This window comes from Delphinapterus leucas, chromosome 1 (assembly GCF_059928025.1).
Source record: "Delphinapterus leucas isolate spDelLeu-1000000601 "Yukka" chromosome 1, BTC_Dleu_Yukka2, whole genome shotgun sequence".
Lineage (NCBI taxonomy): Eukaryota > Metazoa > Chordata > Mammalia > Artiodactyla > Monodontidae > Delphinapterus > Delphinapterus leucas.
In genome coordinates, this window is record NC_143129.1 from 100,794,745 (window position 1) to 100,866,833 (window position 72,089).

Consider the following 72,089-nt stretch of genomic DNA (forward strand, 5'->3'; position numbering starts at 1 on the left):
CACATTTCAAGATCCAATTTTATTCTTTCACGCTACCACTGAAACAGTCATCTTTCTGATCACCAGGCAATTTTCCAACCTCTTTGAGATTTCTCTTTCTAAACAATTTCTTCCAGAAGAGCTTTTGGCAATAATTTAACACTTGTCTGCCCTGGTGAGTTGGGTGAATTAGAAAAACCTGAAAATAGATTCCAATGAAAATGAAGCAGGGACTGAACACTTACCTGAGTCAGTGACTCCCTGACCTGGCTCTGTCACATTCAAAGATAAACTCAATAAGTAAGACACATTACTTTTAATTTTTGTGCTCAGCTTTAAGTATTCATTTACTGAGAGCATGCAATGACTAAACTGAAATGCTTCCCCCAAATAATTCCAATTATTTAAAAAAGATTAAACTTGAAATAGTTGCTATAATACTGTTATTGCATGTGTTTTGTGTGTGTGTGTGTGCACATATGTGTGTGCATAATACTTAAAAGCATACTTAGAATGTGACAGTTGAGGTTCAAATACTGAACTTGCCCTTAATTAGCTGTGTGACCTAGGCTAGCTTACTTAACTTCTCAGTGCCTCAGTTCCTCATCTATAAGCTGGTTATAGTAACAATACCAACCTCATAGGGTTTGTGTGAGAATTAAATGAATTCATACAAATAAAGCTCTAAGAACAGTGCCAGGCAGACAGGCTTAAACAAGTGGCTCCTCAAGGCTGGCCTGTGGGATGGGTATGCTTTAGACCCTTTCTAGGATACTGCTGTCAGCCAATCCCTATGAACCAAGCATACTGGAATCAAGAATATTTTACCCTTTTAAAACTCTTAAAGCTAAACCTTTACATTGGTAATTTATACAAAATTTGATGATCTTCACTTCCTTATTGCTAACAATTTCTATCTCTATTCTCTCTTCTATAAATATGGGGAAAAGATACATAAACTTCTTTTGCACTAGAGTAATGATGACAAATATTGATTGAGAACTCCTTGTTTGCCAAATCTTGTGATAAGGGCTTTATATGTAGATGTTTATTTCATCCTCACAAATTCCTAAGGAATCAGGTTCTCTTGTTATCCCCGATTCACACATAGGGAAACCGAGGCTCTGGGAGGTCACACAGCCAGCTGTCTAGTAGTGTCAGAGCAGAAAGCGAGGAGGGGCTTGTGTAACTGCAAAGATCGAAGCTGAGCTCTTAAGTATGGCACTATATCATGGAAGGGACTATATAGGAAATCAATTTAATCTCTTCATTTCCCAGCTGAACGACCCAGAGCAAGGCAATGACTAAGTGATGCAAAATTTAAGTCTTTTGCCTTACAGTCTGAGGGTCTCTCTGTCACACCACTTTGCATCCTCCTTTCCTCTAGCCTAATCCTGGATTTATATTTTTTCACTTCTTCAAGTTTGAGTAGAAAGTCAGAGTTAAAAAAAAAAACAAAAAACCATGTTTGCCCTGAATATATTCCTCCCGCACACATCCATTTTTTTCTCCTTTGAAGTAGCAACAAAAGCTGCCAACAGAGGATCCCCCGGGGCTTATAGAGCATCAGTCAGCTTCTCAGATGAAGGCAAAGATGAGAAGACAGAAATCCCTCCTTTAGAGAACTTCGCTAATGTTTTTCACTCAATACATTCTTTCTTTAGTGAACACTTTTAAGACAACCCTGAAACCTCAAGGCAAGAATGGCAAAGCACTGAATTCTAGGAGCTACAGGTGGTCCCTAATTGATTGCCAGGAGCCAAATGAAAGGAAGTTGAGTGAATGGACACTCAGATCTCCATCTTCTCCAATTCATTTTATTTAAATTCATCCTTTCCATAGCCTACAGTCCCTTCCATCCTCCCCTATGTTATTGGAGGCAAACTTCATTAGCCAAAGGCAAGAGGAAGAGAAGAAATATATTTCATATATTTATTCAGGGTTCCAGTGACTTGAGGCTTATCAAGAGAAGTCAAAATAAGAGAGACAGTACTTCTTGGCTTAGACCAAAAGTGCTTGCATTCTAAATATCAAATTTGGAAGGAAAAAGCATTCTTAACTTTTAAGTTTACACTATCTTTTTACTCAGATATACATTCATCATGTACACGTAACAACACACATGCAAAATGCAATATTATTACGCTGGCTCATTTTGCAACAAAGGGGGGAGGCTCTATTTTAATTTTTGCATTTAAAATGGTCTCCATTTTACAATGAGGGAAGTTCAGGAACAAAACAATAATATATTAATTTATGCATTAATTTAATACTTACTGATAACCTGCTATGTACTAGGTACTCTCCTAGGCATAGAGAATACCCCAGTGAACAAAACAGGCAACGTTCCTGCTTTCATGGAACTTTATTTCCAGTGGATAAAAGAAATAACAAGATGAATAATTAAAATATATAGGATCCTAACCTGTGATAAGTTCTAAGGAGAAAAAATGTAAACCAGCAAAAGACAACATGAAATGATCAGATGAAAAGTGTAGAAATTTGAGATAGTGTGGTCAGCAAAGATCTTATAAGAAAGTGATCTTTGAATTAAAACAAAAAGGAAATGAGAAGACATTTGAGAGACTGGAAGCCCTGAGGTGGAAAATTATCTTGCATCTCTGAAGAACCAGAGTGACTCCAGTGAAGGGAAGGGTTATAAGAAATGAGATCAGAAAAATAAGAGGAAGCCAGATCATGCAGAACCTTATGGTTCATGCTAAATATTCTCACTTTTACCAGGAGTGAAATGGGAATCTATTAAAGAGTTTTAAGAAGAGGAATAACATAATCTGACTTACAATTTAACAGAATCACTCTGTTGGGGGGTTAAAAAAAGGACTGAAGTGGTACAAGGTCAATTAGCAGTGGCTCTTGTAATAAACCAGATGAGAGATGATGATGACTTTGGAGCAGCATGGTGGCAGTGAGAGTGGTGTAAAATGGTTGAATGCTGGGTATATTTTGAAAGTAGAGATGAAAAGACCTGATGATGAAACTGATAAGAGATGCAAAAAAAAAAGAAAAAGTTAAGGTTGAAATCTAACTTTTCAACCATGGAACTGAAATGAAGAAGACTATAGGAATGGTTACATGTATATAATTTTTTGGTTTCTTTTGTTTTGTTTGCTGGAGATGGGAAAGGCATATCAGAAGCTCATTTTTTTTTTACATGCTCAATTTAAGATGTCTATTAACCATCCAAGTGGAGATGTCAAGTAGATAATTGGATATACAGGTCTGAATTGATAGGAGAGGTCTGCGAGGAAGAAATGAATTTGGGAGTCATTAGCATATAGATGAGGAAGAATCGACAAAAGAGGCTGAGAAGGGTAAGTCAGAACATAGAAGGAAAACTAGGTGGATGTGGTATCCTTGAAGAAATTATTTCAGGAAGGATAAAGTAAAAGTCTGATGAATGCTGTTCATAGGTCAAGAAAGTTGAGGACTGAGAATTGACTGCTGGATTTAGCAACATGGTATCATTGGTAGCCTTGATAAAAGTGGTATCAGTGGAGTAGAGAAGTGTGAACAAAACCTTGATTAGGGAAAGAGAAATTGAAGACGGTGGGTATAGACAACTCTCAGGAAGGTATGCTGCAAAGGGACAGTGAGTGATAGGGGAAATAAATGGAGAGAAAATAGGATCAGGAAACTACTGTTTACCTGTTTGTATTTAAAATGAGTGATATAAGTGGGTGTTTATATCCTGCTGTGAATGGCCCATTAAAGTGGGAAGATTTATTGATGTCAGTAAGAGAGGAAAGGATTAAGAGAGCTGTCATTGAGTTGATGAGATGGATGTGATCTAGGGCAGTCTACTCAAAGGTGGTCCAAGAATGGCAGAATGAGAATCAGCTAGGAGACTGTCAGAAATGCAAATTATTTGGCCCTGTGCTAGAGCTAATAAGTCAGACTCTCAGGGTGGGACAAAGGAATCTGGGTCTTATCAAGCTCTCCTGGTAATTCCTATGCATGATAGTCTGAAAGGCACTCATCTAATGCAGAGTGGGGGAATCAACCTTACCTAGGAACACAAACAATTTATGTGTGGAACAGGAGAAAAGGTAGAGTCATGTGGGCACAGGTGAGGCAGGTGGGTAGGTAGAGTAATGGGACCTTACGGAAGTTCTCTTGTAATTGCTTTGACTTCTCAGTGAAGGAAGAAGCAAGAACATCAGTCCTTTTTCTCTATTTTGAGTTGGACTATTAGCTCCAGAGACCCAGAATGACTTTGTGTCACTCAGCAAAGTTGTATTATTCTCTTCATCCTCTGTGACTGAGTACGAAGTTAGCATAAACTTTAAGCCTCTTCCTCTACTTTATGCCACTCTTCCTATTTTTCCTCCTTGCTAGCAAGGGTCTACTTTGTTCTTTCTAGAGGTCACTTTGGTTCACCTATTCTTTTAGTCAAGCTAGGTTCCCCAGAAAACAACACACACAACCTACCATACAGATAGTCCCCAGACTAGCAAGTGTACTGAGTACCAAAGCAATGTTAAACTTTCGTGCTCCAGATCAAAGAAAAATAAAATTCCAATGACAGCACATGCCAATATTACAAAAGATTACCTATAAGTCTTTCTTGGTCATTAATTATTTGCTTACTAATTATTTACTATATAGGTTTATCATGAAATCACTGTGTGTAATAAAAAGTCTACCATAAAATATCTAATGAATAAATATATTAATCAATAACTTCCTCTCCCACACTTCTCACATCTATTCAATCACTATCGATTTCACCCCAATTCTTTACAGTATCCATCCTTTTGAGCTCCACTGACAGTTTCTTGTTCTAGGCCCTCGTCATCTCTTGCCTAAACTATGAGAATATGCTCCTAAGTTATGTTCCTGTCTCTGATATGCTTTGCTGTTCCTACAACCCCCATCAGCCTATCCTGCATCATGAAAATGCCAATGTAATAATTTCAGACATAAAACTAATGACTTCACAGCCTTGCTTAAAATTCCTGAATTGCATCCAAGATAATATCCAAACATCTTTGGCTGACTGTGAAGCCCTGGGAGTTGGTAACTGCTAGTATTTCCAGCCTTGTCTCTTGCTACTTTACTCCATCAACATTCACACCATGCTTGTGGGACTTCTGTAACCACTGGGTTTCTTGCCCTGAACACAGGTTGCTACATCCACATAGAAAAATCAGCTTCCCCATCTGCAAACAAGAGCCCAACTTATAAAATGGAAATTATAATCAATTTACTAGATTATGAGAGCAATGCAAACTATTTAACCTTTTATAAATCATAGCTATTTTATTTCCCATAACTAACAATCATTATAATTTAAGCTTTTCTATTTCAATGTGTGCCACTTAAATGTTTTTTTTTTAAACCACACATTATAGCTTTCACGTTGTTCATAAACATCATCAAATCATAAACTTTCACTGTTGTTCTCTTTCAGTTCTTCAGTGCAGGTATTTGCATCTCTGGGAAATTGCAAGAAGCTTTCCATTTATATTGTATTTTTCTTTATTTCTTCATTTCTTTTAAATCTGCAAATAAGAGTACTTGTTTCCCCTGACATTCATGTTATATTCTTCTAAAGAAGCTATTATTTTGTTGATTGATAGCTCATTAATAAGTAGAATTACCATCTGCCATGTTGCATCTTAAATTATCCAGTAATTGCATTTATATTAGTTTTCAATTTTGGAAATTAAGCTCTTAAAAGAGACTCTTCTCCTTTATTAAAGTCAGGTAGAGTTCCTGGTAATTTTTCAAACAACTAGATTTGTATATCCACTTTACTTTTTGTTACTGCCATATTGTAATAATAATGTAAAATTTAACAGTCCTTTCTATGAATGCTGTTATTTAATACTAAGTTTAATATATAAACTATGGTGCTTTTATGTTAAATTTTGCATATGACACGATTTTTGAAAAAGACAAAAATACGTAATATTTGGTTTTCTGGGCACTGTGGTTAAAAAATAAGGGTCAGCTGAAATCATCTGGATGTATTCTGAAAGAAAAAATGTAGCCTGGATTTCAAGGTCATATATGCAAGGAAGATTTGAGGAGTCTCAGTATTCACCCCAGTTTAAAGCTGTTTTGAAGAATAAAGGCACACACACCTTTATAAATATATATGTCTTTCAATTTTATTAAAGATATTCTCTTTATTTCTCCTGCCAAAACTGTTTAAGGAAAATACATATCTTTCCAGATACAAACAATTCCAGAATTCTCCTAAGGAATCAAAACAGTATTTTTTTTCCTTTTCATATGATTCTTTTTCACTTAATTTTCATTCACCCACATTTCCCTTCATGTCTTCTCTCTGTATTTTTATTTTAAACCACATATATTATATAAGACAAGGGCCTCTGATTTATTCCATTTGGGACCTGAGATTTGGATGTGGACAATTTTGCAGTATTTGTAAAAAGAATATAATAAAATTACCCATAAGCCGCAAATTCAATATATACATTTGCAGTCAGAACTCTAATAAACAGATCATTGAATTTCACAGCTGGAAGGGGCCTTGGAGAGCAGGGAGTCCACCCCCCACATATCGCAGGAAAAAAAAAAAGTGAAGCCAAGGAGTTTTAATTCACTGGCCAGTCACTCAACTAACTGCAAGAGAACAAGGACCTAGACCTCAGACTCCCTGGGGAGTCACAGAAGCCAAGTCTTGTGCTTTTTTAATGTCACATGTTCTCTCATGACATAAACTTGCAGTACTGGTCTGTCATTCTTCACAAGGTGAAAATAGAGTTAACTGAGTTTGCTGTGTGCCTGAGAAACTGCTAAGCATTCATTCGTGAAAGCAAAACTGGGAACCTATGAAATTTCTTTATCAGGAGCTTTTCTCCAAGGCTGCCTTTTCTGTCTGTTCACATGTAAGGTGCCTAGGGCAATGTCCTCCACAGGCAGTAGCTATTAATCTCTGACAATTTTTTTTAAGAGGCAACAGTGCTAATTTTAGGTTACTATATAAAAAATAATTTCTTACTCAATTATCTAATCACCTTGGATATTCTCTTCAGACTTTGTTTTCATGTTTTGTCTAAAAGCACTTTTTCCATGCTCAGAGAAATCTGTGGATATTAAATCTGGCGTTTGAAATGCGCGCTTTGACAGACCTCAATTTAAGGGTGCTATGTTTTTTTATGAAGGATAAAGAGAAGCTGATTATACTGACAGAAATCCCAGAGGCAGTGAACTCTGTTGATGGTAACTGACTATACAGTGGAGCAGGAAAAGCTCTAATTTCCTCCTTCCTTCAACCTCTGCTCTAACAATTACCAGTGAAGCCCTATCAAGAATATTTTGTTTGATGATCCAGCAAAGTATCTGGTAAAGGAGGAAAAGGGAAGAGCAGGGAACTTCCTGTGAGGGTGAGGGAAAGAGGTTCTGTGAGCTTTCCCTGCATGATTAGAGCTTGGGAAGTTGATCTCTTTTCATGCTGTAGAGGTGGCGTGCTGCAGTCACGCCTCCCGCTGCCAGCCCAGAACCAGGATCTTAATCAGTCACTATGAAAACTCATTAGCTCCACAGCAATGAGTCTTCCACTGCTGAAGCTTGGCGCTGTGCTTAGCACCATGGCAATGATATCAAACTGGATGTCCCAAACTCTCCCATCCTTGGTAGGACTGAACACCACGAGGCTATCAACGCCAGATACCTTAGTAAGTCACTCCGGTGGGTTTGGCCGTCTTGGGAAGTAAGTGCATTAAACCAGTGGGCTTTATTTTGTAAACTGCAAAGGCTGAGATTTTGCTTCTCTATTTACAGGTCTTCTTCAACAATACAATATTTATGTGGTAACTTTAGTCATGGATGTTCCTTTAGGAACACTTTAAAGTTACATCAAAGAATAAACGAACTGCCTGAGAAATTAGCTGTGAAAGGAAATACTAGATTCATCAAATTCTTAATGAAAAGCTTTAATTTATATTGTTCTGAAGTTTTGAAGAATTCTTTCTTTTAAAATATGTTTTGTTTCTTATTATTTTACTTCTTTTAACATCTGTAAAATCCCCATAATTTTTCCTACAGAATATGCTATAGGGTATATTCTAGCTAATCTAGTTTTACTATAGCAGGTTCTTCTTTGGAATTCAATTCCTGTGACTGAAATGCATTCAGTCAGAGAAACCAACCTCTTTTAAACATAAATGAATAAAAAAAAAAAAAACTCAGCAATTTAAAGCATGACCAAAAAATCCTTTAAGAGAGCTAAGAATCACGAACAGAAAACTTACTTGATAAAATCATTTCCCTGTATTGTTTAATTTTTTCATAAACTCTTCTCCTGTCACAAGTCTAACTCTGTAGTCTTCATTCATCTATGAGTAGTGGCTTTTTAACCCTTCCCACATTATAAAAAATGTCTTTTCTCATGGTTTATTTGGCAATACTCTAAAATATTTCAAATAAAAATGAAAACTATTGGTTCTTCAAATAGAAGCTTACAAATTCAAATAGAAGGAATAACCTGGAAAAACAATTTCCCTGCTAGCAAATAATAAGTACAGAAACAATTAGTATTCAGAGCCCTTTACCTTTTTATGTTTATCTGTTTTTTACCATTGGACTGCTCCCACAGATCAGAAAAAGTCAGATACTTAAAAAAAAAAAAAAGCAACTCTCCATTTTGAAGATATGTTTGCAGTTACTAATAATAATTACTCTATCAATCAACGTGTAATTAACTGAGTAGAGCCAGATCAAATTAATTACATAATTTGCCAGATTAACCTGGTGCTCAGGGCAACAGCAGAGCACATGTGAGGCACACTTTGACCTGCTTTTATATTTTTACCTCCCTTGAACCACTTATGGTACCTCAGTGCCTCCATTATTGAGATTCCCCTCCTTCCCTGTATGATGTGTGTGGCAGGAGGGTGTAAAAGACATTTGTAGTTATAAAGAAACCATGACATGGCATTAATAAGCAATCACAAAACAAAGAAATTTACATTATTTAATATTTACTGAGCCAAATTTCCTCAATATTCAAGTACCTGGTGATTTTTAACAACTTAGTTGTTGAATTAACTCTTTCAAGAAATGAACCTAGCTAAGCAATTCATGAAAAAGCTATGTTTCAAACTTGGTACCTTGGTTCTGATATGTATATTTTCTGTGTCTACAGATATTGGTTTGGTTATTTCCTGTTTCTTGTTGATGGAGGAGAATCAACTTTCCAAAATTATGCATGATTTTTTTAGAACTTCTTGCTCTCTTATGAGTTTAAAGTAAATCCATTTTCTTTAAATTAGTAATTTAAAGAAAATGGATTTCTTCTGATTAGTAATCTGTTGGTTGAAAAATATAAAATATTGGTATGGTCTACAAATGTTCTGACACGACTGAGTCACCTTTTGAGTGACAAAAAATAAATAAAGTTCAGAAAATTTTACACTATGTTATTCACTGGAATGGAGAAATCATGTTGCAAAAGTGTGTGAGTGAATGAGTGTGAGTGTGTGTGCGTGCATGTTTTACAGAAGTGCCAAATATTACAGAAGTAATTTCCCCACCTTAACTATTCAAGATAATTGCTCATATCTTAGGATTCCCATGGTGAGAAATGAATGAATCTAGTTCCTACATTAAGATCATTAAATGTTAATGCTGGAAAGGATCTTAGAAACTATCCAGGCCAGTTATTTTTACACTATTTTTTGGCAGCGGTGCCTTTTTTTTTAGAATTAAATCTTATGTAATACATTCAGAATATTTGTTGAATGAATCTTGAGGTGGAAATCCAATATATAAAACAGGTCATGGGTCAAATAATAAATTATTGGGGGGAGGCATTTACTGTGCCTCTATCATCTGTTCCCTCCCCATATAATCAACCCCTTTCCGTGGTCAAAATGCCTCCACAGAAACCTTAGAACTCTCAGGAGCTTAGCTGGAAATATGACTGATCTAATCCAACCTCCTCATTCTGCAAGTGGGAAGACTGACCCCAAATGTTTAAGTGACTAAAGAGATTTCCCCTCGCTGGTTAATGACAGAATCAAGGGTAGAAGCAAGTCACCTGACTGCAGTCCTGACCAGGGACGTCATCTCACCCACCTTTGCTCTCCTTGCCCCTCCTGGTCTCTAGTGCCACACTAGGTTCTCTCTGTCCATCTCAGTTGGTTTCCTATGTCCCTGGACTCCACTTTCCTTAGATGGAAGGGCTGACAGTTCCCTTCCCAGTAAGTAGAGCTATGGTGTCCAGCCCTTCTCAACTCTCTCACTCTACATTCTCACTTTAGACAGCACGAATGGTATAAGCTTGAAAGTCTGTGCTTGCAAGTCTGTATACACCCCCCCGAAAATGAATGAATGAATAAATAAATAATGTAGGTCTTAAAATTTGTTTTATGAGTGTTTGTGGGATGTGCAGATGGCAAAAAGTACAGATTTACACAAATATGAATATGCTCTTTCTTTAAAATGGTAGTTTCAAATAACCTTGAGAAAACAAAAATAAGAAATATAGGGTTTTAATCATTAAAGGCAATTAAATCTGTTTATGGCAGGTACCTCTGAAATAGGCAGTGTATGTTTGAATGTCTCAAAAGCTGAAACAGGTTTTTAAATTTCCAGGATATTTTTGTCAGTAAGTAGTTAAACACTGCTCCTTATTAGGGGAATAAACTCCCTCTGGCTTCTCTTAGAATCTTGAAACATCCCTTTATCCTCCTCTTTGGCCCTGTTCTCTCTCTCTCTCTCTCTCTCTCTTTCTTTCCTTCCGCTCCTAATCTATAACTGGGCCCATCTGCCTTCGGAGGAGCGGGTGTCTGCAGAGACAAAGCCTGGGCTCTGAGAAAGCTCAGGCTCCTTCTGGCATGTTTCTCTGATGCAGAGTAACTTCCCCCTGAGGCTGAGCTTCTGAGAAATCACTCACACTGTGGATTCCACACCAGGAAGAACCTGGAAAAGAATAATTAAATAAGCAGAGGACATTTAGCAGACACCAGCTGTTCTCAATCAGCCCTGCCGCTGTGGTGGGAAGAGGCCTCCAAGGGACCTGTGGGCTTCGGTGATTTGTTTTGCTACATTTTCAAATGTCTAGCCAGCTTCTCCTCATAAATAACTACTTCAATGACTTAGTCAGTTTTAAGTTCTGTAAAATGAGGAGAATACTCTGATACAAACTCTCAATACTCTCTAAGTTTCTTAACTCACCAATTTTTTTTTTTTTTTTTTAGTCCTGGATGAAGATATCTGACTTCTCTGTTTTGTACCACTGTTTTTCTTCCCCAAATCCTTAGGCGATGTCTATTTTGTGAAAGACCAACTAAACAAATTAAGGAAATGGATGAAAGAACAGAATGGTAAATCTTGAAAGTCACAGAGAATGTGATAATTGCCTTTTTAGAGTAGAACTGTGGTATGGGTAAGAGAGTAGATTTATTCTTAAGTACTTAAAGCAGAAGGAGAGCAAAAGGGGGAACATTACTAAGAGAGAAGTTCAGAGCCAGTCCTTTAGCTTTCCACCGATGGAAGGGGCTGCCTATGAAGCAGGGAAATCCTTATCATGCAGAGTTCAAGCGGAAACACAAGGAGAATACATACGAGAAGTGTCACTGAGTGGAAAGACATAGGACCAGACATGACTTCTAAGTCCTTCCCAACTCTGAGTCATTATGATTTCCAGAATATGAGAAGAAGTGATCAACCAACCTGAATTTGAGAGTGTCTTCGGTTTTGTGTTTAACTGTTTGTCGTTGTTTTTACAGTTGTTTTTCTTAGAGCCTTGAGGTTGCCTTGAGTGAAGAATATACATTTCTTATTTCAGTTCCAACTAGTCTCATAAGAAATAGGAGGAAAACTGCTATGCAGTGACATCTTTATTAACACATCCTCCAGAACACAGCTTCTTTTAGTGTGGTCTGTCAACATCTCTATCATTCCTGTCCTCACATTTCTTCTCTTCACAACTAAAGTCATTAGCATGCTAAACCACATTTCATTCTCTGAGACCAAACCTATCCTCAGACAGATAATTTATAAGGACTTTTCACCAGGTATCTCCTCTAAATCATCAGGTATCTCCTACTCTAAATTGAATATGTTTTAGTAAATGGATTTTTTCTGCTTTATTTTCCCCTACCTTGTACACCCCTTTCAGTAGCTTGACCCCTTATTCTTCTTTGCCTCAGTCTGTACTTTTATGAAATTCCCAGACATTCAGCATAAACATAAGACCTAACAATGTTCAACCAGTTGATTCTGTCCTCTTCAAAGAATCAGAATTCTGTCCCTTTGCCTGTCCCTCCACTTGTGTCTCACCAAGCCTTTACTGCTAATTATTCCTTTGGAGTCTCAACTGCTACTTGTTTCCACATTGTTTGGATAATGCCCTCGCTGGGTGCATCTCCTCTAAAGCGAAGTTTTTTCATCTATTGGTGAATGGACATAGGCCATCTATCTGCAATCTACCTGCAAAGGATGAACATAAAGAGCTCTGATCTGAACACTGGAGAAAATTGGTATAAGTCCCATATATAACATTTACTAAACGGGTGACTTGGAAAACATTGCTTCAGTTCTTTGCGTTTCAGTTTCCTCGTAAATAAGATAATGTCTATTTCAAAGGGTAGTTGGTTCAAAAGAAGTGAGACTAATACAAGAGAAGGGGTTTTATAAAAAGAAAACCATGCTGAAATGCAAGATTTTTTTTAATTTTTATTTTTAACCTCAGTCTTCAGGATCTTTCTTTCCTGTTCAAAGCCCCTGACGTTCTGAGAGATTTCTCACACAGTAGCTTTGTATTTATAAAGCATAGCTCTGTAATTAAATTGTAAGCAAAAAATCCAAACTTGAAATCCAGTTGTTAAAATTATCACTTTAATTCTCCTATTTAGAGCATGCCTAAATATTTCATGAGTTTTGTAATATTAAAAACTGCTAAATAGTTCATTTAGTTCTTCTAATTAACACAAAAGGTTCAAAGAGAACTGCATCAGTAATCACTGTGATTAGCAATGCTTTGGATAGCAATAAACCATATGCACCCTCCAGGTCCAAGTAGTCAGCTTCACGGTAGTTCAGAAAATGCTATCAGAATTATCTTCATCTTATATAAAAGGGAATTTCAGATAACTGATAGTGCAGTATGGGGGTTAAACTTTCAAGCTCTGATATCAGACTGTGCAAGTGCAAATCTCAGCTCTGCTGATTACCTCCTACAAGACCTTGAGCAAGTTCCTTACTGTCTCTAAGCCTCAGTTTCCTCACCTATAAAATGGGCAGAATAACATCACCTGGTTCATAGAGTTACTGCGATATTCAAAGGCAATAATGTATGTGAACTGCCAACTAATGGCTAGAGCACCATAAATGTTTGCTATTACTATTATATGAGTTTTATTGACACCTAAGTAACTGCTCTTTTAAGTTAAAATGAGAGCAGATCTTTTCTCCTTGGTATCCAAAACCCATCTAAATATTTCTTTCCACCTGAGGTCTTAGCTGGTTTTATTTTTATCCTCTTTTCAATGCCAATATGGGTGCCATAAAAGAGAACACTAGAGACGCTCATAAAGCTTCCTTTATTTTATCACTAAACCTGACACAGAAGTCTCTATCAAACCCACACAACTGTCAAGCACTCATCTTTTATACTAGCTTTTTTCTCTTTTGAGTTACCTTTTTCTTGCCAGAGAGGTAACTTGCTATAGTTGAGATCATTCAGACTAACTCTGTAGTAGATAAGGCCATGGCTCTTTTCAATAATTCTTACAAGAAGACAATTGAAAGTACAAACAAAACTGGAGTCTACTTTTATTAAGCTGACACTTCAGGAAGAATGCTAAATGAACATCAAACCCTATTCACCTTTTCTGCTTCCCTCATTCCAGAGAGCAACTGACACCCTGCCCTGACATTATACGCTCTTTACTAGTTAGCCAAACACCTGGCAAGCGAACATCAATATTAATGATGCAGGTTTAATAATCAGTATTTGCACTGCTGTTAAAGATATTTTAATATTATAATTGGGTGGTCCCTGCTCCTTTATACAAAAGCTAAATTTATTCTAGTGAGAAGCCTTAATTTTCTGACATATTTGAGATTTGTGTCCAATGTCAGGAAAAGCCTAGTTGAAACTGTAGAGCCTATGTCGAGATATATTCGTTCCATACTGTCACTCAGCTTAAACCTTTAATTACATCATTGAAACTACTCTGCTAAGCTGTACCTATCTCTATTCTGTAGATGATCTCTTTGCATTTTTTCTTCTTTAGTATAAAAAGATTATCTTTATGATCTTATCTGATTCTAACAATATATAATTCTAAGTACATCTTTCTATCCCAATCATAGTCAGGCATAAATGCTAGAAAGAAGGAGTAAGGGGAATCAAAAGAAAGAAATGATAATGAATACAATACCTCAGAAATAAAAGGCAGCATAGGACACTTCTATGAGCTAACTGAAAAAGGAGACTAAAAGATAGGTTTGGCACCATTTCCTTTTCATTACAGACTAAGGACAAGGACTGTGACGTCTTTTTGAATTTTGTGAGTTTATAATTTATAGCTTCCCCATGATTGTTGTTGGAATGCCTATAAGCACCCTATAGTAATTTTCTCTAAAGCCCTTGAAAGGAAAAAAATCTGTGTGTTGGCTGATGGTATGTGATGAGCTAGGGCCTGGGAGAGAATAAGTAGGAGATTAAATCTGTTCTGCCGCAAATTACAAAACAGAAGATGCCACAGACTATGGCAGCTCTGTGGAGAGAGGTCAGGCTGGTTTAAGTCCTTTTAAGAATCTGCTTCCTACCAGGCAAAGTGCTCCAGTCTAAAGGCAAACAGACCAGCCCAGTAACACTGGACATTGTGCAAAATAGTTCTCTGCTGGGCACCATTCACCTCCATGTTCCTAGCCCCATCTCAGCCTTTCTTTCATCCTTCCTTGTTCCAGCCCCTCCAGCCTGAGTCATTAAAGACCTTCTTTTCTAGACAAAATTCATCTCCCTCTTCTCCTGATAATATAAGAAATATCTCCTTATCTGCTGATTCCCTGGAAACCATAGAGGGAAGGACAAAGACTGAAGAATTTCAGATACCAGCTGCAGAAGTTAGTCAGAACTTAGCTAGAAGGAGGCCCACTGGTTTATCTGATATTTCCACAGGGAAAAGAAACTCAGGTGCAAACTGGATGGTCTGTCTATGTAACACCTGTCAGGTAGGTTTTTCAATATCCATATGATTGACCTTGAAGAACGATTATCTGGATGTTCAGCATCATATTAATATGGCCATAGCACTGGAATTAAAAGCAAGGTTCTATAGCTATACAGTCCAATAAGGAGGCCACTGTGGCTGTTGGGCACTTGGGATGTGGCTGGTCCAAGTTGAGGTGTGCTATAAGTGTAAAATGCACACTCAATTTCAAAGAGTGTACAAAATAGGAGAAAAAAACAATGTAAAGTATTTCATGAATAATTTTTATATTGAGTAATGCTGAAATGATAATATTTTGGATATACTGGGTTAAATAAAATATATTATTAAAAGTAATTTCACTTGTTTCTTTTTACTGTTTTAAACCTGCCTACTAGAAAATTTAAAATTATACACATGGCTCTCATTCTATTGGACAGTACTGCTCTGGCTTCATACATAGCTCTACTATATACAAACTGTGCATTCTTAGGCAAGTTAACTAATTTTCTCTTCTGTGAAATGGGAATAATAATTATTCCTACTTCTTAGCATCGTTCTTTGTACCCATGCATCAGCAAGTCAATGGATGTGAGCTATCCCGTGTAATAGGGTCTGACCTTGAGCAGGCAGCATTCTTCAGCCTCAGCAAACCCCAAAGAGAACTCAGTTGACAGTCAAGCCACTGACACTCTCAGCACCTGGAATAATGAATGAGTGTCTCTCTGGGCTGTGCATTAAGACATCCACAACAGCTTCTGATTGCATAGTGGAGAATGTATGCTCAAAGCAGAGTGCTTCTGAAAAATAACTAGACAAAAAATAAGTTACTTATTTTTGTACTTGATAGAATGTACTTGATATGGCAGATAGGAAGTAGCCAATATATCCTGTAGCTGGATATGGACTAATTATTGAAAAAGACATATGAAAGACAGATAATAATACTAGAAAATACACATTAAGTGCCTAAAGAATAACACAGACAATCCTTCAGAAAAGGTTGAAACCATGAGGACTGAGTAAATTGAAGGTTTGTAAGAGAGGTATTCCAAGTAGGAGAACAAAATGAGTAACATACAAAGATGTGAAACAAGGTTGCACGCTTTCAGGACACAAAAAGACCAATTTGGTTGGAAAGAAGTTTCTTATAGGAAGATACAGAAAAACTAGAAACATAAAGAGGAGGCAGACTGCAGGAGAACAGGAATGCCACTTTAAGATAGGGTTCTAGGGAGTTTGGGTGACAAGTGCACAAAAGTAATTTGGGAAGATCAGTTCGGTGGCCTATGCGAAAATACTATCTTTAACTCTTCTGAGACTCTATATCCTTTGCAAAACAATGCTAGTCTAATTATTTTTACCCTATATTCTCATGTGATACCTTTCCAGCTTTATTAATAATTGACCCTTAAATACATGGGAAGCTCTCTGGGAAAGGACTTTGCTTCAGAATATCACACATGAGTAATAATCAGAAAAATACATACTACTAATTACCACTTACTGTTGAGGAAGACAAGCTAACAGAGCCTGTGTAGAAAGATTGGTGATATGTGACTAAGTATTGAATATTTAGTGGATACTTCTAAAGCTGCATTAAATTGTCCAAATATGACAGAAAGCATTAGGAAGTGGTATAGGATCAACAAATAGTTAATAATATGGAATCAAAAGAAAAAGAAAGGTTCTCCTTCTGAGCACTGAAAAGGAAGGTATAACTGAATGAAGCTGTGCTGCCTATGTGAATTATTTAATCTCTTTCTTTTTAACTTTAGAGAATAAAATCACAAACTTTAAATATCAAAAAATAACATGCTTTGCTTACAATTATACAAACCCACACTCTTTCTCTCTTTGTCTGTGTTTTCTGTGTTTTGTGCTATTGATTTCCTCAGACTCAGATTAGTCCCAAAGAAGGGTGGCAGGTATACAGCTCAGCACAGGATCCTGATGGACGATGCATTTGCACAGTGGTTGCTCCAGAACAAAACCTGTGCTCCCGGGATGCCAAAAGCAGGCAGCTTCGCCAGCTGCTGGAAAAGGTAGGTGTCCTCTGTCCCCTGTGAATATTTTTATGGAAATATACTATTCTTTGAAAAAGAAATTATGGGAAGGCAGGTAATGGTGAGGAGGGTTCTTCCAATTTTTGTACCCCTTCTCAAATAAATGCTTTCCCCTTCCTTTAAAGTAGTACCTCAAGATTCCTGCTCTGTTGTTCTATTTATATGACTTTTACTTTCCCCAATCTTGCCTTAAGACTGGCTTTCTGTCATATTTCTTAATATCTAGTCTATCTCTCCTTAAGAAGAAAATAGTATGAAATGTTATTTCAATGACAGAAATTTAGCCTCGACTTTCAGGATCACACTAGGCTCTTTGAGCTCATACTTTTCGATCTCATTAACAATCTTGCAAGGAAGTTAAAATAATGGCATACAATATGCAAGCTATCTGGACAGATAATGAATAATTCCAAGTATTTAACATCATTTTCTAAGTCATTCCTTTGAACATTAAGTTCTTCAATTTCATTCAATAGCATTCTCTCCATATAATTTACTTAAGCTGGATCCATAACAATCAAATGCACAATGCCCTTGATTTATTCTCTTTCACAGATGAAAGTCATCTCATGAAAGGTTATTTATGTTTAGTTTGGGGAGGAAAAAAAAACAATGAATGGTTCTTTCAATTTTCCTCATTCACACTTCCACTGGGTTGGCCTCTGAATATAGTTGGACAGCTGGAGTGGCCAGAGTGATGGAAGGATGACAACATATTTGAATTTTAAATAACTTCAGGGATAATAAGATAAATTAGGTAGTATGTGTTTTTAGAGGATATCATGCTCAACAATTCACTCTGTGCAATATCCTTTCCATGATCATCTACACAATTATAGCACTGAATAGGAAGCTTTAACAGAAAATTAAGAGAAGCTAGAAAAATGAAAGCACTGATTTTGTTAATACAGACATCCCTAGTTTATGCAATTTTAAGTCTAGCTACAGTAACTCTCTTCCACTGTCATATAATTAAAATAACTTTCCTCAGTGTACACTACTTGGAAGTATAACGATGCCCTAAGATTTTAAGAAGACTTTTTTTTCATATTTTCATACAGAGATTAGTCTGCTTTTTCTGCCCTTACCCTTGGAGTCATCATCACCTATTTGCTCTCTCTTCTTAAGTCTCTTTTTTAAAAAGATCCAGTCTTCCCTGCTCCTTCAATATCTGTCCCCTAAACCAGAGCAAATGTAACTGTCATTCAAGTTAATGACCCCAGCTAACGTGCCTCTCAACTGTTAAAACTGTTCATGACATATGAACTACGATTATTCTTCTCTTCATAGATTTTCTTTATATCTATGAAAAAGTTCAAACATATAGTTTAATATTGTTTGGTTACTAGGGAAATTAATTATGTTGGTAAAAAGATTTAATCTTTTAAATCCAATTTTGCTTTTCTATTAACTTGTATTTCCTCTCAGATTACTACCTTTCTACTCCATCTTCTTTTCTACGCAAAAATATCTTCTTTCTACATCAACTATGATGAGAAACATTTTCTTAGACTCGATAATCTTATTTCTGTTACTATTTTCAGTACAGCATTGCATACACACACCCACACATAGACTTGGACATTTCTTCAAAAATCAGCTGAAAAATTCAAATAAACTATGAATGTCAGGAAGTGGATATTATTCTCTTCATGTCCAGAGGGAAATGTATTCCAGAGCTATGATAAAACCAGGAATTAGTAAAGGATGAATAAGGTATGAAAAGTACAACTAAGGGGATTGATTGAAGCAATCATTGAAGTTTATATGACCATACCATCCAATAGGCAATTTGTTTACCGTTTTAACGAAATTCTAGAAAATCACACCTTTAAAAATGCAGCTGTATAGCACAGGGAGATCAGCTCGGTGCACTGTGACCACCTAGAGGGGTGGGATAGGGTGGGAGGGAGGGAGACACAAGAGGGAGGGGATTTGGGGATATATGTACACGTATAGCTGATTCACTTTGTTATACAAGCAACTAACACAACAATGTAAAGCAATTATACTCCAATAAAGATGTTTTTAAAAAAATGCATCAATACCTAAATGACAAAAAACAAAATTTATTAACAAAATCAAGGTCACCACAGGTTAGATTAATCAAATTCGCCATTTGGTAGTGTTATGGAAACAGAGGAATAATAAATTGTGTGTACTATTTACAGTGGCCTGAATGAAGTAAGTAGCACTGGTTTGCTGCACTGACCCAAAGAAAAAAACATCTGAAAGCAGCATTCCTTATGCAGACTGAGCCAGTCCCTTGCTGGCTTCTCTATAGTTTTACAAATATCCATGGTACCAGATGGCAAACAGGAGCGTGACCGTTAAGCAGCCCATTTCATTATTAACCAAAGGATTGATTTATTCTACAATAAGGGAATATTCTTACTGATAATAATATTAATAACAACAGTTCCCATCTATTGTATTTGTATCTGCTCCATTCAAACCTTATAGCAGAGGTTGTTGCCCTTCTAAGTTTACATAAAAGGAAACGTGTTTTTTGAGGCTAAAAAGCTTATCAATGTCACTCAACCAGTAGACTGTGGAGCCATACCAGATCAACTTTGCATTTTCTCAACACATGCCAGTGTCATTCAAAATGCCACTGGTGGTACCCACACTTATTTAAGTGATGCTCTGTCAAATATTTTGAATAAGTATTTATACTACTGAATATTAGAAAAATTACAATTGGTTTCACAATACATCAGGTCTTAGTGTATACAAACTAAAATATTTCACTTAAAAAAAAATGCTTGTTTGTTAGCTATGTAGCATCTCTGTACAGGCCCGCATTGTCTAGGTCAATATTTCCTAAACTGTGATTTTTGGAATAGGATGCTGATGACATCCTCCAATAAAATAATTTTAAGAAACACGGTACATGATACTTAACTCTTGAAGATTTCCGTCACATGGTTTAATACTAAAGGTTCTGTGAAGACCTACAGTAAAGAAATCCCTGTTTATTTTTGTTAATCCCAATGCTATCCAAGCATACTGAACTGTAGGGCTTCTTTTTTTCAAGTGGCCTCCACACTAATTATAAATGAGAGTGAAAATCTAAGTTAATTTCTGTTTAAGTTCAGAAAGGCCTCAGACGCTTTATTTATACAAAGAACCAAGGTAAATAAAGAGTTAAAAAAATTATCAGTGAAGAGTAACAATGAGCTTGCCACACTATGTAGACAGTCTACCCAGGGGCATGTGTAGACAGCTGAATAGCAGGACATCAGAGATAAGCAGACTAAAAGAGGAATGAGTCTCCTTCCCACAAGTGTAATCATGGGGATCCAATCTCAAGTATCACCAAGGAAACTGATTCTCAGTGGGTCTCCATAACCAGTGGGAAACTGAACAGTCCTAGGTACAGCCAGCAGGAAAAGCAAAAGGCTGCCCAGAACCATCCTCCCCAGTTAGACAGCTCCATCTCTAGCCATCACCCCAAATGTAGCTCTTATAATTATACATGATTCTGCTTGAAGGTCACAATCAAGCCTCAGCAAAAATTCTCTCAATGCATTTTCACGTAACACAAATAAAGTTGAAAATTAAACTGACAGGGTAAGTTAAAGGCAAAATAAGAGAGGCCGTTTTAACTTTATCCAGGATATCTCACTTGCCTATCATTTTCTAATTGTATGGATTCTGCCTAAGTACACAGAATTCCTAGGAAAATATTGGACATGCCAGAGATGCGTGTTTTCATAGACAAATGTCATATTTAAATGTGTAGATAGTTTCTTTAACACAAATGGCTTTTCTTTATTCATGCTTCACCATAATGGAGTTGAAAATTATTTTGAAAGCATTGCATTCATCCAAGATGCAGTTACCATGCTTTCAATGTTGCCTCAGTAATTCTGTGCTGCATTAAAGTTTTTTTTAAATGAAGCTTTCTGAATGTAGGAATGATAGTAAATTAAGAGATATTTGAGGGTCATGTAATACTATAGCCAAACCAGTGACAGGAGAAAGATTCTTTTGTTAAAATATTAAAATACTTGTTACATATTACTACTGTTGGAAGCCTAAGATAATTTTACCCAATAAATATTTATTGAGCAATTATTCTGCGCTTAGTTCTGTGTAAGGTCTTGGGAATAAAAGGTATGAATAAGACACAGATTCTAACCTCAATGAGTTTACAGAAGGGCAGCCACTTTTCTGCTTCCCATTCACACACATTACACAATTAGATTTAATATAAACTAGACTGTAGTATGTCCCGAAAAGACAGGGTTTATAAAGGACAGGACTATGGATCAAGACAGCAGAAAAAGAAACAGAAAAATGTGACCTTCTCTGACAAAAAAAAAAAAAAAAAACAAGTGGAGGAACTGAGGCAAGCCAAAGCAGCAGAATTCACTGCCTTTTCTGAATGTTCCAATGCTGAGGAATATATTGACAATGGGCTCTTTAAAGCTAGCTGGTCCACTAAGCTTTGTGACTTACCTGATGACAGAAATCGTCTCTGAAAAAATCCCTTCCTTATTTGTAACTCACAAGTTTTACAATGAAAATAACTTTTTTATGTGTTATATAAATAATACTTGTTTATTTTAAAATACATGGAATAACACATAAAAATATATGAAATGAAGTAAAACTCATCTGAAATCCCATTTTTTGAGCCCATGCTTTCATGTATTCATTTACGCATATAAAATTTATATACAATATTTACCAGGGACCTCTTTCTACAATACTTGTTACTTCTCCTCTCACCCACACCTCACCACCCCCCACCAGAAAACTAATTTTAACCACCTAATATGTATTCTTCTAATCCTTCCATATCTTTCTCCATGTTTTTTGCTTATATACTCCTTTCTTTTACATATGTGTGCTCAAGTGTGTATGTGTGTGTGTGTGTGTACGTGTGAGACATAGTGAGAGAAAGAGAGAGGGAGGGAGAGAGGTGAATTTTATTTAGAATAAAAGGATTCAAATTATATAAAGATCTTTACATTTGCTTTTCTCACTTACTTTTCTCATGTATATTCCTTCATGTTAAGCAATGTTTCTCAAAATGTATAAACATAAGAATCACTTAGGGAATCTTGAAAAAATGAAGAGTCTGTCTCAGTACCTCTGCGGTGGGCCCCAAGATTCTGCATTTCTGACAGGTTCACAGGTGATGCCAAGTTGTTGCTCTGTAGACAATACTGTGAGTACCAAAGTATAGAGCTCTACTGTATCCTTTAAATTAGTTTAGTCATATTCTATTCCTCAACTCATTTAATAGCTCTCCTCCTATTAGAGGCTTTCACTTTGTTTTCCAGATTCTGCTGCCATAAGAATTAGTCTTTCTTTCCTCATTTCTACATGCTTTATAGGTCACCTATTTCCCACTTCTAAATAGCCTGGGGCTCAATGAACTTGGGAGGGTGCCATCACCTTAACATATGTTTATTGCCTATCTACCAAACACTTGATGCAGTGGCCATTTTCCAAGTCTCTTAAACAGTATGGTCTCTGAGTTAGGAGGTGTCCCAATGCTACCACCACTCATCTTGCTCAGTTCAGCCTCACCCCTGGGAGTACTTCAGATGCAGCTTGAAGTAACTGTACTGGAATGAATGCATGCTAGATCTGCTGGACACTTCACCACCATCCACAATTGCTAAGCATCCCAGACCTTGAGGAAGTCAGTCAGTACTTAAAGAAACAACTTATCTTAACATTTAATAGATTGAGCCATGATAAGCTTACTAAGCCCTGGAATGAATATTCTATTTTTTAAATTTATTTTTCTGATATATCAAATTCTTATTAATATTTAGTCATTTCTAATGCTAGAATGTCCAGGTACAGTTTTCTTTTGCTAAATTATTTTTTTTTCTTTTGCTAAATTATTTTTTTTTCTTTTGCTAAATTATTTGAATGTTTATCATGAAGAATTAGCCTTCTGAAAGTATGTCCTGTGGAAATGCAATTATGGATTTGGTACTTCCGGTGTTTAATGTTAATGTCATTTTTCCTACTTCAGTAGTGATTGCATATACCTGTAAACAGACAATAATGCCAATGTTCTTGTTTAACAGGTTCAAAACATGTCTCAGTCTATTGAAGTCTTAAACTTGAGAACTCAGAGAGATTTCCAATATGTTCTAAAAATGGAAACCCAAATGAAAGGGCTGAAGGCCAAGTTTCGGCAGATTGAAGATGACCGGAAGACACTAATGACCAAGCATTTTCAAGTAGGTTTGACTTCAGCAATCTTGTCAGTCCAAATGAGACACTGAGTATGATGGACAGCCACCATGGCACTCAGCTAGAAATACCTGTACATCGGCCCATATATGCAAGGTTCAAAATTCACTGGGGACATCAATAATCTCTCCACTGAAACTGACCATTAGCTGGTAGGAATGCATAGAAGACTTGCTATAAAAAGAGCCTTACCCTCCTAGAGCTAGGTGGAGATTCTGGATAGATTTAAAGGCATTTCAATATGTATGACAATGGTAAATCTAGGAAAATTAATAATTAACTTTAACAAAGATTTTCTGATGATTTTTTATGCCTTGCTAATACGAGGAGAAATACAGAGAATATGAATTATTAAAAGAGGCAATAATACCATTGTTAACAGCACATAAACAAGGGCTGTTTCACAATTTGATACAAAAAAGTATTTATTTTATTTTGTTTATTTATTTTTTTGGCTGCGTTGGGTCTTCGTTGCTGAGCACGGGCTCTCTCTAGTTGCGGTGAGCGGGGGCTACTCTTCGATGCAGCGCACGGTCTTCTCTTGTGGAGCACAGGCTCTAGGAGCACAGGCTTCAGTAGTTGTGGCACATGGGCTCAGTAGTTGTGGTGCACCAGCTTAGTTGCTCCGCGGCATGTGGGATTTTCCGAGACCACGGCTCGAACCCGTGTCCCCTGCATTGGCAGGCGGATTCTTAACCACTGCGCCACCAGGGAAGTCCCACAAAAAAGTATTTTTTTAGACTTTAAGCTGTTTATTGGTAATTATCTAGAAACACTGAAAATGGAGAAACAATGCTTTTAAGCATGTTATGTAGATTTTTATTAACTATGTATGTCACTGTCATAGATTAAAATAAAATCTGTGATAATGCCATTTGAACCTCTATTAAAAAGAAATAGTCTGCCTTACAAAGGCATAGCACATTGTTTATAAAACATACTGTGATTTTACGAGCATAATAGCCTCTGCTTTCCCTGTCAGTTAGGAAGTGAGATACACTGCTAATGGTGAGGGAGTGGGCCTGAATCCAAGTTCTTGGTCAAACATAAAAAGTGCTTTTCATACAAAATTATGATTGGCAGGGAGCTAGTCAGGGACATGAAACAGGGTCTCTGCATGACACAGTTTAATATGGCAGAAATTAGCATGGTTTTGTAATTTTCTTCAGTGGTGCTCAGGAGCCTGAGTAGAAAGGTATCAAAAACAATCTCGCACTGAACCAGTTTTACAGTTTTCCCAGAAAGGTACAACAGAAGGACAAGAGGGTAAGAAAGTTCAGGATATTGACAAGAGAGGGGGCTAAAGTGATGAATCATGAGATTAAACTGAAGAGAGAAGTAAGCAAAGCCAGAAGGTTAAGAAATGATAACAAATTACAGCAAGGCCTAGAAGATAAAAATAAATTTAAAGATTATTGGAAATAAGAGAATGAGTAAACTAGAAGAATAGAGAAATTATGGGGGAATGGTAAACACAGAAGGGTATAAGGCTGAAAAGCAAATAAATTAATTTTAACCGACATTTATTGAGCACATACTGTGTACAAGGCAGTGTTGGGCCCTCTGCTGGGTATATACTACATAATCTCTCTTCTTTGAAAGACAACTAACAAACAGGCAGGTAAAATTTGACAGTAAAAAGAGGCATAAACATCAAAATGGCACAAAGGGAAGAATTATTAATTTTTCTTAATTTTGTTTAGAGAAGTTCAGGGAAAGAGCTACAGGGCTTGGCAATATTCAAGAAAATGGTTTTGGACTAGTGCCCACTTTCCTCCCCAGAAAATACTAAATTACAGAGGAGATCAAGAAAACCAAAAGATGTTCAATGTCAATTTTCAATATTCAGGGTTAGGGTGTAGACGATAGAGCAATACCGTGAGCCTGATGTGATGCTGAGGCTATCAACAAAGTAGGAATGATCAGCCGGTACTTACGGCACATAGGGAGCATTCCCAGAAAGGAAGGGGGACAGAAGGAGAGAAGCTCGGGGTTTCTGGCTCAGAGTGAAAATCATTCAAGTTCAGATGGACAATACAGAACTCTGTGACACCAAGGGACAGCTTGCAAGTACCAGGGCTGGCAGAGTTGGTGACAAATGATGACGGGTGTGCATCTATGGGAACTTAGAGGAGAAGAGAGGAGACAAAGAAACAAAAAGATACAAGGCTGAGAGGAAAAAAAATGAGAAAGTTGCCTATTCTATAAGTTTGCCTAGCAGAAGCCAAGCCACCAAAAAGAAAACTTATTTTTTAGGCAGCACCATAGAACATGATGATTTTGATTTTCCTAGTTCATGTAATCCACGTGGATACAGAACTTGTATAAGTCAAACTCCAAATAGCAATAATGATAATAACATCATTTTCTTGAAGAATTACACATATTCAACACATAGTTCCAAGCACTTTAAATATACTATATATTAGTTAATCTAATCCTCACAACAATCCTATAAGGTAGGCACTGTGTTTATTCCCATCATTCACATGAAGAAACTGATGTACAAAGAAATTACACAATTGGTCCAGGATCGTATATCTAATATGTATCAGAACTACAAAGTCCAGCTCCCGAGTTAAGCCTCCTAATACCAATGCTATACTGCCTCTCCAGGTAGACTATAGCTCTCTGAATTAAATTTAATAATAATAATTAAATGCTCAATATATGCTTGTTGAATATATTTATTCACCAAGTCCTATCATGAGTCAGATTTTGCTCCAGCTGCTGAAGTGCCATATATGAGAAGAAGAAATGGAACATTCCAAAAGTAAGTTTAACATTGAAGAATACTTTTAAATTGGAAGAAAATCCTCCTCTGGCACACCCTTTTCAGCTTATCAAAAAATTTAAGTAGGTTGTGTCTTCCATATTCTTTATGATAAAAAAGCTTGTTCTCGTTATCATACTTGAGACTATCATTCTTATATAAAGAAATCTTGGTTGGGTAAGATAGTCTAGGTATACACTTTGCTATAAGAGCAACATAGTAGAAAATGAAATTCTAGAAAGGATAAGTAAGCACAGATCTGTGTTATTTTAATCTTTTAAGTATTCGATACGTACATTAGTTGGACTTTCTATTGCTCTCTGACAAGTGTCCAGAGTTAGAACTGACTGACAATAATTGAATTATAAATTTTTGAAAAGACCCCAACATTCATATATATATATATATATATATATATATATATATATACACACACACACACACACATATAATTTTTAGCTCAGGGGAAATAAAATGCCACCAAAATTGTGACACTGAATTACTCTCTTTTCAATATTCCCATAGTAGAATGTAAAACACTTCATTGTAACAGTTGCTATAATATGCAGCAAATGGTACCATCAGAACTCTTCTCATTAAAATCCTAATGAAGCAACTGTGTCTTCCTTTAGGGATAGCACAAAATGCTCAAACTAATAAGAAGTTTATTTCAAAATAAGCCACTAAAATGAGCAAAGCTATGCAATTCTAACTTTTGACTGTGATATTTATCAATCTTTCTCATTATTAAGACTCTCTGTCCCCTCCCACTCAACATGGACGTGCAGACAAATTCTAAGCATTCCAATCTTACAGAACAAGTGGAAATTCCCCCCAAGATACACAAGCCCATAAATCAGGGTGGCAATGGGAGCTCCTGCTGTTTTAATGCATTGATAGTGATAACATGCGCTAAATGTAATTGTAAAATGCAATTTTCAGCTCCTTAAATTAGTATACAGCATGGTTTCTGTTATGATCATAGCAGTGACAGCTCTTCAACGAATGAGATAAATTGCAATAAACTCACAACTGAATCAAACTCATGAAATATTTTCACTGACCACCACCACCAAGTTAAAAGAAAGGAAAAAAGGTGACATGTTCAGAAACTGAAAGTGAAACTGCAGGTTTGGCTCAGTCCCAAGATAGGAGTGAGGGAAACAGTGCTGGCAAAGTATACTTCTTGTTCTCTAGACAAAAATCAACGTTTCAGTTTCAAACAACTCTGTGCTCTTTTATTACATCAATTATGAGCACCTTAGCCCCTGAAAGAGTTAATTTCACTACATTGGTAAGCAACTCTGCCTTACATAAAGAGCTCTAAATTATCTTTGCTTAGGCAAATGAAGTCAGACAATGGGTAATAATTCAAAATAGTAAACAGCAACATACATTTCTTTGAGCTTTGAAAAGCTTTGCATGATTTACTATACTTGCTGAACTTACCTTCCTAATGATGCTGTGCTAAGAAGGATATTAAAAAGAGGGAGGAGTAGGACAGAGTGGTGGAAGCCCAAAGTTGGAAAAATTCTGTTAGGCAAAAGCTGTTGCAGGATCCAAAATTTCCGGTAAGTACCCCTATATTATTAATAATTAGTTAATGGGTAAATAGACTTAACTAAACAGGATATTTGACCTATTTCTAATAATTCGTAACTAGAAGATGGACCCTGCTTCTATTTCCTAACTAAATAATGCATTGTTCACTTTATAAAATGCCACCAGAAAGCAAGATAGTAAATAAACCCCGAACTGCTACCATAGGAAGTTTTGTAATTATGATAAGGATCAATTTGTTTCATAAGCAAGTAACCATTTAAAGAGGTGTTCTTGTATTGAAAAGCTGAGATAAGTGGATTACTATTAATGATCATGTAGCCACTTACATTCTCATGAAATAAACAATTTCAATCAGAAATCAATAAGCAGGGCTTCCCTGGTGGCGCAGTGGTTAAGAGTCCGCCAGCCGATACGTGGGACACGGGTTTGTGCCCTGGTCCGGGAAGATCCCACATGCCGCGGAGCAGCTGGGCCCGTGAGCCATGGCCACTGAGCCTGCGCGTCCAGAGCCTGTGCTCCGCAACGGCAGAGGCCACAACAGTGAGAGGCCCGCGTACCGCAAAAAAAAAAAAAAAAAAAAATCAATAAGCAATTGTGAATCTGTCTTAATCTCCCTTAAGTATCATGTGAAAAAGAACGTTGCTGCTTGATCTGTTTAAATGACTCTTATGAATACAATTGGCTGCTTTTCACAGGAGTTGAAAGAGAAGATGGACGAGCTCCTGCCCTTGATTCCTGTGCTGGAACAGTACAAAACAGATGCCAAGTTAATCACCCAGTTCAAGGAGGAAATCCGGAATCTGTCTGCCGTCCTCACTGGAATTCAGGAGGAAATTGGAGCCTATGACTATGAGGAACTACATCAAAGGGTGCTTAGCTTGGAAACCAGACTTCGTGACTGCATGAAAAAGCTAAGTGAGTAGAACAATTCCATTTGTCCAGGTTGCATTTTTAAGTAGTTTCAATGACAACTGCATTCTTACATTTTGGAAATAGTCATGAATTCCTAATTCTAGGGAAACTAGTACCTGCTTTCTAAGTGTAAAATAAGCGTTCCTTGGGCTTCCCTGGTGGCACAGTGGTTGAGAGTCTGCCTGCCAATGCAGGGGACACGGGTTCAAGCCCTGGTCTGGGAAGATCCCACATGCCACGGAGCAGCTGGGCCCGTGAGCCACAACTACTAAGCCTGCATGTCTGGAGCCTGTGCTCCGCAACAAGAGAAGCCACGACAGTGAGAGGCCCACACACCACAAGGAAGAGTGGCTCTCGCTCTCCGCAACTGGGGAAAGCCCTTGCGCAGAAACGAAGACCCAACACAGCCAAAAATAAAAATTAATTAATTAAAAAAAAAAAGAACAGTTAAAAAAAAACCTGTTCCTTGATGGTTTAAGCAGGCCTGGTTATTCAAGGTTATCTGATTAACAGTTGCCTGATTTTCAGAGCACCCTGTTACCGCGGTGGCTTGAAATAAGAGGTCTGGCAAATACAGCACTGCTATTGGCTACACTAATGGAAATAAGCTTTATTTCAGACAGATTATTGGTGACGGTCAATCACTGTGTGGCCACGGAAGAGGAAAGCCATTTCTGGCAGTAGAGAAAGTTAGAGACTGGGGAAAAGGCCATTGCCCTGGGACCAAATGTGAAACAGTAATGATAAGGAAATGAATACAATTTCTCTACGCAGAGCTGCCATCTGCTGCTCTGATCCACTCAAGAAATAAAAAGGAGGTACCTACTCAAATACATATTCACTACTCTACAAGGGGCCAAACATGTGACATGGGGAATGAACTTTAATTTTTGACTCCTAAAATGTGTGGTTCCACCTGGTCTGAGTTTACAAACTTTTCCATTGCCACTCAGTTGAAGTCATCATGGGACTAGTTTGTAACAATGTGAAATAAATAAGTGTTCATGAATTGACTAAGAGGGATTGTAAATCCATTTACGAATAGTATTTTAGTTGTTGACATGCTGTGATATGATGGTGTTAGGTGAGGGGGACTCAATAACCATAGAAAGTGTTCTCTCAAGGTACGAACAACTTTTCTGGAATAGGAAATAAACTGGGAAGAGAGTAAAGAATTTCAAAAAAGAAGAGTCAATTTCTAGTAAAGAAACATTCAGAGCATAAATGTAAACACAAAATAAAGTTTGGATGACTTACAAAAATATTTTAAAGACTACTTATTTTACAGATGCAATCCAAATGATAAAAAAAAGATAGCTAAAATACAATATGTTGCATTCAGTAATCACAGCCTCAAAACAAAGTGGGGAATCACCACATCGGAGGCCCCACTGCAGTCATCTCAGGATTTCCAAGAGAATCCAAGAGATTTCCAAGAGATCCAGGATTTCCAAGAGAATTTATCAGAAGGCAGTAACGTAAACGCCTAAGGCTAAACAAACGTGCAGCAATCCTCAGCTCCTTATTTCTTATCATGCAAGGCCCATACTTTTTCACCTGTAACTGGTCTCCTAATAATCATGACTCCAATAGATTCCATGACTTGCTCTTCTCTACCCACTGTCCACCTTTTTGCCAAAGGGATTTTTTTTAAGTACAAGTCTGAAATTATTTTCCTCTATTTAAAATTTCCTATGAATCCCTTATGTCCTAGGATACAGCCCATGGCTTAGAAGGCCCTTCATTGTGGCACTCCCTACATCTCCCATCTTAGGTCCTGCCATTTCTCCCCTCATACACTATCTCCCAGTCACATGTGCTCCACACTCTAACCATGGGGCCACATTGAGAAGCTGTTTGCTCCTTCTCCTGAAACACTCTTTCCCCTGTTTATCCTTGCTTTATCAATAAACATACTTTCACCTGCCACGTGTGACAGACTCCTATTCATTTTGCAGGTCTCAGTTTAAATGTAATGTCTCACCTGAATTTTCACTGCCCTCCCCATGTGTCCTCTGCATCCCTGCTAGGTGCTCTCAAATCTTGAAATCTCACCAATGATTGGACTTTTCATGTTTCATTATCATTTTGTGTTATTGGATGTCTCTTTTGCTAGACTTCTGTTCCATAAGAATAAGTACGTCTATGATATTCACTCTAAATACTGTATCTCCCATTGCCTAGAAAACTAAGAAAAGTTTCTCAGTAAATATTTGCTGAATAAATTAATTCTAAAAGCAGTCATAGTAACAATTTCTAAACTTTCAACAGAGTAAATATTAGGTATTTCAACAAGTAGCAGAGAACAATCCCCTTTACTTGCAAAACAATGATCTCTTTTAGCCACATATTTGTGTCAAGATGGCATAGGACTGATTAAGATTAAGCAAGGGAAAAGTCATTTATTTAATACAGCACTTAAAAACTCCCTTATATGGTGTGCTTTTATAATTCAAGTTGTGGAGTTTATTGCTAACAGAAAATAGGTAAATATTACTGCATAAAGAAATTCTGCTGTCATATTTTATTCTTTTTTAATCAAGAAATACTTTTAGGGGCTTCCCTGGTGGCGCAGTGGTTGAGAGTCCGCCTGCCGATGCAGGGGACATGGGTTTGTGCCCCGGTCCGGGAAGATCCCACATGCCGCGGAACAGCTAGGCCCATGAGCCATGGCCGCTGAGCCTGCGCATCCGGAGCCTGTGCTCCGCAACGGGAGAGGCCACAACAGTGAGAGGCCCGCATACTGCAAATAATCAAATAAATAAATAAATAAATACTTTTAGTTCAATGCACAGATTCATTTTATAGCTTGCCAGATGATGTCTGGCAAGAAGAAAATCCCAAACCAAGAATTGTTTTAGTGCTCTCAATACCTAAAAGTTACTTTAGGGGTTCAAAGGAGTATTCAAATGCATATTTATTAGCCCATAAAATATCTGGGTAAAGATATTCTATAAATGACAGTACATAGGACTAATCTGTGTAGGGCTTTAATTTGATTTGGAAGAGGTCCATTTGTTGTTGATGAACCATTGAAGACCTTGAGAATCTATTCACTCTGTCATTCCTAGTATCTCACAATAAACCCAAGCCATTGGCTTTGTATGCTAAGTCCAGGCACCTACTTAGCGCAAATGGCCTCAACTAATAAACAAGGACAGGCAACAGAAAGGTTCTACACTTAGTAATCACCTTGAACCTTAAAGTGTGCCAGTTATGTTTTTGAAGGATTAACATGGAAAACTCTTGGGATTTGCTCTACTTTACAAATGAACTTCACTTCTAACATACATTCTCTCTGAGTTTACTTAGCTGGAAATAATGTCTACCACAGTTAGGAAATTCTACATTCCTCTCAGCTTTTTCAGAACTCCCAATTTGTTTTTACTAATCCACATATAACTCCCAACACAGAATCTCCTACAATATTAGAAATGATATTTGGGACAAAGAGGGTTAATCTAAGTAGACACAGATTCATCCTATTCCTTCTTACTGAAACATGGATAATGTCTCTATGGTGTCCTTAGGCCTCAGGACTGTGATCTGCAATATATGTCAAAGATTTGTTTTATTAATTTTCCCCCATGGACCACAAAGTTTGAAAGACTGTGACTGTCAAATAAATTATATTAATTAGTTAACATTTATTTTTATTTTAACTAATCAAAAATATAAAATCTAGCAACCAATATAGATATCAAACAGCAATGAAACTAGCATTTAATTTTCTTATTTAATGAGATGATAGCTATTTGAGTTAATTGATATGACCTTATAAGATATTGAAAACAGTTCTCACGTCATAATGCTTTAGATTATTAGTGGCCCTCAAATCCCTATTCACTTAGTACAGAGGCCAGTGCCACAAGCAATGACTCTAACTCATTTATGCTTTTGTCCCAAGAACTGGGTACTTTTCTCCATCATACCATGTTTATGTCAATTAATCAAAACCACTTACTGAGACTCTCTTGAGCAGAGAGGATGTCTATCAACTGGACCACAATGCTTAATTACAATGTAGAAAACATGTCCAGGTAGAGACAGACAGCCCTAACACTGTGAAATCTAAAGCCACATGGTTCCTGAAAAAATAAATAAGTGAATCTTCATATTTTTCATTAAAAAAAGAATTACTCCAATTTCAAGGGAAGTACCTGATAAGGCACATTTATTTACAGAAGAAAACACAAACAATTTTGTGTGGTACTAAGTTATAACTTGATTAACATTTTACTTAGTTTTTACAATTCCTGAAAATTGGTACAGACTGGACCAAGTTATCTCTGTGAACTCTTTTAATTCCATGCCTGGCAGTATCTCATAAATAAGGGCCTGAATATCAAAATGTCAGAGCACACAGACTCAGAAAACAGATGTTAAATAACATCAGGACCATTCACAGGAAATGTAGAGAAAAAAATGTATCAGGGGTTCAATGTTCCAAAAAGGTCTAAAATCCAGTTGCTATGCTGCTCAGATCTAGAGTGGGATATTGGATAATTATGACATCAGCAATATAGTAACAGGTGCAATAAGGCTCATCCATCAATGGCATCTTTATTCTTCACAAAAGCCTCTAAACACACACAGCCAATTAGCAGAGGGTAAAAATGGACTGGGGAAAGAAAATAAAATTGCAGCCGTGATGAATACATTTCCACTCACCTTTTCAGTGGATTTGCTTTTAGGGAAGATGTCACAGTGCACAGCACATGAATTTTAAGAAACTAAAAAACAAAGTAGTGTCATTGCCTGCAAAGTTTAACTTAATAAGGTGCTGAAGGAATCACAAGTCATTAAGACCACTAGGGCACCATTCAGCTTATTTCTACTAGGGAATTAAAGTTTTAGAGAAAATAGAAATTAGAAAAAATGCTTCAACAGAAATGCATCCTAGTGGCCTGAATGAGGTATAGTAATGTACGTTCCTAAAAGTGCTTAATTTTCTCTATGAGGGACTGAGTAAAGTCCCCTGTGCTTAATTAAAACGTATCACATTCCTAGACATGCAAAATGTAATTGTATGCATGTGAGAATTTGACTGGAAAAGCACAGCTGAAGCTCTTGCACACCCCCTGAGATCACCAATAGATATTTAATGTAGATTATAATCAGGTTTTTCAGGTTTCCAGCCCTCCACCTCCACCCCCCCACACACACTTCCTCGGGTTAGTTCTATTTTAGGGCAATAGTTTGGTGCCATCTAGTGAAGTACAGGATGCATCCTTCTATTAACAGAAACAGTTTTGAGCCTTCATGTTTAACAGAAGTAACAGCAGCATTCAAAATTTGAGATTACGAGTAATCTCACCTTGGGTTACTATTTTTATCATGTTTATGCCAAATTAGTTTTAAAAGAGAAACCAAATTGTCTACGTGGTAGTAGTCTTATTTATACATTCAACAAATATTTATTGACTCCCCAGTGTGCACTGGCACTTAACCAGGTATTTGGGGCTACAAAGATGAGTAGCAGGCAGTGTCCTCCTACCATCAGAAAACTTGCATTATAGTGGGGACAATAAGCACATAAGTAGGTAACTACAGCAATGCTGAGAGAGCCTACTGCTTGACAGACACTATGCCAGCTTTTTCAGGTGTGTTAGTCCTAATTGCTCTAAGAACTCGGGGTCAGGTATTATTATTAGCAATTTATGGAAAATAGATACTCAGACAGCTTAAATTAATTTTCCAAAGGTACATTTGGAGGCAACAACTTTAAACCCAAGTCCTTCTGAGTTCAAAGACTGAGATTTCTTTCCCACACATGATGTGTTTTGTTGGGTACCTAATAATAGAGAAACACCCTGGACACCTCAGTAAGTTTAACTCAGTAAATAGAACCCAACTGCTGTAGAAAGAAAGAAGTCAGAGTCACTTTTGATTCTTCCTTGAATTTCACTCACATGCAATCACATCTCCCCTCTCCCTCACAATTTCTCAAAACCACCTCTTTTCTGCATTCACACTTTCACCACCCTAGTCCACAGCACCACTGATCACCTCTCAGATGGATTACCACAATGGCCTCCTAACCACTGCCCTTACCTGAAGTCATTCCCTGTCTACCACACTAGGAATTTAGAATAATCTTTTTGACATGCAAATCTAATTATATTATACCTTGTTCAAGTGATTTTCCTTTAAAATTAATTCTAAATAGCTTTGCCTCGTTTTTCTTGATGACATGGATTCTGCCTAACTCTAGCCCTTTTCTCTCAAATTCTCACTAGGCACTCATTCTAAGCGTTAGTCATTTTAATCCTTTCAGTTCCTCAATCGTGCATGCTTCTTCACCTCCTGGACACTGAACTTCCTCTCCCCTTTCATGGAACACTCTTCCTCCCTACCTTACCTATCCAAATTCTAAGCTTGCTTGCTCTTTCATTTTATAGACCAGATACCAGCTTTTCTGTGGAGGCTTCTCTGACTGCTCCCTAACATGGCTGAATTCCCCTGGCACAGTCTCCCACATGCCCCCACTGCACCCCCCATGACACTTCAGCTATTTTACAGAAATTTTCCATTTCTTTTTTTTTAATCTTCACTACCTTATGGACAAGGTGTCCTTGCTCTGAGAAGTCAGGGATCATCTGTGTCTTGTTCCAGTTGAATCTCTATAGACTGTGATAAAACATCTGAAACATAAAAGGTAAAAATTGGTGTCTACAGAGTTTCTGAGAGCAAATATTATTTTTTAAATAAAAAGCTTTATGTTGCTTTCAAGAAATAAATCAGTGTATGTCAAAGATAAAACATCTATATCTTTTACAAAACAAAAAATCTTTTGGAAAAAAAGACAACAAAAGCACAGTATTTTTTTAATCCTTGTTTTTATTGCCATCTGTTCTTTCTTCAATGGCAATGCAGTATTTCATTCCCAAAACACCTGATATTTGGCTGTACTTAGTACTTAAAGCAAGAGACAGTGAAAATCTCAGTGAAAGAGAGAATTAACAGGAAAGTCAAACTGTGTGCCTGGGATGAATAAGAGTGCAATTTAACTTGGAAATATAATGGGAGAAATTTATAAGACTACCTCCTCAAATTAAATTGAGTAGATCTTCAAATAAGTTATTTACCCAAAAGTCCTATTCTTCCTAAAATTCCAGATTATAATATGGAATGCAATTTCTCTGGTATCCATGCACCTGATGATGATTCATTCTTCTGGAACCCCGAGACCCTAGTGATTTTAGCACATTTTTGAGATAACTGGTATATCCTGTTTTACCATAAATTGATTTACTGTTTATCTTTCTTTTTAATGTCCTAAATTTTCCTAGATTACAACTAAATTATAAGCCTTTTAACAATATAAAGCCTGTGTTTTTAGAGGCAAGCCAAATTATTCAGTTTTCATAATGCAATCCTGCTCCATTTAGTTTGGATGTTAGATAGGCTTCTCCTTAAAGATATGTTCATAATATAAGCTTTATTTCAGAAAAACTTCAGGCAGTTTTTAAAACAATTTAAGAGTAAAATTGTGTTAACTTTGGAAGGTGGAGGTATTTAGACACATATTATTCTTGATCCCATTTACCAGACACCCGCTGAAAACTCATTCCATGCCATGCAATATGGCATCTGTTATGTCCATTCTTATCCCCCACCTTTCCTTCAGCAGTATAGTTGGTAAGATTAGACATACAAATAAAAGGTTAAATAATATAAATAGATTTTACTATCAAACGTATGGTAGAGAAAAACTTACTTTAAGTAGCTTTAATAGATAGACTTTAAAGATCAAATCATATCTACTTCTTGCTACATGAGTTCTCCAATGGCCTTTAAGTAAAAAGAAGTAACATTCTTTCAGAAACATATTTGCCACTCCATTAAATTTATTTATATGGGCATGGCCTTAGGATTCAAATCCAGAGCTATTAGTACACAATGTTACAAAGTACAATTATATATTAAATAAACAAAAAGATGGTTTTTATGCTTCACTGATCCAAACAACTGATCTTCCTGCTGAATCCCAAATGATACCTTTTCCTGAGCTACTTATTGATAAATATGGATTGTAACTGATAATAAAAAACTTAATGTTTCAAAATCATCAGAGTATTAAAATGGTTACTTTTCTCAACTACCTATTCAGTATATTTTCTGAACATACAGAACCGTGCACGTGTAATATATTATAAAATGCTAATATTTTCATGTGTCTCACTGCAGACAGAAGAGCATAGCAGGAAAAAATCAATGAAGGAAGACTCAACTTCCTTCTTTGCCATCCACCTTTGCAGGAACATTTGTCTTCCACGCATTTGGGGAAATTATCCTTTCTTTCTGGCTTCCTTTGTCCTCATGGAACGTGACAGTAAAGTGAGAAAAATAATGTGTATTTGAACAAAAGCTAGTTTGGGGGAACCAATAAATGGAAATGACTTTCACTGTTTGTTTTAGTTTATAATTTCTGTGCTCTGTTAGAATGAGAATACCTGTGTTTACTTAATACTATCACAAATTATAAATAAAAAAGTGGCCAGTTTTTATAAATTCCTGCAACTCTAATTTTACTAATATCATTTGAGAAGATGAATTTTAGCTTAGGACTCTAATAACTATTTTTAAGAGAAACTTCTACTGGGAAGAAATCAACATCAAGAGCCCTTTCTGTGTTTTGCTTCCCAAGAGTAAGGGTAGATACTGATGATGTCCATGATCATGATCACCCTGATGACGTGTGTGCGTTTTACAACCACCACAAATAATACCACCTTCTCCCCATCAGCATAAATGTCTACTGATGCCATATCCATTCCATGCTCCCTTAGAGTAACAAAATGTCAAGCTTCAGAACTTCCATCTTAGAGATGAGGAAACTCCACCCTGGAGAATAAGTACATTATCCAATATTACACAATGATTTAATATTGTGGCTTAGATTAGAAACCAGACCACCAAACACCCACCTCAGGATTCTAACCTGGATGAAATATACTACACAAAGAACATTTCCTGGAAAACTGTGGAAGTCAGAACAGAGAGACAAACAGCAACAAAACCGTTAAAAGAGGCATAGTTAATAAATAGATTAAACTACCATTTGCTTATGAAATTCATTTATTATTCTCTTTCATAAGTTTCACCCTCTCTACTAGATTATTTATAAAGGCAAACAAATCTTTATTAAGCAACAATAGTAACATCAGCACAAGAATAAAATTTCCCCACAACCTTCTATTTCTTCACCCCCTTTTCTCTACTTCTTCTTCAAAATAATCTTTTATAGCTGCTGCTTTGGTGTGTAGTCTTTTCAAAACCAACTCCAACTCAGCTTCTGATCTCAACATTCTCTTCATTTCAGTTTTGTAATCACCAATGACTCCTTGCTGCCAAATTCCATGTCATTTCTTTGATTTTCTAGACACCTCTGTATTCCCCAGAGGTCAGTACATCATCCTTCTTAAAACATTTTCTTCTTTAGGATTTCTTAACACTGCACTATTTTTCCTATTCCATGTATAGCTTCTTATTGGGCTCCTTTGCTGGGTGCTAGAAATATTGTGATGTCCCAGAACTCTGTTCTAAATGCCTTCCTCTTCTTTGTGTATATCCTCTCTCCAAGGCTCTGGCTTTCACTATCTTCAGTGTGCTGAAGACTGTCAAAACTGTGTCTCAGAAGAGTGTCTCCTACCTACATCTGCATACTATCTTCTCTACATCTCTACTGGCATGGATAATAGTCATGAACAACTTTAAATAACCCATAGTGAATTCTTGATTTTTCATTTTTTTTTTTTTTTTTTTTTTTTTTTTTGCGTTACGCGGGCCTCTCACTGTTGTGGCCTCTCCCGTTGCAGAGCACAGGCTCCGGACGCGCAGGCTCAGCGGCCATGGCCCACGGGCCCAGCTGCTCCGTGGCATGTGGGATCTTCCCAGAATGGAGCACAAACCCGTGTCCCCTGCATCGGCAGGCAGACTCTCAACCACTGCGCCACCAGGGAAGCCCAATTCTTGATTTTTCTTTCCAAACCCATTCATTCCTCAGCATTTCATCTAAATAAATGACACTACAATCTGACCATCTGAACAAACCAAATATCTCTAAATTATTTTTCAGTTTGAGATTTTCCTTAATTTCTCTTTTTAATTTTCATCCTAATGCCTAATCCAAAGCCTGGTCCTAACTGACTTTATCCAAAAAAGAAAAGAAAAGAAACCAAAACAAAACCATAACCCAAATCCATCTACTTTTCTCCATCTTCATCACCACTTTCATTATCTCCCACCTGACCAATGTGATGACATTCAATGCGTCTCTCTGCCTATACTCTATCTCCTCTACAATTAATTTTTTACATGTAGCTAGAGTGATCTTTTTTTTAAACGTAGCTCACATTCTGTCACTTTCCCATCTTCTTAAAATCCTGCAATAGCTTTCCATCATACCTAGAATAAAAACCAAATACTCTGATTTTACAAACCTTTATTCTGTTCAACTCTCCAACCTCGTCTTCTACTTTTCCAAGTTTGTTCTGGACACACTGGCTTTCTGCATTTTTATTTCCATTTCTCTTAACTCACCAAGCATATCCAAATCCAGGGCCTTTACAAGAACAATAATAGTAGCTAACATTTATTAGACAATTAACTTTACCAAATACTGATCAAAACACTTAGCATTTATTTTTTATTTAATCTTCCCAATAACCCTTTGACTTAGATATTATTACTGCTGTTATCCACGAGACACTGACAGGTTAAAATTTGTTCAAGTCCTCCAGAGAGTGAGTGAGAAAATCAGGATTCAAATCCAGGCAGATTTCTTAAACCATGCCTCCAATTACTTTAAAATCCTACCTTTATCTGGTTGATTCAATGACTAAACATCTTTTTCTTCAAGGATCCATGGCTGCCTGCTTGTCAATTAGATCCCAAATTAAATATCACTTTCTTTGAAAGGTCTTCCCTACTCACCAGAAGCTACAACCTATGGACCTATTTTGTCTCCCTGTTCACCTTATATCCCCAATATCTAGCACAGTCCTGGTACATAATAACTTCTTAGTGAATGGTTGTTTTAAAAAAAATTATTTTACATTTAAATCATAACTATTTATTTTACCCTCTACCATATTTCAGAGAAAAACCTACTGCTACAAAAAGAAAGCAAAGTCATTTTTAGTTGAGATGTCAGAAGCCTTTAACCTCTGGTATAATTTCTGTCTTAATTCCTGGCCTAAACATTACAAGGCTTAGCAGTATCTCTTTGCCATATGGATACAATACTGGGTTAGAGCCAAATACCCCAGAAGCCAAGATACCCCAAGCCACCAATGCATTATCAGTATCTGGAAATGTTGATTCATGAGATTCATGGCGTGAATCCCAGTCCCAGAGATTGTTCTTATTCAGATTTGACTAACCAATCCAACTCAATTCATACTAAAGTTATGTTGACATAAACTGAATCCAGAGGATCATTTAAACCCATTTAAACCCAGAAAACAAATCAACATCTAAAATATGCATATGACTGAGGGAAATATGAGCTTTGTGTCTTCTTGCTTTGTCCAAACTATGCTTCAGCCTTCAGGCAATAGAGGCCACCTATGGCAAAGGGGCCAATTTTGATGATAAGGGAGGTTAAAAACCACAGTTTGAGGTTTAATTTTACAGTTTGTCCCTCTAAAATGTTATATCAAACTTTGTAACTACAAAATCTCTGTTCACTTTTAGTAACAGAACAACCTGACATCATCATAATTTCTTACTGATTGTGTTGCCACTTGGTCATTTCCTCTGAGTATAAAGTTTTCTGGGGATGAACATTCCATTATGTTTATGTTTCATATTTGGGACATTATATTGATCTATATCCAGAACAAATTTAAACTGGCATCTGAGATTCTTTGTATTTTTTTTTTCAAATGACCATGAAATATCATTCATCTTTAAAGGATATTTTTCAAAACATTTTAGACTGATTTTTCCTCTTATAGAAAGTAGTTATTCAACAGGAGCATATTTTTCCAAGGTCATAATCACTTACTATTTTGAAATAAAATGTACAACATTTCTACTGGAATCACATGATTAGTATCTTTTAGTACGCCTCCTCCAAATGTACTAACCAATGTTATCACTTATTAGCTTTTTTTAACATCTATATGAAGTAACTGATGAATATTAAAATTCATAGTGTGGATTCTAATTTTTTTTAAGGTTAGAAGAACTAGAGAGATTGCATTATCAATTGTAAGACAGAGTTAGAAGTTTAAAGAACACAATTTCAAACTAGTGCTTGCAGTACTGAAACCAAATTAAAATGCAAAATATTCACAGCTTCCAATTCTGGAGACTTATTTACATCTTCAATTTCCACCTACTTCCTAAACCTGCAAGGAAGCATGGCAAATAAAAATCTGGAAATGATCTGTCAATAGGCAGTATATAAATGTGATTTTTGCTTTTTAAATTTAATGTCTGATTTTAAGTTTTTACAACTATTTTAACTTTTTAAATTATAATTAAATATTGTATGTGCATGGCTAGAAAATTATATGCTTAAATAAAAAGGACTTGGAATAAAAAGCAACAGTCTCCTCCTCCAGCTCTGCTTTCCAGAGGCAATCACATTTAATTTTAGGGCTTCAGGTGGTTAAATTTATGGCTTCAGGTGGTTAATATGCTTTTTTCCACTTTTTTTTGGTTTATCAGTTTTGGATGTTGTTTATTGACTTTCTGCTCTGCAATGTGAGGATATAGATAGCCCAACCAAAGCCACTTTCTTTCTTGTTTCCTCATAATATGCTTTCATAACTATTCACTTATATTTAAATATTTATTATTTTTTCCTCAACTCTAGGAAAACTCTCTAAACACCGTATTTTTAAATACAAAGACAGTTATACCCCCATCTTTCTATCATTTCTTCTTTCAATTTTTACTTTTCTCACAGTGTGAACTTTACCTATGCTTTTATGTTATCATGGTTGGAAACATTTTGTCTTTTCAATAATCACAGAACAGATGAAATGTCTGTTAAATATTCTGTAATTAGTTCACAGCCTGATTCTTCAAGTTAAACATGAGTGATTGCATTATTATCACAATGCTTATGTTGTTCTTCGGAAGCTAAGTGGTGGACTTCAATGTCTCTAAGTCAAATGTCACATCAGTGCTATTCAAATGAGACTGTTACTAGAGTTAAGTTCAAATGAATTCTCCTCTTATGTACTCCAATAACTGCCTTCACCATAACCAGTTTTTTCCTAGAAGGTCTCACACAGTATTTCTATAGATTAATTCCTCTTATTTCTGAGACCACCCTCCTAGAGATTCTGTCCATTCTGGACTAACTGTTCTCAAGGCCTTCTGCACAGCTGTCACTCTGAAACAAGAAATCATATTTTCCTGATTTTCCACTGTCTGTATATTTGCTTATTTTGCTGCAATATAACCTCAAGTAACTTCTTAAAAAAGAGTGCATTGTAGGTAAACTTTGAAGTTTGCAAGTCAGAAAATATCCTTATTCTATCTGCCCCTGATTTTTCTTCCTAAATATAAAGGCACTGATTATTATCTTCAAGCATCCAGTATTGATGAAAAGCCAATGTCAGTCTAGTTCTTGTCTGCATGTGTCCAGGTCACACATTTTCTGTGAAAAGGGCCAATTTCTTCACTTCATTCAGTACCTTCTAAAATTTCACAGTAATTTTTTTAGGAGTAAATATTTTTTCATTTATTATGGTATAGGCTTTTATTCCAAATATTTAGGTTTTGTATCTGGGGAAATTCCATGAATAATTTCTTTGATAATTTTCTTTACTCTTTTTCTCCTCTCATTCTAGAAAGCTGCTTTTCAGATGTTGGAGCTTCTGGATCAATCCTATATGCATCCATATATTTTGTCTTATTTTCATTTTTATCTTTTTCTTTTAATTTGGGGGATAACTCTTTTTATCTTCCAACCTATTATTTTTAAAAATGAAATCATATCTTAAATTTCCAGTAGATCTTTTGTGTTTTCCTTTCACAGTATACAGTCTACAATATACAAATCTCTTTAAAGACACTAGGATTTCTTCTGCTCTCTGAATTATCTCTCTTTTTATGGTGGCCTGGTTTTTCTGCACATTTATGTTGGTCATTCTTATTGTAAGCTTTTCAAAAACATATGCTAATCGTTGGTTAACCACTGATTTTTTTAAAAGATTTGAACAATAAATCTGCTTGGAAATTCTGTATTTAGGTAGAAATGGACACTTCATTCCATGGTGAGTAGGCAAGGAAACTACCAATGTCAGAATGCAAGAACCTTTGTTCAGGAGCTCCAATGCTTTCATAAGTTGGCCTAAGTCTCATCAGGCAGTTAACACAGTTTTGTAGATTTTTTAAACTGCCTTCTGGGGTCCCACATCAAGGATGAATATGGTATCAATTGCTCTTAAGCAATTCTTTCAGTGGTGTTCTTGTTTTCCGGGTCCTATCTCACTTGCGACATCCTTTATACCCATGTTTCTGAATCCCTAACTTTTTAAACAATTTTTTGTTATACAAGTTTCAGGGGTACAGCATTATAATTCAACATCTTTATATACTACAAAGTGATCATCACCACAAGTCGTTATCATCTATCACCAAACAGTTGACCCCCTTCACTTATTTCCCCCTACCGCAAATGCTTCCCCTCTGGGAGACACTATCTGATCTCTGTATCTATCAGTTTTCTTTTGTGTTATTTTGTTTGTTCATTTGTTTCATTTTTTAGATTCCACATATGAGTGAAATCATAAGGTATTCATCATTCTCTGTCTGAATTTTTCACGTGGCATAATACCTTCAAGGTCCATCCACATTGCCATAAATGACAGTTTCTTTTTTTATGGCTATGTAGTATTCCACTGTGCATACTTCTTTATCCATTCATCCACTGATGGACAATTAGGTTGTTTTCATATAATGGATATTGTAAATAATACTGCAATGAACATAGGGGTGCATGTATCTTTTCAAATTAGTGTTTTCATGCTCTTTGGATAAATACCCAGATGTAGAATAGCTGAGTCATATGGTAATACTATTCTTATTTTTTTTGAGAAATCACTATACTATTTTCCATAGTGAGTGCACCAATTTAGTCCCACCAACAATGTAAATATGTTCCCTTATCTTCATATTCTCTCCAACATCAGTTATTTCTTATCTTTTCAATAAGAGTCATTCTAACAGGCATAAGCTGATATCTCACTGTGACTCTGATTTGCATTTCCCTAATAATTAATGATATTGAACATCTTTTCATATGCCTATTGGCCATCTGTATATTTTCTTTGGCAAACTGTCTATTCAGATCCTCTGCCCATTTTTATTCAGCTTGTTTTTTGTTGTTGAGCTGTATGAATTTTTATATGTTTTGGATATTTTTTATATGTTTTGGATATTAACTCCTTATCAGATAGATGATTTGAAAATATTTTCTCCCATTCAGCAGGTTGCCTTTTTGTTTTTTTGTTTTTTGTTTTGTGGTACACGGGCCCTTCACTGTTGTAGCCTCTCCTGTTGTGGAGCACAGGCTCTGGATGCGCAGGCTCAGTGGCCATGGCTCACAGGCCCAGCCGCTCCACGGCATGTGGGATCTTCCTGGACTGGGGCACGAACCCATGTCCCCTGCATTGGCGGGCAGACTCTCAACCACTGTGCCACCAGGGAAGCCCTGCCTTTTGGTTTTGATGATGGCTTCCATGCTGTGCAGAAGCTTTTTAGTTTGATGTAGTCTCATTAGCTTATTTTTGCTTTTGTTTCCCTTGCCTTTGGAGTCAGAGTCACAAAAACACTGCTAAGACCAATAGCAATGAGGTTACCACCTACAGTTTTTCCTAGAAATTTAATCGTTTCAGGTCTTACATTTAAGTCTTTAAACCATTTTGAGTTCATTTTTGTGTATGATGTAAGATAGTGGTCTAGTTTCATTTTTTTGCATACGGCTGGCCAGTTTTCCTAACACAATTTATTGAAGACTATTCTTTCTCCACTGTATGTTCTTTGCTCCTATGCTGTAAATTAATTTTTCATAAATGTGTGAATTTATTTCTGGGCTCTCAACTCTGTTCCATTGATCTGTGTGCGTGTGTTTCATGACAATACCATAATGTTTTGATTATAACAGCTTTGTAGTATAGTTTAAAATCAGTGAGCGTGACACCTCCATCTTTATTCTTCTTTCTCAAAATTGTTTTGGCTATTGAGGATCTGTTTGGTTTTGTACACATTTTAGAATTATTTGTTCTAGTTCTATGAAATATGCCATTGGAGTTTTGATAGGGGTTTGCACTGAATCTGTAGATTGCTTTGGGTAGTATGGACATTTTAATAACTATACTAACTCTTCCAATCCTTGATAATGGAATATCTTTCAGTTATTTGTGTCTTCTTCAATTTCTTTCATCAGTGGCTTACAGTTTTCAGTGTGCAGCTTGTTCACCTCTTTGGTTAAATTCATTTCTAGGTATTTTATTCTTTCTAATGCAAATGTAAAAGGGATTTTTTTTAATTTCTTTTTTCTGATAGTTCTCTATTAGCATAAGGAAATGCCACAAATTTCTGTACATTGATTTTGTATCCTGCAACATTACTGAATTTATTTATCCATTCTAACAGTTTTTCTCTTTTTTTTTTGGTGGAGTCTTTAGGATTTACTCTATACAGTAGTGTGTCATCTGAAAACAGTGACAGTTTTACTTCTTTCTTTTTGATTTAGCTGTCTTTTATTTTTTCTTCCTAATTGCTGGGGCTAGGACTTCCAATACTATGTTGAATAGAAGTGGTAATAGTGGGCATCCTTGTCTTGTTCCTGTTTTGAGAGGAAAAGCTTTCAGATTACCATTGAGTATGGTGTTAGCTGTGGGTTTGTCATATATGACCTTTATTATGTGGAGGTATGTTCCCTCTATAATCACTTTATTGAGAATTTTTATCATAAATGGATGTTGGATTTTGTCAAAAGATTTTTTCTGCATCTATTAAGATGATCATACAATTTTTATGCTTCATTTTGTTAATGTGATGTATCACATTAATTGATTTGTGGATGTTGATCCATCCTTGCATCCCTGAAATAAATCCTGCTTAATCATGGTGTATAATCCTCTTAATGTATTATTGGATTCAGTTTGCTAATATTGTGTTGGGGATTTTTACATCTATGTTCATCAAGGATATTGGCCTGTAATCTTCTTTTTTGTGTTGTCCCTGTCTGGCTTTCGTATCAGACATGTGGGCTTTGTAAAACGTGTTTGGAAGATTTCTGTCCTCCTCAGTTTTTTGGAAGAGTTTGACAAGGATAGGTATTAAATCTTCTTTGAATGTTTTGTAGAATTTTCAAGTGAAGCTGTCTGGTTCTGGGCTTTTGTTTGTTGAGAGCTTTTTGATTACAGTTTCAACCTCCTTAGTAGTAATCTTTGATTCAGATTTTCTATTTCTTCATGACTCAGTCTTGAAAAACTTGTATGTTCCCAGGGATGTATCCATTTCCTCCAGGTTATCCAATTTGTTGGCATATAACTGTTTGTAGTAGTCTCTTACAATCCTCTGTATTTCTATGGTATCAGTTGTAATTTCTCCTCTTTTATTTCTGATTTTATTTATTTGAGCCCTCTCTTTTTCTCCTGGTTAGTCTAGCTAAAGGTTTGCTGGTTCTGTCTTTTCAAATAACCGGCTCTTAGTTTCATTGATCTTTTCTATTATTTTTTTAGACTCCATTTATTTCTACTTTGATCTTTATCATTTCCTTCATCCTACTAATTTTGGGCTTCATTTGTTCTTTTTCTAGTTCCTTTAGGTGTCAACTCAGATTGCTTATTTGTGATTTTTCTTGTTTCTTGAGGTAGGCTTGATTGCTATGAACTTTCCCCTTAGAACCACTTTTGCTGCATCTCATAGATTTTGGTGTGTCATATTTCTATTCTCATTTGTCTCTAGGTATTTTCTGATTTCACCATTAATTTCCTCAATAACAAACTGGTTATTCAGAAGTATGCTGTTGTTACTTCATGATTATTTCCCCTTTTTATCTTCTGATTGATTTCTAGCTTCACACTATTGTGGTTAGAGAAGATGTTTTACATGATTTCACTCTTCTTGAATTGATTGACACTTGCTTTGTGACCTAACATGTGATCTATCCTGGAGAATGTCCCACATGCACTTGAGAAGAAGGTGTAGTCTGATGCTTTTGAATAGAATGTTTGGATATTTCTATTAAACCTATCTGGTCTAATGTTTCAGTCTAACATTTCCTTATTGATTTTTGTGTCTGTAATGGATTTTTGTATCCATTACTGTAAATGGGGTTTAAAGTTCCCTACTATTATTGTATTGCTTTCAATTTTTCCCTTTAAGCCCATTAATATTTGTTTTATGTATCTAGGAGCTCCTCTGTTGGGTGGCTATACATTTATAAATGTTATATTTTCTTGTTGGATTTACCGTTATCATTATGTATTGCTCTTCTTTGTCTTTTATTACAGTTTTTGGTTTAAAGTCTATTTTGTCTGATATGAGTATGACTAATATGGCATTCTTTTCATTTCCATTTGTACAAAATATTTTTTCCATCCCTTCACCTTGTTTGTATGTGTCCTTACTTCTGAAGTGAGCCTCTTGTAGACAGCATATAGATGGGTCTTGCTTTTTTATCCTTTCAGCCACTCTATGTCTTTTGATTGGCAAATTTAGTATATTTACATTTAAAGTAATTAATGACAGGTGTGTACTTACTGCCATTTTGTACACTGTTTCTGGCTTTTCTTGTGCTTCCTCTCTGTTCCTTTCTCTCTTTCTCTCTTTCCTTCTGTTTTGGCAATTATCTTTAGCGTTATGTTTAAATTCCTTTCTCATTTTCCTTTTTGTATTTACTGTTAAGTTTTTTCTTTGTGATTACCTTGTGGTTCTCATAAAAACATAGTATGCTAATAGCTGTCTTTTTTCAGGTGGCAGCAACTTAAATTTGAACATATTCCAAATCTTTATTTTTTCACACTCATGCTCCCTCATATTTTATACCTCTAAAGACACATTTTACTCCTTTAACATCTGCTTATCTAAGAAATTCTTGATCTCTCCTTTAAATCTGAATGATAACCTTGTTGGTTAGAGAATTCTTGGTTGAAAGGTTTCTTTCCTTTTAGCATTTTGAATATGTAATGCCCCTCCCTTCTGGCCTGTACAGTTTCTGCTGAAAAATCTTCTCATAGACTTAAGGGGTTTCCCTTGTATGCAACAAGTTGTTTTTCTCTTGCTGCTTTTAGAATTCTCTCTTATGCTTAACTTTTACCATTTTAATTATGTGTTTTGGTGTATCTTTGGGTTCATCTTATTTGGAACTCTCTGGGCTTCCTGGAACTGGATGCCTGTTCCATTTCTCAGATTAGGAAATTTTCAGCCACTCTTTCTTCAAATAATTTTTCTGGCCCTTTCTCTTGCTTCCTCTTCTGAGATGCCTATAATGGAAATGTTTTTCCACTTGATATTGTCCCAAAGGTCCCTTACGGTAACTACACTTTTTAAAATGGTTTATTCATTTTGCTGCTCTGTCTGGGTGAGTTTCATTGTTTTGTCTTCCAGTTCATTGATTCATTCTTATTCCTTAACTGGTTTGCTGTTGAACCCTTCTAGGTTATCTTTTTGTTTCAGTTGTAACTTCTGTTTGGTACTTTTCTTATGCTTCCTCTCTCTTTGATGAAGTTCTCACTGTGTTCATCTATTCTTCTCCCAAGTTCAGTAAGCATTTTTATGACTATTAATTTGAACATTTTATCAGGTAGATTGCTTACATTCATTTCATTTAGTTCTTTCCCTGAGACTTTGTCTTGTTCTTTCTATTAGAACATGTTCCTCTATCTCATTGTGCCCAAATCTCTGTATGTGTTTCTATGTATTAGGTAAATAAGCCATTTCTCCTAGTCTTGAAGGAGTGACCCTATTTAGCACATGTCCTCAGGGGTTCAGAGGCACAATCCTGCCTGGCCACCAGAGCTAGGCACTTCACTTGTGTCCCCTGTTTGGGCTGCATGCACCCCACTATCATTGTGGGTTTGACATGCTAGTGAACAGGACTGCTCGTTGAAACAGCTGTGGCACCTGGCCATAGCTGCTTCTATGTACTGGTTGGTGGGGCTAGGACTTAGAACACCTATGGACCCAGCCACAGCTGCTGCAAGGCACAGGTTAGCAGGAATATTACTTGGTCAGCCATGAGGCCTAGCCAAGGCACAGGGGTGGGTGGGGGTTTCAGAGGGATGCATCCACTGGCACTAACAGGTTAGAGGAAGAATGGCAAAATGGCAACCACCAGCACGGGCATTAGCAAGGTAGCCTGAGGCTGCAAAATTGCTCCCAGCAGTGTCTCAGTCTCCAAGTAGTATCCCAACTGCTTTCTACCTCTCCAGAAGATGCTTAAAAATTAGGAAGTGGGTCCCCTTCACCTTTGGTTCACAAGCTTTTCACGGTGGTGCTTGGTTTTTCCCTCAGCAAGAGGCCCCATCTGCCTTATCTACCCATCTCAATGCTGTCCTTTTACCACTGGTTGTGGAGGCTCTGTTCATCCAGCTTTCAGGTCCCTTACCAAGGGAATTATTCCATATGTAGTTGTACATTTGCTGTATCCATGGGAGAAGGTGAGTTCAGGATCTCCCTACACTGCTATTTTGAACCCTCTTAGATCCGAAGTCCCTTTTTTTTTTTTAATTTATTTTTTATTCTTATTAGTCATCCATTTTATACACATCAGTGTATATATGTCAAGCCCAATCTCCCAAATTATCAAAACACCACCCCCACCCACCGCCACTTTCCCCCTTTACTGTCCATACATTTGTTCTCTACATCTGTGTCTCAATTTCTGCGCTGCAAACCAGTTCATCTGTACCATTTTTCTAGGTTCCACATATATGTGTTAATATACGATATTTGTTTTTCTCTTCCTGACTTACTTCACTCTGTATGACAGTCTCTAGATCCATCCACGTCTCTACAAATGACCCAGTTTCGTTCCTTTTAATGGCTGAGTAATATTCCATTATATATATATACCACAACTTCTTTATCCATTCATCTGTCGATGGGCACTTAGGTTGCTTCCATGACCTGGCTATTCTAAATAGTGCTGCAATGAACACTGGGGTGCATGTGTCTTTTTGAATTATGGTTATCTCTGGGTATATGCCCAGTAGTGGGACTGCTGGGTCATATGATAATTCTATTTTTAGTTTTTTAAGGAACCTCCAGACTGTTCTCCATAGTGGCTGTATCAATTTACATTCCCACCAACAATGCAAGAGGGTTCCCTTTTCTCCACACCCTCTCCAGCATTTGTTGTTTGTAGATTTTCTGATGATGCCCATTCTAACTGGTGTAAGGTGACACCTCATTGTAGTTTTGATTTGCATTTCTCTAACAATTAGTGATGTTGAGCAGCTTTTCATGTGCTTCTTGGCCATCTGTATATCCTCTTTAGAGAAATGTCTATTTAGGTGTTCTGCCCATTTTTGGATTGAGTTGTTAGTTTTTTTAATATTGAGCTGCATGAGCTGTTTACATATTTTGGGATTAATCCTTTGTCCGTTGATTCGTTGGCAAATGTTTTCTCCCATTCTGAGGAGTGTCTTTTTGTCTTCTTTATGGTTTCCTTCGCTGTGCAAACACTTTTAAGTTTCATTAGGTCCCATTTGTTTATTTTTGTTTTTATTGCCATTACTCTAGGAGGTGGATCCAAAAAGATCTTGCTGTGATTTATGTCAAAGAGTGTTTTTCCTATGTTTTCTTCTAAGAGCTTTATAGTGTCTGGTCTTACATTTAGGTCTCTAATCCATTTTGAGTTTATTTTTGAGTATGGTGTCAAGGAGTGTTCTAACTTCATTCTTTTGCATGTAGCTGTCCAGTTTTCCCAGCATCATTTATTGAAGAGACTGTCTTTTCTCCATTGTATATCCTTGCCTCCTTTGTCGTAGATTAGTTGACCATAGGTGTGTGGGTTTATCGCTGGGCTTTCTATCTTGTTCCATTGATCTATATTTCTGATTTTGTGCCAGTACCATATTGTCTTGATTACTGTAGCTTTGTAGTATAGCCTGAAGTCAGGGAGTCTGATTCCTCCAGCTCTGCTTTTCCCCCTCAACACTGCTTTGACTATTCAGTGTCTTTTGTGTCTCCATACAAATTTTAAGATTTTTTTTCTAGTTCTGTAAAAAATGTCATTGGTAGTTTGATAGGAATTGCACTGAATCTGTAGATTGCTTTGGGAAGTATAGTCATTTTCACAATATTGATTCTTCCAATCCAAGAACATGGTATATCTCTCCATTTGTTGGTATCATCATTAATTTCTTTTATCAGTGTCTTATAGTTTTCTGCATACAGGTCTTTTGTCTCCATAGGTAGGTTTATTCCTAGGTATTTTATTCTCTTTCTTGCAATGGTAAATGGGAGTGTTTCCGTAGTCTCTCTTTCAGATTTTTCATCATTAGTATACAGGAAAGCAAGAGATTTCAGTGCATTAATTTTGTACCCTGCAACTTTACCAAATTCACTGAGTAGCTCTAGCAGTTTTGTGGTGGCATCTTTAGGATTCTCTATGCATAGTATCATGTGATCTGCAAAGACTGACAGTTTTACTTCTTCTTTTCCAATTTGTATTCCTTTTATTTCTTTTTCTTCTCTGATTGCCATGGCTAGGACTTCCAAATCTATGTTGAATAATAAGGTGAGAGTGGACATCCTTGTCTTGTTCCTGATCTTAGTGGAAATGCTTTCAGTTTTTCACCAATAAGAATGATGTTTGCTGTGGGTTTGTCATATACGCCCTTTATTATGTTGAGGGAGGTTCTCTCTATGCCCACTTTCTTGAGAGCTTTTATCATAAACAGGTGTTGAATTTTGTAAAAAGCTTCTTCTGCACCTACTGAGATGATCATATGGTTTTTCTTCTTCAATTTGTTAATATGGTGTATCACATTGATTGATTTGCGTACACTGAAGACTCCTTGCATCCCTGGGATACATCCCACTTTATCATGGTGTATGATCCTTTTAATGTGTTGTTCAATTCTGTTTGCATCTATATTCATAAGTGATATTGGTCTGTAATTTTTTTTGTAGTATCTTTGTCTAGTTTTGGTATCAGGGTGATGGTGGCCTCATAGAATGAGTTTGGGAGTGTTCCTTCCTCTGCAATTTTTTGGAAGAGTTTGAGAAGGATGGGTGTTAGCTCTTCTCTAAATGTTTGATAGAATTCACCTGTGAAGCCATTTGGTCCTGGACTTTTGTTCGTTGGAAGATTTTTAATCACAGTTTCAATTTCATTACTTGTGTTTGGTCTGTTCATATTTTCTATCTCTTCCTGGTTCAGTCTTGGAAGGTTATACGTTTCTAAGAATTCGTCCATTTCTTCCAGGTTGTCCACTTTATTGGCAACGAGTTGCTTGCAGTAGTCTCTTCAGATGCTTTGTATTTCTGCAGTGTCTGTTGTAACTTCTTTTTCATTCCGAATTGTACTTATCTGAGTACTCTCACTCTTTTTCTTGATGAGTTTGGCTAATGGTTTATCAATTTTGTTTGTGTTCTCAAAGAACCACCTTTTAGTTTTATTGATCTTTGCTACTGCTTTCTTTATTTCTATTTCATTTATTTCTGCTCTGATCTTTATGATTTCCTTCCTTCTGCTAATTTTGGGTTTTGTTTGTTCTTCTTTCTCTAGTTCATTTAGGTGTAAGGTTAGATTGTTTATTTGAGATTTTTCTTTTTTATTGAGGTAGGCTTGTATAGCTATAAACTTCCCTCTTAGAACTGCTTTTGCTGCCTCCCATAGGTTTTGGATCATCGTGTTTTCATTGTCATTTGTCTCTAGGCATTTTCTGATTTCCTCTTTGATTTCTTCAGTGATGTCTTGGTTATTTAGTAATGTATTTTTTAGCCTCCATGTGTTTGTGCTTTTTACGTGTTTTTCCCTGTAATTCATTTCTAATCTCATAGCGTTGTGGTCGGAAAAGATGCTTGGTATGATTTCAATTTTCTTATATTTACTGAGGCTTGATTTGTGACCCAAGATATGATCTATCCTAGAGAATGTTCTGTGCGCAGTTGAGAAGAAAGTATAATCTGCTGTTTCTGGATGGAGTGTCGTACAAATATCAATTAAATCTATCTGGTCTATTGTGTCATTTAAAGCTTCTGTTTCCTCATTAATTTTCTCTTTGGATGATCTGTCCATTGATGTAAGTGAGGTGTTAAAAGTCCCCCACTATTATTGTGTTACTGGCAATTTCCTCTTTTATAGCTGTTAGCAGTTGCCTTATGTACTGAGGTGCTCCTATGTTGGGTGCATACATATTTATAATTGTTATATCTTCTTCTTGGATTGATCCCTTGATCATTATGTAGTGTCCTTCCTTGTCTCTTGTAACATTCTTTATTTTGAAGTCTATTTTATCTGATACGAGTATTGCTACTCCAGCTTTCTTTTTATTTCCATTAGCATGGATTATCTTTTTTCCATGCCCTCACTTTCAGTCTGTATGTGTCCCTAGGTCTGAAGTGGGTCTCTTGTAGACAGCATATAGATGGGTCTTGTTTTTGTATCCATTCAGCAAGCCTGTGTCTTTTGGTTGGAGCATTTAATCCATTCATGCTTAAGGTAATTATCGATATGTATGTTCCTATGACCATTTTCTTAGTTTTGGGTTTGTTTTTGTAGATCCTTTTCTTCTCTTGTGTTTCCCACTTAGAGAAATTCCTTTAGCACTTGTTGTAGAGCTGATTTTTTGGTGCTGAATTCTTTTAGCTTTTGCTTGTCTGTAAAGCTTTTGATTTCTCCATTGAATCTGAATGAGTTCCTTGCTGGGTAATCTTGATTGTAGGTTCTTCCCTTTCATCACTTTAAGTATATCATGCCACTCCCTTCTGGCTTGTAGAGTTTCTGCTGAGAAATCAGTTGTTAACCTTATGGGAGTTTCCTTGTATGTTATTTGTCATTTTACCCTTGCTGCTTTCAATAAATTTTTTTTTGTTTAATTTTTGCCAATTTGGTTACTATGTGTCTTGGCATGTTTCTCCTTAGGCTTATCCTGTATGGGACTCTGTGTTTCCTGGACTTGGGTGGATATTTCCTTTCCCATGTTAGGGAAGTTTTCGAGTATAATCTCTTCAAGTATTTTCTCTGGTCCTTTCGCTTTCTCTTCTCCTTCTGGTACCCTTATACTGCGAATGTTGTTGCATTTAATTTTGTCCCAGATGTCTCTTAGGCTGTCTTCATTTCTTTTCATTCTTTTTTTTCTATTCTGTTCTGCAGCAGTGAATTCCACCATTCTGTCTTCCAGGTCACTTATCCGTTCTTCTGTCTCAGTTATTCTGCTACTGATTCCTTCTAGTGTAATTTTCATTTCAGTTATTGTATTGTTCATCTCTGTTTTTTTGTACTTTAATTCTTCTAAGTCTTTGTTAAACACTTCTTGCATCTTGTCGATCTTTGCCTCCATTCTTTTTCCAAGGTCCTGGATCATCTTCACTATCATTATTCTGAATTGTTTTTCTGGATGGTTGCCTATCTCCATTTCATTTAGTTGTTTTTCTTAGGTTTTATCTTGTTCCTTCATCTGGTACATAGCCCTCTGCCTTTTCACCTTGTCTATCTTTCTGTGAATGTGGTTTTTGTTCCACAGACTACAGGACTGTAGTTCTTCTTGCTTCTGCTGTCTGCCCTCTGGTGGACGAGGCTATCTAAGAGGCTTGTGCAAGTTTCCTGATGGGAGGGACTAGTGGTGGGTAGAGCTGGCTGTTGCTCTGGTGGGCAGAGCTCAGTAAAACTTTAATCCACTTGACTGCTGTTGGGTGGGATTGGGTTCCCTCCGTGTTGGTTGTTTGGCCTGAGGCAACCCAACACTGGAGCCTACCCAGGCTCTTTGGTGGGGCTAATGGCAGACTCTGGGAGGGCTCATGCCAAGGAGTACTTCCCAGAACTTCTGCTGCCAGTGTCCTTGTCCTCATGGTGTGCCAGAGCCACCCCCCACTTTTTCAGGAGACCCTCCAACACTAGCAGGTAGGTCTGGTTCAGTGTCCCCTGGGGTCACTGCTCCTTCCCCTGGGTCCCGATGTGCACATTACTTTGTGTGTGCCCTCGTAGAGTCTCTGTTTTCCCCAGTCCTGTTGTTCTGCAATCAAATCCCGCTGCCTTCTAATTCTGATTCTCTAGGAATTCCTCCTCCCATTGCAGGACCCCCAGGTTGGGAATCCTGACGTGGGGCTCACAACCTTCACTCTAGTGGGTGGACTTCTGTGGTATAAGTGTTCTCCAGTTTGTGAGTCACCCACCCAGCAGTTATGGGATTTGATTTTATTGTGAATGCGCCCCTCCTACAGTCTCATTGTGGCTTCTCCTTTGTCTTTGGATGTGGGGTATCTTTTCTGGTGAGTTCCAGTGTCCTCCCGTCAATGACTGTTCAGCAGTTAGTTGTGATTCTGGTATTCTCGCAAGAGGGAGTGAGGTCACATCCTTCTACTCCACCATCTTCGAAGACGATTTTAATAAAAATTATCTAGGACAACTTTAAGCAGCCTAGTATATCAGGAACCCTTGCAACTGCTACAGGCTTCTTTCCTCCACACTGTTTCCAGACAAGGCTGTGTGCCCTCTAAGGAGCTGCTTCCATATACAGTCCTCAAGTATATTATGTTAAAAGACAAAGGTTCCTCCCATTAGGTTAAAAAATCCAACTATAAAATCCACCTATGCTCCACTTATAGAAAACATATCTATCTCCCTAGGCTCCAGGAAAGATTCATAATATGTATGGTAAATCCTTTTATCAGTTTTCCTACCACGTGTGTGTCACGGCGAGGTGTCCCTTACTTCTCTTCAAGGCAGAACAGCTCCATCCTCAGCTCTTATCTCCTCTGCTTAGACACTAGTGCATTTTATTTCATCCTACACCTTTAATTACCACTCTCCATCACTTTCTGCCTTCCAGAAATTTGTTAAAAATTTCTTCTCTGGGCTTCCCTTGTGGTGCATTGGGTTTCCCTGGTGGTGCAGTGGTTAAGAATCCACCTGCCAATGCAGGGGACACGGATTCGAGCCCTGGTCCAGGAAGATCCCACATGTCGCAGAGCAACTAAGCCCGTGCGCCGCAACTACTGAGCCTGCACTCTAGAGCCTGCGTGCCACAACTACTGAGCCTGAGTGCTACAACTACTGAAGCCCGCACGCCTAGAGCCCATGCTCCGCAACGAGGAGCCACCACAGAGAAGCCTGCATGCCACAACAAAAATAGCCCCTGCTCACTGCAACTAAAGAAAGCCTGCACACAGCAACGAGGACCCAATGCAGCCAAAGATAAATAAATAAATAAATAAATAAATAAATTTATTAAAAACAAAAAGTTTATTCTCCACTAATGGCTCTGTACCATTCTCTTTGCTTTGGGTTTTTTCCCCCATGTTTTACTCCTTTACTATCATTTTAATGAGATTTTGCAAAATAAAGGAGATAAAAGCACCATCATCTTAGCCAGTTACTTTTCATATTTTATCTATTTTTGCTATTTGTATTCTGTTCAACAAAAGTATTTATTTTTCATGCATAAGGAAGAAGTCACATATTTTATTTGTGGTGTTTTTTAGGGGGAGCAATGTCTTTCTATTTATTTCCATACACTTATAGTTTAAATTTTCATGCACTTACCATTGTGAATTTAGAAATATTTATGTAGGTCATCATTAAAGATCATATTACTTTCACTTATTTAGTGCATTCAGAGAATATACGCAACTTATATTCTTTCAGGATACATTTACTTTTTTCTAGTTCAAACTGATACTATTTTATTCACATATTGTTCATGTGTTTATACCAAGTTGAGCTAATATATTCTAAATAGGTTTAACTGAAGATCTTGCTATTCAATATAGATAATGCCACAAAGACTTCTGATTTGCTCAGTTTAACAGGTCTTAGGAAGTTATAAAGTAATTCCTTTATATAAAATACATAAAGATGCTATCACATCTAGTTTCTTCAAAAAAGAAGAAAAAAATATATTCCGTTTAGGTTTCATGAAAAGCTGGAGATTACTAAATGTGTAGTTATCACTGAAGCAATAGCACAAAATATAATGTTATTGTTCATCATCTTTCTAACTGCATGGCTTAGTATTCTGCCTGTTACAAATTATTCTTATAAGGAACACACATAGAGAAAAATGAGGCAAAATAAGCCCTAAGTTACAATTAGTTTTGTCCTTTATTTGCTTTGGGGATCTGTTCTTTCCCTTCCAAACATACAGGAACTGACAGGCACTAAGTAGAAATTTATCAGTTCTAAGGATAGGCAGAGGAGGATCTAAGAAACATGGGCCATATAAAACAATTTTTTTAAAGTAAAAAAAGAAGACAAAGAAAAGAGGAGTATAAATGGATAGGAAAATTTCTTTGTTTAGACCAAAAGTCAACATTTACAGGCAGTCATATTGCCTTTCACAATGTGTACGAAAATCACTTTTAAATTATTCTGTTGTAAAAATCTCACAAAACGCCTGGGTTTCTTTTTGGTTTAGACTTTAGCATTTATGAAGTCCAAGCTTTTCCTAAGATTTTATTCATAGATAGAGTGATAAAAAATATAATTTTTCAAGAAAGTCACTAGTTTTTTATCATGTATTACATCAATTGATACTCTACATCTTTCACTGCATGGGACTACAGGGTATGAGGGCTTGAGTTTTGTGGGGGGTTTTCCCTGTATCTTTAGGGCTGCTCTATCAGGCTTGCACAAGGCATTTACCTTTCAAAACTCTACGTCTTTCAGGTAGATTGTGATTACATTTTTTTTTATTATATTCTATAAATATAACTTTCACAGGAGCTGCTCATTTACCAATACAAACTGAAAATCGACTTAACAAGAGTTCTTTCTGGCTTGCATAAGTAGTCCAAAGTCTCAAAGCATGAGCAGAGAGGGTCAGGTGAGGGGAAGCTGATGATCAGGTAAACAGCATCATGGAAAATTTAATTTTGCTGACTTCTTTACTTAGAAGCAGCAGCTGGACTGGTATAATGATAATGACGTTCCTCATTTATCTCTTTCCAGATTGTATAAATAATTTCCCATTTTAAAATTCCACACTTTAGATTTAGAGCACTGAAAAAGCAACTACTCATGGTTCAAATTATAGTTAAATGCATAGCATCCCACATGAATGATCATTTATTCAGAATGTGGTATTAATTCTATTTGCTTTGTTTTAGGATTCCTTTCTTTGCTCTTGGTGTAAGTATGTGTGTTGGAATTATTGCCATGTTCACCCAACATGTTCACGTTACTCTAATTTCAGCATGTGGCAAATTGATGAAAATCACAGGCCCAGTTACAGTCAAGACATCTGGAACCCGATTTGGCGCTTGGATGACAGATCCCCTAGCATCTGAAAAAAATAACAGAGTATGTTGCTTCCTCAAATGCCTTTGCTTAGAATTATGTTTTATTTAAGCTTTATGCCTACTAGACCATCCATTATTTTTCAGGGATATTAGTTTCAACTTGAAAAGTGTTACACTGTTTGCAAATATTTTCAGTTTGATAATATTAACATATCTACAGATAAATGGCAAACTTATTTTAGTAAAATGTTCTATCCTATAATTCATCAGTATAGTGAGTCTAATTTTTTATTGGTTATTACTGTTTTATGCTTGAAAAGGGGTAGTTACAAGTATACAAATTTTTCTGTACATTCCTTCTAGAATTTGCTCCTTAGTGTGAAAAAAAACTAAATAAGTAAAAAAGCTCAAGAGCTACCCAATTCACTAAACAAGCTAAAATATACCTAGAATCTAGGGGTAATTTTAAAGAAAACAGGACAGAGGGTATTTGGCAATGCCTGTATTATGAAAATCAATATACTAGAGACTTACCATAGCTCCATTTATGTTCTATTACAGAACTCAGTACACATTAGGATTTTCAAGGGTTACATCCAAGCAAGTTTAGTAGCTTAATAAAATTATTTCATTAAAAGGTGGTTGTACCTATAAGCTGATCCAATGAACAAGTATTACTAGAAGGTTCTTTGTTATCCATAAAGGAAAAATAAGTTGAATGCTCAAAATTAAGCCATATATTTTTCAGAGCAAGGGATGGAATAAATAAATTTTCTCAACGTGATATTTTTTGCAGTTATTACTAATCAAATTGATCAGGTAAATGAAAAAAGTGATGTTATTTGCATTGATATATGTTTGATTCACTCAGTGATATGCACTGAATGGTAAAAAATTTTTAAAACAACAAAAAAAGAAAGGACAAAAAGCAAATCAACTTCAAGGCAGTACATTTAGTTGTTTCCTTTCCACACAGACCATGTCACTATTTTTGCCAAAGCCTGCAGTACTATCAAACTGCAACAGGTAAGTGGTAAGAGAATCTTCCAGAGCCTGAGAATGACAATATTAATATGTGCTGATTCTCACTGTCTTTATTTTGGAATTCTCAAAAAAGTACAGAATTTAATTACTCCATTTTTTCCTTCTTCCCAGGTTTGGTACATGGACAGTTATACTAACAATAAAATTGTCCGTGAGTACAAATCAATTGCAGACTTTGTCAGCGGGGCCGAATCAAGGACATACAACCTCCCGTTCAAATGGGCAGGAACTAACCATGTTGTCTACAATGGCTCACTCTATTTTAACAAGTATCAGAGTAACATCATCATCAGATACAGCTTTGATATGGGGAGAGTGCTTGCCCAAAGAAGCCTGGAGTATGCTGGTTTTCACAACGTTTACCCTTACACATGGGGTGGGTTCTCTGACATCGACCTAATGGCTGATGAAATCGGGCTGTGGGCTGTGTATGCAACTAACCAGAATGCAGGCAATATTGTCATCAGCCAACTTAACAAAGATACCTTGGAGGTAATGAAGAGCTGGAGCACTGGCTATCCCAAGAGAAGTGCGGGGGAATCCTTCATGATCTGTGGGACACTGTATGTCACCAACTCCCACTTAACTGGAGCCAAGGTGTATTATTCTTATTCCACCAAAACCTCCACATATGAGTACACGGACATTCCCTTTCATAACCAATACTTTCACATATCCATGCTTGACTACAATGCAAGAGATAGAGCTCTTTATGCCTGGAACAATGGTCACCAGGTCCTATTCAATGTCACCCTTTTCCACATCATTAAGACTGAGGATGACACATAAGCAAATGTAATTTGTGTTCACTGATCTAACAGTGTCACCTGTGATAAACTCTATAGGACCCCTTCTGGTTTTTCTTTATAATAACTTTCATCATTTCTCCAAAGCATTTTTTGTTATAAAGTTGGTGTTTCAAAAAACATCTGAGCCTGTATAAACTAACCTGTTGGAAACACATCTTAACTCCTAAATTTACAAGGCCTATCATGTCCTTGTCATGAAAAGCACTAAAATGAGCTTAAGTGGCTAAAGTCATAGTTTTACAAAAGATTAATGATCTGCCTTATATTAGAGTCAGAGATTAATGGTGGCTTTAATGCATGAAATGTCTTTTTTTTTTAACTCTGTCATTTTTTTACTGTCTTTTGCTCCACATCAGAAAATATTTTGGTAGGAATTAGGAAAAAAAAAAGCACTTCCCCCCCATTTATTTCTAAAAACGATTTAAGGATCTTATTTATATGAGAAAATATTATTAATCATTTTGCTGTTATACAGTTCTCTGATGCGGTGCTGTACAGTCATTTTTAAATCTCTTGCTAACATTTTATTGGCAATAGGTATTTCTACCATTGTAACCACCATTGTGCAACTGTATCTCTTCACTTCTGTGAAAGTAAGTAATATTTTTTATAAAATACACTGAAGTTTAATCTCAGTAATCATTATGGGTCACTTTTTCAAGAGTGGTCAAAAAGGAAGTATCTTCTCAGCTTACCCCTTTACATAAGCATTATAAACTAAAAAGAAAATCAAACCAGATTCCTTACAATAGAGTCTTTATTTTACCCCAAGTTTACTGGACCACTGACATGGAATCCTAAAATTGATTCAGTAAGGATGAGTTATTCTGATCACTCCACTGAAAGCAACCCATATAGTTGCTTGCAGAGATGCAGTTGAGTCACAACTGACTTGAGTTGACTCTACTCATTTATTACACATTCAAATTCTGTTCTTTATAATTAAATATATTAATGTTTTAACTTAAATTTTACACACAACTGGCAATAATGTAATTTCTTGTGTCAGGACTCTAAAAGTACAGGAAGCACATGTGAAAACTCTTAAAAATAAAATTTCTGTAATGTCATCTAGACTTATAAATTCTGGAGAGCTACTGGCAAGATTGTGCAAAAGAAAATTGTGGGAAAACTTGGGAGTTGTCTGTGTGGTTTATTGTATAAATAACCAATTTAGAAAACAACATGGGACAGCAACCCCCTGTTACCCTGATTCATTGTGTGCAGAAATACTGTAACCAAAAAATAAAGCTTTAATAATATTTTATGTTAATAACACCAAAAACATATAATCAATATATATAAAACATATCACTGAGTTTGGAGGTACTTTCCACATACTTACCTAAGGCAGTTTTATGGAAACTAGTGTGGGTTGGTTTTACAATTTAAAAAGCATATTCTATAATAAATAATATATAACTTAAACTGTTGTGAATGTTTACTTTCACACATATGCAATATCATCATTTCCTTTGTAAAGTAAGGATATAATAAATCAGATAAGGCACTGTATAAAGAAATAAATAATACTTAAGAGTAATTCATTTCAAATGTCACAAATAAAACATCATTCTCAAACATCTCACTGTCAAAACTGTAGTATGAAAAACTCAATCTCAAAATTGTTAAAATTTAACAAAGATTTCATTTTTTGCCTACAAAAAGTTATTAGCATGATTTAATGACCATTCTGGGTTCTTCTGCAATGCTGTCTTCTCTTTTAAACATTTATATATGTTCTCCTCTGCTTCCGAAAGTTAGAAAATTTATGGGACTCACTTGTCATTGTACACACACCACAAAAATAATCAGTCAATACTTTGTACATCAAGAGTTTGTATGAAGAAAGAAAGTCAATTTCAGAAATGAATGAGTTTTTAGTATATGGCCTCTAGCAGATATCTGGGTCTTCATTACTTTTTAAAACAATAATGTAACATGATATCACGTAAATTCAAAACCTCAATGATCACAGCTTTTTTGTGAGATGTACGGCTTGTAAAGCACTTTATTGTTTTCTATGTAAGGGTTCATCACCACATCCAGGTTACAGTGTATGTGCTGCTAGAGCAGGCACAGATTTTATTATTGTCACTAGAAGTGGGGTTGACATGGGTTTAAAAATGTAATTTGCATTAAACACTTAGTTTAAAAGCACTTTTCTTAATAAATTATTATCAGTTTGTGCCTGAAATAAATAAGAACTTACTCTAATCACTGCTTTTTTTAAAATCTCCAACAAATAAAATAAATTTTATGAGGGAAATAATGACTATTTTAAAATCATACACATAATCCAATCCATAAAGAAATCCAAGCTCAGAAAGTTTTAATTCTAAGTGAACTGTGTAACTGGAATTTTCTGAATTAACCATATCATTAACAAACTTCCATGTCATTTAAATAATAATATGGGGCTTCCCTGGTGGCGCAGTGGTTGAGAGTCCACCTGCCGATGCAGGGGACACGGGTTCGTGCCCTGGTCCGGGAGGATCCCACATGCCGCGGCGCGGCTGGGACCGTGAGCCATGGCCGCTGAGCCTGCGCGTCCGGAGCCTGTGCTCCACAACGGGAGAGGCCACAACAGTGAGAGGCCCATGTACCGCAAAAAATAATAATAATAATAATAATATGATCATGGTCTGATTATGTTTGTGTGACATTTGTATTTGTGACACTTGAATCATAATATTTATTACTTGCACCTGCACTTACATCTATGAGTTCACAAAATGACAGTGTGTTAGTGCATTACCAATATGTAGAGATTAAAAAAGAAAATAATGACAAGTGCCTATATGCCACATTCCATATAGTGATAAGGTTGTGATAAGATTTACCATGAACTCAGAATCTCTGGTTCCTATCATCATACTCATAGAGTCATTTCATCGTTATAATCTATAGTATTCTCTGATGACATCTTTTCTTCATAAAATTGATTCTTAGTCCTAACAAGAAAATGGCATTTACATCTGAAAATTACTACCAAAATTAAAATTACAAATTTTTCAAACAGAATTATTTTAAAAGTATAAATATAAAATTGTACTTATGTTCATCAACAAATGAAACCAGTTATTTTTCTACTAAGGTAAATTATATATACATATAATTATACATATTATAATCCATAATATGTATAATTATACATATTTTATATATATATATATATATATACACACACATATAATAATCCCTTAGCTTTATTCTCCTTAAAAAGATTTTTTAAAAACCCTATCTGAGCACTCAGGATTACCAAATTGTTTCTTTCTTCAAATGCTAAATTTGAATGCAACTGATAGCAAAATTCAAAGTATCCCTTCGAGTTAGAGCAAATATGAAAAATTATTGACACTACAGAGTTTCTAAAAGCCAAGCCTTCTAGAAATATGGATATTTTTGAAAAAGAATAAAAAATGGCATCTTGCTGACTTCACAAGGTAGGTATGATTATATCCTTTACTGAACGTACAATTTGAGTTCCTATGACAATATAAAAGAATGTGAATTTATAGACAAAGCATACTTTGCCTCTCCATCATCACATGATTAGTGGACCATGAAAAAAGCTACTAAAAGTGGTCTACCTAGCACAATAGGCAGGGAGCATTAATTAAAATTTAGATGCTATAGGCTGATACAAAGCCTTAATCTCTGACTGCTCATAGCTAGAAACAGTCATTTCTAGAAAGGCTCAGAGACACTAAATATCACTCAGTTCAGTAGGCTGTATCCATACTGAAATCAAGATCATGGAATGATTTCTGTTTCTAAAATTAAGTAAGCTCAGCGTAAATCTCTTAGCTGATAGTTTGTCATAATCAGTTACTCTTCATAAAAGGTCTTGAGCTTAATAAAATGTGTTCTTTTGAATTGTTGAACTCGAACTAGAAAAAACACTGTGAAAACATTAGCGGATGAAAGAAAAACCAACTTCACCAAACTCTTTTAGTTATTTTTCTATCAAATAATGAATTCAATTGATGGCAATCTCTTGAATAAAGAAAAGCGTTTACTATTTAACCGGTCAGAAAGAAATCCTCCCCGAACCGACTTTACTAGGCTGATTTTTCTGAATCATACCTTAATATTATGTGATATAGTTTATCCCTCTTCATCAGGGTTAGAGCAACTTTAATCATGTTTGGAGTCTGCCTTGTCTCCAAAGCGTCAAACTAATTGGCAGAAGATGTATCCTCTTTGAAGCTCAGTTCATTGATTGCCAAATAAGTTTTACAAGTATAAATTAACATTAAACATGACTTGAAAATAATATGAAAAAAGACATAAAGTTGTACCTTGTCAAGAGTACACAGTACTTTTCATAACTATAACCATCTTAAAACATTATTCATAGTTAGAGATATGAAGCAAAATGGTGAATACGAAAGAGATCTCAGGAATAGAGCTGCAAGAAATCTGCTGGTAAACCATACACACATATGCAGTTCAGTACAAAGTTACATCCCTACCAAAGCTATAGTCTTCCCAGAAGAGACTACACACATTTTTAAAAAAATAATTAAAATATTGCCATAAAATATAATTCTTACCACAGTTCAGACTTGGAAATATTGCATATCATTCAGACATTATCAGAAAGTAAATACTATATGACAAAAGTCTTGAAAATGGAGCAAAAAATGAGCTGATGAAAAGAAGCATTAGCCATTTTAAAGGTCTTCATGGGCATACATTCTAGCAAGAACAAGCAGCAACAAAAATGTTAATGAAAAGTAAGTTTTGATTGTACTAACTGCTATAAAGGGAATAATTCTATCTCATAAAGAGTGACTGGGTGCTTACTAGGGGCAGGGTGGGATAGGAGATCTTTAGGTGGGATAGTCAAGGTAAATTCAGTTAAGGAATGAAATGTCACCATCTGATCCACACAAAAAATTTTACCTCTTCCTTTCCATTCCTAGAAATCCATGGATCAAATATTTCTTAATATTTCTCTTTTCAGAAGTTTGTTTTGTTTTGTTCATTTTTTGTTTTTTTAACTTGGGAGTTCAAGGATACACTTCTGATGATGACTGAACTCCCTGAAAATATATGCTAAATTTAGTGTGTGCTTGTACATTCTTTTATGTAGGGGACTTACAGCTTTCATCACATTCTCAAAGAAAGCCATGACCCAAAAGATCACCACTATGTCAATGAAATTTTAATCCCAAATTTATTAAGCATCTTTATGACAAGCACTGAATGTCTGCCATCTGTCTTGCAATACTCAAGAATTTAGCTTGTTTCAGAGAGGAAAGAAATTGACATCCTAGTATTACCCATATTTTTTTTCTTCAGAAGAACGCAAGATTAAGTTGTTCCCTATTAAAAACAAAACAAAACAAAAACTCTAATGGGACTTTTTTTCTATTTGGACCAAATCCAATTATTTTTTTGTGATCCAGCTTTAGAGCACACTCTTGCCACATTCAGTGGCCAAGAGTCTCTATTATGAGGCCTGTCCTACATCTATTGGAGTCTGGAGAACATTCTCTTATAGTTCTAACGCGGCCTTTTAGCAGCACCATTAGAATCTGACTGGAATTGAGGAGATGTAGTGTGTTCCATCAAATTTAACTGCAAACTCCTCTTCTGAAATTAGCTACCGCAGCAATGCATAAACAGCAAAAGAAAAGACTGTAACACTTGCCTTGGTTTAGAAACTACTGTGGTTGATATGCATGTAATCAACAGCTACAGAAAATAAAAATAATTTTTATTTAAAAAAATAACCCTAGTCATGTTTATACAGATAAAATCATACTGAGTAGATAACTGAGGCTGCTTCCATCAGTGATATTTTGTTTGATTTCTTTTTGTTCCCCAAAGTACTTAAGCAAACATTCATTAACTTCCACTCTGTTATGAACCAAAAATAATAAAAATAAATATCTGCAATGTCTTTATTAAACTCCATTAGAAACTATTCTTGGAAGATGTAGTACACATTGAAAAAGAATTTGAACATGTCTTTGTATAGGTAATGAGTTCTTATACTCAAATGACATTCTTGTCCTTCAGGTAAAGTCTGGCCCAGAAAAGTGGTTAAAAAGTATAATTAATTTATTATTAGCTTTTTTTTTTGCCATTCTTCCTTAGAAAATGTACACTAAACAAATATAAAGAACCCTTTCCATTTCATTGTTTTCCATTTTTCAAGGCTATTTCATTTCTATTCTTTCATGTAAGGCTTTACAATATCCTTATGGAATAGGGAGGGCAAAACATATCATTCTGATTTCACAAATGAGTAAACGGTACATTTATGTTTCCATGTTTATATTTCTCCAAAGATAGCTCACAGGCACCTCACACTCAGTATGTTTCAAACCAAAATCCTTATCTTTCCTTCACCTGCCCCCCAATCTATTTTTCCTTCCTACCCCAGTTAACAAAAATACCATCCCATCCACAACCTTGTTTTCTACCATACTTTTGGCTCTTTAAACACACCTGTCCCTTCTATTATCAGATTACTATGATAAATAAATAAATCTAATCATATCTGAAATCTAAATCAATGCTATTCCAGATATTTGTTCTCAACCATTATCTTCCAATTTGTTTGGTTCTCTCACTGTTTCCTGCTCTATTCAATCAACCCTCTAATCTTCATCTCCATGCCCAGAAAAACAGATGCCCTCTTTGCAAACACCTCTTCTGTTTACTGACCTCTGATTCCTCTCCTATATAATCAGCTTTACTTTTTGCTTTGGCCAAGGGCCACTTCCATCAGCTATGGCTTTATAGAATACTTCCTGATCAAGCAAGCTCCCCACTTTCCAAGTCAGATTAAATGGTGGGTTTTATACCTTTCCTCATAATTCACATTTAAGACTGACCTCTTACTCTCTAAATTTGCATTTATCATTCAAAATTCACTTAAAATACCACCTTATTTCTGAAGCTTAGAAAACGTCATTCTCTCAAAGTACTGATCTTATATTATCAAAATTATTACATCACATTTTAATTATTTGTTTCTTCCAAGTTAGTGTGGACTCCTCAAGCATAGGGACAATGAGTTATATTCCTTATATTTCCTGGCACAGTGTCTGATACAGAATAATCTCACAGTAAACATTAATAACCAAAGAAGTATAAGACCGAATGACAAGGTGACCACCTTCCCATATCTAAAAACATTAAAAAATTGTTCCATTCTGAGAACATCCTAAGAAATTAACTTTTCCAAATTTATTGTATTGAAAATAAATTTCCATTTCTTACTAAGGTCAGATTTTAAATATAAGAAGCATAAAGACAAAATGGAGCTTAATTTACTCTTTGGTTAAACTGATCTCTTCAAATAAATTTTATTTCAAAAGTAAATTTTATTTCTATAGCTACCATGGTCATTTGCAGTCTCACCTTAAAACTCATTTTTTTAAAAGGAAAAAGCATTTAAATTTTCACCCACTCAGTTTCTGGTTCCTTATTTTGCCTTTTTTTCTCCTGTAAGTAAAGACATCTCTTAGAAATATATGTCTTGGAAGAACAAATAGGGTTTTATCAAAGAGGCATGTGCTACCAGGTCAGGGAAAAGTGAAAGAGTCATCATTCTCCTCTCACCTGTTACCCCTTCTTCCTTATTCTGTGTTTTCAGAGGGTGCATGACCAAGAAATCTGATGTTCATTAATCTGTCAATGGTTCTAAGTAAATGCACCTTCTAAGTAACATTAGTGAAGATCAGTTCTTCCTACAGTGCAAGAAACTCTTCCAGAAGGCAGAATATTTGTTCTAAAATTAGATCTAACTGCATGTCTTTGAGCAAGTTTGTTGGTTTCTGTAAATGAAAGCACTGGGCTCTCAGTAGTTTTCAAAAGCTGCCCTTTAGAGCTTGAGGTTTCCATAGGGACCCCTCATTATAGGTGGTACCTATAATGCAAATGCTCCATCAATATAAAGGTGGCATTTCCATAAATGAACTCATCTTTCTGACACAAGTGTCCCTAGGGAATAAAGTCTAATCTTCTTAACACAATACACACAACCCTCCATCATCCTCAACAAATAAATACTTCGATTTCACTCCTCACCATTTTCCCCCTGCTATTCGTTCTCACTATAGCACTATCTGTAGTATCTTTCTTACCTGGTTAATTCTTGCCCATGTTTCAAAGATGAGCTTAGATTGTGCTTCTTCTAGGAAGCTTTCCTAACTATTCCCTCAGCTGTGCTATTTGCTCCCTTTTTGTTTTGTCATATTACCTGGTAACTGCCTCAATCACAGCTCTTTTACTACAAGTGAGTATCTGTTTACTTGTCTGCCTCCCATCCTGGACTCTTGAGAGTCTCCTGGGATCATTTATTAGCATAGTATTCCCTGGCAAACGGTAAGTTCTCTATGTTGCTGACTTGACCAGCGAAACCACTGTATTTCTTCAATAATATCACTAATATCTTCTAGACATATTTAACTCTTCCACCACCCTGATTTCCTATGCCCAAACTCTCACTAAAATACAAAAAATATGTTGTTTTTTCTTTCAAAGGATTTTTCTTCCATCTTAATGACTCACACCAATGTCACAGGTAAATAATACAAGGTCTTACCATCTTCTACCTACAAAATGCCAAATGTTGCTGGCAGATATCTCTGTCTCCAATCTCTTCTCACAAAATCTAACCTGCATTCTTCCATCAGTTTCACCTCAATAAAGCATTATGACACTCCCTGTTCATTAGGAAATCATAGCTTTTTGTTTCCCATTAAATCAATTTCAGGCTGCTCTGACTAAATCCACCTGTCATTTACAAATGTGCTTTCCATTATTACCCAATATACTTCCTCTGGCCCAGTCATAAAGTCTACATGCATAATATAAGCCTTCTTTCCTCTAAGCTTACATCCACATTCTGAATGTTTTCACTCCTCTCTTGTTATCAGAATCTTTGCTAATGCCTCTTGGCCAAATGTAAAGCTCACTTAGTCCAAATAATTCCATACAGAGCATCAATATTAAAATGTAAAGAAAAACAGGAGTCAGACAAATTCGCAAGGAAATGTGTGGCTTTTGTTTCTGCAGGAATATACAGTGATGTGGTGAAATGACTGTTAGGGAAGGACTAGGTCACATTTATAAAATGAACAGACATAAAACCTTGTCCTTGACCTTACAGTCTAATTACTTACTTTCCCAACTATATGTGAGCTGTTTTGTTAGACCAACCTTTGTCAGAAGCTGACTAAGGATGCTATAAAATCTCCTCAAATAAACCCCATATTTGAACCAACATATCACTGCAACTCACATTGTTTATTTTGCTCTGGAGGAATGATACAATTTCTAGTGGTTCTAAGAAATAGAACCTCCTCTAGGGACTTCCCTGGTGGTCCAGTGGTTAAGACTCTGTGCTTCCAATGTAGGGGGCACAGGTTCGATCCCGGGTTGGGGAATTAAGATCCCACATGCCATGCGGCACAGCCGGAAAAAAAACAAAACAAAAAAACTCTTAACTTCAAATGTCAAATAACAATAAAGAAAAAAATAGAACCTCCTCTAATGAATCCCCAAAGGAAACTGGACTATTTGTTAAAGAATAAACAGCTCTGGACTACAATGAAATTCCTCCTTGGGGCCCATAACCTTCCTAGGGCTTTCTTAAGGCTGATTTTGAAACGTATTATGTCTAACAAAAGCTTCTTGAAACTCCAATATTTCAGTTCCACCAAAACAAGGGAGGACAGTTAGGATCAGAATGCGTAATAAAAAAAGGAAGGAAAGAAATCAGACAAAGGGAGAAACTAAAATAAAGCTCAGTAAGAAAACAATAAGTTTAGGTTATACACAAGCTGATTCTAAATTGAGACAATCCATCCCCTCAAGTCAGGGGAAATATTTATGGTCTATCTATGAAATTCCAGGTGTACCTATTAAATAAGCTAGGTACTAATTACTTTGGACACTGAAGATAATTAAAGGCAGACTTAGGGACTGCTTTTATGAATGCTGCAGTCCATAGTACTTGACTAGGTGTGCCATGAATTTCATAAAAGTAGGAGGCAGATATGGACCACTTTGTTAAATGCTTCTTGATCAAACGCAGCTGCAAGATTCAATTTCATGTCACTGAATCTGCTTATTTTCTCTACTTTTCATAGAATGCCAAACAAGTAAGCTCCATCATGGTAGGGACCACGGTTGCCTTAATCATGTTTTTATCTGCAGTGCCTAAATTAGTGCCAAGAATATAGTAGTATCCCAATAAATAACAGTTGAATGAATGAATCAATCAATCAGTAGTTGAAAATCAACAATTATCTCAGTCAGAACTCCAGACTGTGCATCTTAATGTTTGATATAGTTTAGTTGCTTATTTCCTAATTAGCTTTTGAACTGCTTTGAATTTTTTATATTTATAGTCATAATAGAATTAAATACTTGTTTGTTTAAACACAAATGATTAAGTAGCTGATTAAGAGAAATTCCAAGTCTTGAGTCTCCAATAACACAAGCCAAATACCTCAGTTTTTTACTGGTCAAGAGGTAACAGTGGAACAATATGCTTATTACAAGACTTTCTATAGCTATTATCACTACTACTAATAATAATGATGCTAGACCAACAATGGTAGGAAAGATTGATAGTATCTGTTTGCACTTCTGTGGTCAGCCTTTTTTTAAAAAATCAAATAACAAAGACAAGTATTTTGAAATTTGGGGTTGGATTTCTTATCGCTTCCTTTATTCATACTCGTGGAGTGCTAAACTACTGAGAGAGAAATTTGCTTTCTAATAAGGACTGAGATATATTCATTAGATTTTTCTTTGTCAGAATTGTATTGTTCCACTTTTATAGCAAGGCTGTTTAGCCCTTCTTATAGCTAGCAAGCAATTGTAAATTCCTTACTTTTCCCTAAGAGAGATAGAGATTCACAATATAAAGTCAGCATTTCCCTAAAAATCATCAACATCTGTTGCAGTCATAAGTAACTTGCCTTTAGAGTCTCCCCAAAACATCCTGTAGAGCTTTGCCTATACCCACTGATTCAGCCAGAAAAATAAAATAAATGCCTTGTGAGAGTGATGTAATGGCCTAAGGGAACAGAGTTGAGTAAAGAAGGCATAAAGTTTGAAGTACTATATATGACATAGGCACTGATTTTGATTAAATTAGGTGTACTGGACAATTTGCTGATGTTCCAGTTCTGTGTAAGTTCTGATTCCCCTAAATGCCACAGAAGTACTATAGTATAAAAAGAGAATAAGGAAAAAGAAGTTAAGTTCCAAAAAGTTATCCTTTACATATATATGCTATGTTCACTTTATTGATGTACCAAATTCTTAAACCATATAGGGTCTTCAGTTCATGTTGACACTGTAGATTTTTTTCTATAACCTAGACCCTCAGAGACATAGGAGTTGTAAAGTCTTATCTTACCAGCAATTTACAGATATTCAAATGGCTAGAGTACAGAATCATGCTGAGCTTTAATCCCTAGCAGAGAGAACTGCTCCTGCCTTTCATGTCATCATCAGGAAGGCTGTGTCAATATAATTCCACTTTTACTGAATGCCATCTATAAACTACAAGCTAATACTGAATCCTCTTTCGGTAAAAGAAGGATTTTTACTGCCTAACGTGTTCATCTATGTGAGATATAGGTTTCCTAAGATACACCTGTTCAACCTGAGATACAGTTTCCCTAAGCATAAGAGATGACCATGAAACAAGAATTCACAATTCTTTATAAAGTATCTTAGTCAATGCTGTTTTAAAAAAAATAGAAATATTCAACAAGGTTGACATTTTGATTATCTATCCAAAAAAGTGAGAAATAAAGCAAACAAAAAAAAATGTAAACTGGATTGTGGTTTAACTCATCACTACTCCCATTGGCAGGGGTCAAAAGGGGGTCTTGATTACTAAGAATAAACTTTTTCCCTCCCCATCCTCCTTGTGTCTAATGCGGAAGAGTGAAAGGGAAGGCAGAGAACTCTGTGTGCCCCTGGCAAAAACTCTCTGCCTCCCCAACCCCCACGGTCCAACGATCACAGCCTGTGGTCAAGTCTGATATCTTTATTGTCCAAGAAACCTAGGACTGTAGGCATTGCACATCATAGCAATCTGCTATGGCATTGCACATCCACTTTCAGGCTTCTGACTCCCACTCAGAGCATCCTCTAGAACTCAAAATCTGTCATAGCAAAATCCCCT

The 72,089-nt window shown here is 36.2% G+C and overlaps 1 protein-coding gene across 1 annotated transcript; it reads left to right on the forward strand.

Annotated features, from left to right (window-relative positions):
* Nucleotides 1-7,039: 7,039 nt before the first annotated feature.
* On the forward strand, nucleotides 7,040-59,925 carry OLFM3 (olfactomedin 3). Its single transcript, XM_022584205.2, has 6 exons — nucleotides 7,040-7,646; nucleotides 17,033-17,179; nucleotides 23,257-23,412; nucleotides 28,457-28,676; nucleotides 58,016-58,122; nucleotides 59,217-59,925. Exons 1-6 carry the CDS (start codon nucleotides 7,518-7,520, stop codon nucleotides 59,892-59,894), a joined length of 1,437 nt encoding a protein of 478 aa, XP_022439913.2. The 5' UTR covers nucleotides 7,040-7,517; the 3' UTR covers nucleotides 59,895-59,925.
* The last annotated feature ends 12,164 nt before the right edge of the window (nucleotides 59,926-72,089 follow it).

Bases quoted from the DNA above. Each gene is read 5' to 3' on its own strand.
- OLFM3 (XM_022584205.2), top strand. From the start codon at position 7,518: ATGAGTCTTCCACTGCTGAAGCTTGGCGCTGTGCTTAGCACCATGGCA. The intron at 28,677-58,015 runs GTGAGTAGAACA...CTCTAATTTCAG, and splicing joins TGACTGCATGAAAAAGCTAA to CATGTGGCAAATTGATGAAA. The intron at 58,123-59,216 runs GTATGTTGCTTC...CCTTCTTCCCAG, and splicing joins CATCTGAAAAAAATAACAGA to GTTTGGTACATGGACAGTTA.